Below are 72,089 nucleotides of genomic sequence, written 5' to 3' on the forward strand. Positions count from 1 at the left end.
TCAAGTTTCTGCACCAGATAATAGGATATCAGATCGCGAATCCCTCCAACTGCACTGAATATGTTATGCTTTTTGCCAACTCATGTTTGTTTCTCGCTGAGTATCCGTGGTAAAATTAATTTTAACCTATTTGCTAAGATCTTTGCCATTAATTTACATTCATAAATTAGTAATGTTATTGGTCTGTAGTCGTCTACTTGTTTTACGTGTGATTTTTTCGGTATCAATATGATGATGCCTTATTTTGTGAAACTTTTCCATTTTTAAAGACATCTTGTATGATTTTGATTAGTTCATATTTTATAATCTCAAAAAAACTGCAAATAAAACTTGTAACCAATACCATCTTTTCCTGGTGCTCCTTAAAGGTTGCATGTTTGTAACGCTTCATATACTTCTTCTATTGTTACGTCAGTAACTAAAAGTTGTCTATCCTCTTCTTGCAACCATTATTTAGGGATTTCAGTATTGTCTCTCTTGCTCCTGATTCCCCCTCAACCGGTCTGATAAAGCTCCCCATAATAGTCATAAAATGTTTGCATGATTCCTGGCTGACTCACATGCGATTCTACACCTCAATCCACAAGATTGTTGATCATGAGTGTTTTCTATTGTTTTTTGCATCTGTACATAGTGATACATCGAAGTTCTTTCATCTTGAATTAAATTCTTGGAATTTGTTCTTATTGTTATGCCTTCCATTTGTTGCCTCTGGAGTGTTAAGATTTTGGCTTTATACTGCTGTATGGCTTGCTAATTTTTGGTGACATCTCTCCCTTGACATTCCTTGTGTAAACACTGGTAATAAAAGTTGATCAATCCTTTTCTGTCTTTTGCATTTTCTTTTCCATACCAGCAGAAAAAAGTTTTTAATTTTGGTTTTACATATCGAACCCACCAGTCATTATGATTACTGTAATGCTTTAGTTGTTTACACCATTCGACCCATTTTTTTGCAAATATTTCATTGACATGTGGAAGCTCTAATAACTGTATATTTAGCTTAAAATATGAAGGACCCCTGACTAGTTTTGTTTCTTCCAGGTTTATTGCCATTTTAATGCCATATGATCAGTAAAATAGCGCTGGCCATGCTTCGATGGATGTTATATTCTTTATTTGATCTATCAATTCTCGATCCAGATTTATTATTAAAATATTATTAAAATATGTAAATATTTCAAATGCAATTCTTCAATTAATGTGCTGGACTCTTTTGATATGCTCCTAATCAATCGCTGGGAGTCAATACCTGATTAAAATCTCCCCCAATTATTATTTTAGATTCATTTAACGGTAGCAAATATAATATGTCCTGATTATAAAATTGTTCACGTAACTGTCTCTTTTGATTGCCTGATGGGGCATCAATATTTACAAATGTATAGTTGATACATTGAAAGCTAATGCCCCTCCCATGTACTAACGTTTTTACATTATTAATGGTTAGGCCGTTTCTAACAAGTGTTGCTGTCCCACGGCCATTGATACCAGTATTAACTATGGCTTTGTAACCATATATCAATGGAAAGTCACACATACAGATTTCCTGCGAAAACAATACGTCTATGGAGTGTATCCGTACAAATTCTTCTAACATTTTACAGGCGAAAAGATTCCATTATTATTAATAGTACATATTCTAGTGGTATATACCATTAATAAATGAATAATGTAGCATACAGTTAAGAGTACTTTCCGATCGTCCCTCATAACTTTGAAAAAGATTATACATGTAACAAATGTAATATCAAATTAAATTTCCCTTTTAAGGGTTTACTTCTTACGTTCATTACTCTATCATACCTCCTAACTCTCTAACTGATCTCCTCTTCGCTACTGTGTTCTCGCTACCTTTCGAAGTATTCTTCGTTCGTTTTCTTGCACCCATCTGCTGAGACTTTTTCCACTTTGACACTGAAGTGGCACTTTCGTCACTTTCTTCTTTTGTATTCGATTCACTTTCCAGCTCTTTTCGAAGGTCCCTTGTCCTCCTCTTTTGGGACGTTGTCCTTTGACTCTGGGATGGGAGGAAGATCAACTGAGTTCCCTTCGTCCTGCATCTGGACATCCTGCATTTCTTCAATTCCTTTTTCCTCTTGATTGTCTAGGTGGGAAGTTCCTTGTTGTTTTGTGTCCATTGATAAGATTTTCTGCCTGTATCTTCCTTTGTGGTCGCCTTATTTACCGGTGGTAACATTTCCACCGGGCGGGTGTCACTTGGCACATTCTTTATCCCCTTATCTTTCTTTTATTCCTTTTTCACCTTTTGTAGACCTTCCGACTTGTTTTGATTATTATCTGGTTGGAACTGATTGTTCACGTTCGAGGAACTCCACTTTTCCACTATTATATCACTATAATTTCTCTCTCGTCTTTTATTCACACGAAACGTTGTTATCTGACGACTATCACATTGCCAGCTATCGTGTTCTTCTTTTCCACACGCCCTGCACGTTCTCGGCTGTCCGTCGTATATCACATGGCACTGATGAGATTTTACTGTAATGAACGATGGAATCGTTTTTTAGTTCTACTTTCACTCTTCTCACCCCTTTATAAACTAGATATTTAAAGTTATCAGACCACGTTTCATTGTCTATACAATCCACCTTCATAAATTCCTTCATTTTTTCTTTTACACAGTCATCATCTATTTCTAGTGGTAAGTTAAACACACTTACCGCTTTTCCTTCCCTCCCCGCATCACTCAAAAGTACTTTTACACATTCACCATTATCATAGCAAAAGTTTGTTTCCGGACCATATTTCTCTAATATTCGAGTCATTATTGATTCTCTGATACATTTTACGAAAACACATCAAAAATACGTAGGTATTTGTATTCCCAAGATCTCATCTACGTGGAGTTGAAATTGCCCATGTATAAAGTCATGCATTTCTCGCACCGACGGACTTGGTGCTCCGAACGGAAAACGTATCTGGAAGGTATTTTGTCTAATGATATTAATCTTTTTACTAATCTAAAGTACTTTTCCAATTCTACTTACTCGTTAGCCAGCTGCACGAAACACCACAAGCAACACACACACGGCACTCCAGCTCGTTGTTTCCTGAAGGCAACTTTTCACTAACCTTCACGGAGCAACCAGTTTCCGCGTCCGCTCTCTCTAAAGGCTTCCACGGAACTCCCCAACTGAGCCACCGGCGGCCACCTCACTCCTAAGTACGTAGTTATATGGCTTAAGGATAATGGGGGACCAGTATAACTTTCCATTGCGTTGTAAAACGTTCCCTTGTAAGTTGCTTCATTTGTAGAGGTAAATTACGTGGGGAGGTCATACAAGAGCATTTTTGGTTTGGAGCCGGAGAGCTTTAGCTATATTGCATAAATTTGACCTTAAATTCTTGTGCGAGAAATTGTTTTGGTGGTGTCTGTTAATATCTCGTGTCATTCTAAAGAATGAGGGGATCTGAACCAGTGTTTGTGCAATTAATTGCTGGGTGATGTAAATTACTCATCATTCATCCTCTGATGAGAGCACTTGTCATTGGCATGACGAGTTAACTCTTGGCAATGCGAAAGGTACAAAATCACACTAAGGAATTAAACTGCAGAAAAGACAATGGTCACTCGTTGGGTTTTGTGAACCGTTGAACCTGAATCATGGCTGGGTGTTAGGATAATTACCTGTCTATCTGAAGTATTAGGCTGAATAGAATATGCGAAGTCCTCTGTTAGCTTCTCCAATTTGTCGACCAGAACGTCGTTCCACTTCTGACCTACGGCTCTGTTAACCACCTCTTCTCTCAACTCCAATCCCAAAAGTCAGTCCCCTCTCAGCTTGTCTCACCTCTATATCACTAGACCATGGAGCTCTTCCTCTATGCCGAATCGTGTTATTAATTGCCACTATGCAAACCGCTGACTCAATAAACAGAAGGAACTACCTGTTTTCCTGAATGCTCAGGAGGTTTGCATAGCGCAACACTGTGCATTGATTTCATGCCTCAGAGGCTGAGACAACTGAGAAAAACAAGTGAATGCCCTGGTCAACGTGAAGCATTCAGAGAGACTTAATAAAATAAACATATAATCTTAGGGATTGATACGATCTATATGATATATTATTACAATATATAGGATGAGTTATACGAACATCAACCCTTTTGTGACAGTCGATCAGACAGAAATTCTTGATGTAACTGGATACCAAGGAGTACCTGCCATGATTTCGACACGTAATGTAGGTCTTAGTGAGTTTGATTTATTTTTTTAATTAATCTGTCTTTTTGGGCGATTAAATATTTCTTAACACTACAATTCATGAATTATTTTAATGAAATGAAAAATATATATTCTGTTCTCTGGAAAATATATACACATGAAAAAATGTTTAAAAAAATAAGTGAAAAATATTAATTTTATGAACAATTTTCATAAATGTGACAAATGGCAACATCATGCATTGAGTTGTGATTATGTTTTATTCTTAGAATATGCAAATTTCAACATACAACATATACAAATGAAGTTTTATTCGAAAAATAGTGAAAAATATTAATTTTATGCACAATTTTCATGTTACAAATGGCAACATCATGCATTGAGTTACTTTATAATTATTATGAGATACAAATTGAAACAATATACAGGGTTGTCCAAGAAAAACTGGCCCGAATTATATCACTTGGTCCGAAACAGATCTTTCTCCTAAACGCTAAGTTAATGTGCTCTGGAAACAAAAACATGAGCAGAAACGGGGGAGGTGTGAAGTGACCAGATGGGGACATTAGTGGAATGGGCGATTGTAGATGTTGATATGCTTTATTTTACTTCGCTTCTTGTGCCACTTTCGGCTAATTTGCGAAGATGGCGATGAGTGATGATATAATAAAATTCATGAATGGATATTCACAAACATCCATGTCCACGCCAGGATTCGAACCCAGGACCCCTGGTGTCGTACCGTGATGTACTAAACACTCCGCCACGGGGGCGGCTTATTTTGTGTCCAGCCATATACATTTCGGATTAAAGGTTGTGTCCCCGTAACTGTCGTCGAAATCAAGATAAAATTCGCTAACACTGGGATTTCTTGAATAATGCCTTGTGTCAATGGCCTCACACTCCCGCCGTCATCCACGAAGCGTATACAAGGGGTTGCTGAGAAGTATTTAGCTTGCCCAGGAAAAATTAAGCTAGGAGGCTCAAATTTGCAGGGTGTACTCGTCAATTTTTCTATATGTAATGCTGCAAAGATAGACTTTCTATGATTTTAACTTCTTTTTTTCTTTCGTGTCCAATGTGAAAATGGTAGAATATCCAGAAGCTCTCCGAAGACGTCATTCTGTTGCATGTCAATGCCTCGCCACGCACTGCAGGTGAAACAATGGCGACACATTTCTCCTTAGGCTTTCAAGTGTTGCCCCATCTACCCTATTCGCTGACCTGGCTCTATATAACTATTATCTGTTCCATCATCTGAAATAACACCTATTTGGACAACGATTTGCAACATGATGACGCCTTTGGAGAGCTTTTCTGGATTTGCTGCCATTTTCACTTTGGACCTGAAAAACAAAGGGAAGTTAAAATCTTGAAAGCCGATTTTTGCACCATTACATATACAAGAATTGACCAGTACACCCTGCAAATTTCAGCCTCCTAGCTCATTTGTTTCAGGGTAAGGCTCAATACTTATCAGCCTCCCCTCGTATTGTCAACACTTTACTCTATTGTCCTGGACCACACCTCACACACAGCTAGATAAAACTCCAATGTTCATTGTTCACTCTCACAACTACAAATCACGCGATGATACCACATTTGAGGCTCACACGAAGCAGTACAAATGTGCTATAAAGCTTTACTTACTGTGGTTACAGCTGCTACTTCTTGCTTCTTGCATCATGTTGCCAATTGACAACAATTATATTGGTACTGTAAAAGGCCCTGACTGCATAATGTTGCCATTTGGAAACAATGTTATCGTAACAATAGCAACCAAATGAATTGTTGCTACATATCCAATCATATAAAGTAAACTTGAAACCTTCAAATTGTTTTGTGTATTAGTTGCGATAGAAAACAAAAGTCATTTTATGGTACATAAAAATTACTAAATAGTACATTAAATGACCACGACCTTGAGTAACGCGGTCATAGTAATTATGCATTAATGAGCCTTTAAGTTCAATTCATGACATCTAGTGCTTCAAACAGCAAACACATATTTCAGAGAATAAAATGAAGCCACAGAACTGCCATCTAGCAATTATTTGACATAACTACGATGCAGTAAATTTTATGTAACCAAATGGCAACGCCATGCACTGTAGGGTTAAGTTACAGAAGTGAATATAATTTTTATCAGGTCAGTAGGAATCTTCTCGTAACCGTCTAAAGGTATGTAGTGGGCGTCATTCCTCACAGATGTTTCGATATTCACAAAATGTGTATATTTAAAAAAAATCGAGTCCTGAAGACCCTTTTGGTTAATTACTAAAACGCTCTGGCTTGTGTTGATTTTACATTTCGGGTGGGTTTTAGTGGCTTTGACCTCAAATAATTTTAGCTGTGGCCAACGTTGGCGGTTGCATAGTGTACACTAGAAATATATAAATGGATTGAAAAGAATTTTCGTATACTAAGAGTACAACATAAAAGGTGCGCTATAAAGTACGATCTCCGGAGGAATGTGTTTTTCTATTTATTCTTTTGGTTCACTGCAGTATTAATTGTTATCAAGGGTCATTGAGTTTGGATGCGTAACCATGTAAAAAATATCCATCTTCAGGGGTACATATGATAGTGAGATTTGCTGAAAGTGTATTCTTCTGGGTGTTTCTAATTCCTGAACTAAAATGCCACACTGACCACAAATGAAAAGTACAGTTGAAAACAAGATAAGTCGAATTTTATCGATTTGCTGTTGTCAATGGCATTAAAATCTTTCGCCAGTGTAGTTTTAACGAAACATGCGGCAAGTTATGATAAATTTGAAAGTTTAAAAATGGTATTCATGGATAAAGTAGTGAGTCTTGATTGCTCCGATAAAGCAGGAAAATGTGACATATTCCCCACCATAGCTCTTCAAATGATTAGGAGTGTGCCCGACATACGATGGCTCGAAGAGTGTGGAAACCGACGTTTCACACAATTATACCCTACGTGAAGTTGAACTTTTAGTGTATAGGACCAACGGTCCCTACTTACTATAATTTAGATTGACGCATTTACTTCAACATGAAAACTGAGAGTACATAGTTACGAGAAGAAAATTATGTTTGATATCATAAACATATGCAATTGTACGTTGAATCACATCATCAGCTAGTTGTTCTGTTGACAGTACACTAAGTGCCACAATGCAATATGTATTATACATATCCCATTATTTAGACGGCCTCTGTGGCAGAGTGGTTAGCACATCGTGCTACGACGCCATGGGTTCCGGGTTTGAATCCGGTTTACGTATGGGTGTTTGTGAATTTCCATTCACCAATTTCATGTATCATCACTCATCCCCATCTTCGCGATTAACAAAAAGTAGCGGGAAGGCGAAGTAAAATAAAGCAAAACCATCTATCAATCAACATATCTCATTACTCATTCATAGGTTTTTATTATATTTTAAGACTTTGAATTAAGATTGTAAATATTAATCAGAGATAGTCGTATTCCACAAAGAATATGATAATCATTTTTCTGATTATACACTATGTCAAGAACGTCCATAAAGTACCCCGAAATTCATTTTCTTGTCAGTACACATCATGTTCAGTCTTTATTTTAAAAAATAAACGTATTATTGGTAAGCAGGACAACTGCAGAAAAATAATGTTTGTTTGGTGATAAATGACATGATTGTAGAAGTATATATCAAACGTAGTGACATATTAAATTCTTGTGCTTCAGGTATGAATATGGAAGAGAATTGCAGCGAAGGAGCTACCCTAGCAAGGCTTGGATGGCCAGACTACTGTGTTTTCGTGTTCATGCTTGTATTCTCTTCGGCAGTCGGACTCTTCTGGGGGGTTTACAAGAAGAAGGACAACAGCACATCTGAGTATTTTCTGAGTAGCAGACAAATGTCCTCTTTCCCAGCAGCAATGTCCCTGGTCAATAGGTAACCTACAAATACAAATTATAAATACATAATTTTCTTTGGATGATGTATGTGGCATTGGACAATACACATATTTTTATGTTCTTATTTTGAATTTAATTTTTGGATTTGTTGGTTGTGTGTTTTAAGTCCACTTGATGCAGAGTAAGACTAATCGGGACTGGGCCTACAGTTTAAAGTGAGATTCGAACCACTATGTGACTCCACCGTGAATCTAATCCGGGGCCCCTTGATTACAAGACGACGACGCTACCACTGCACCACGGGGAAGGCCTTAAAGATTTGAATGTATCGTGTATTGTGATCAACTGAAAGCAAAATAATAGTCAGTAAACTTCACTGAAATCAGACATTGAATCAGTAAACAAATTAATCACTTCGTCATCAAAATACTATTATGGAATAGCGAATCATGAAGAATAACGCTCTGTATTATTGCAGTTCTTATTACGTATCATATTTTCATTCTGAAAGGAAAACCTTTTGTACGTACCAGTCGTGTTTATCCTTCTACCTGGGCCAACTCTCTATTTCTCAAAAATTTGCACAGAGATAAATACAAGTTTTTATTGACTAAATGAAATAATACCCCGTAGAGTCACATAGTGGTTAGGATCCCACTTTAAACTGAAGGTCCAGCCCCGATTTCCTTTCTGTGTATAAAGTGGACTTCACAGAAAAGCTAAAACAAAAATAAAGTAATTGATTTTGTGTCCCAATTAAATTGGCTATTCCCTTGTATTCACATATCCTTGACGACACTAAATTATGAGAACTGGAGCAAACTTTGTTGAAGTCGACAGGATTTTAAAGCTGATCAAATTTCATTCACTATGGCCGACATTTGGATAACAGAAGATAGCTATGTCCTCGTCTACAATATACGTTTGTATGTGTGACTAAACTGGAAAATGTGCATGTGTGTATGTGTGTTTATACACACACATTTTCCAGTCTTATGCTAACTGCCATGAAGGAATCTTCCAAAGAAACTTGGTTATTGAAAAGAAGATTGAACGCTAGTCAAGACAGAGTAAACATTTTGAATTATTAGTAAATGCTTCGAAGTAGTCATTATGGTAAATCCGAATTGAATTCAGGTCATATTCATCCTAAGAGAGTAAATTGTGAGCAGGCTCCCTAACAAGAGTAGGATTAACAGCAGTTAATATATCCTGATGTAACACAACTGTTGTCAAGGTATGGGTAACCATTGCAGAAATTTCAAATGCAGAGATAGAATACTTTTTAGAATCTGTTCTTAATTTTTAAAATGTTAAAAAATTATTTGACTTTTCAAAACCAAATACAGAAACCGATGAAGATTTGACCAATTTTTCCAGGAAAAAAACATAAGCAAGTTTCGGAAGATATCCATGCTGAAAATTTCTACAACAGTGTCGAGGCGAACATTAAATAGGATTCAGAAGCTAAACGGTTTTTTTGTGTTTTTTCAAAATCGATTTTGGTGATAATGTTATATTGTGAGGCTGCTAATACTTCTCCGTAATAGTGGTTTCATAAATATTTCGAGTTCCATATTGCAAGAGTATATATGCTAACCAATATTGTGTATATCGAACGTATTCTTATATTTTTTCCAGTGTTTTATCTGCAGTTACTCTTTTGGCTCTCCCGTCAGAAATGTACATCTACGGCACTCAGTACGCAGTAGTAATATTCTTAGAGATACCTGTGACAATTGTTGCATCTTGCTTGTACGTTCCTGTGTTGAGACAACTTGAGCTAACTTCATCATACAAGGTAAGTTTCATAATTATTTATTTTCACTGCTTAAATAGTAGTATATACATAGCTATATAATTAAGATAGAGTACTTTGTAACATCGTGTATTGAAATGTTCTTCCTGAGCCACAATGATGTAATTTTAATGTTGCTTTTCTCTTCAGTGGCCGAGATAATTCAGATAAAATTATGCACCAGTTATTACTGATTCTAAAGTATGCTACGTAATGTAATTTGTTACGCTATTAGTTTTCGCATTGACTTAATTTCAATTATCACACTTTCTTTCAATTTGATATGAAAAACAATCAATGGGTACCTTGTGTGTATGTGGGGAGGGCAACACTGAGGAGTGGTAAGAGTAACCGGAGCATGGCGTTGAACATATTATCCACAATACATCACATCGAGGATGTGTGGGGTCTACTTTCCCATCTCATTTGTGCTTTCATGGCCTACAGAAATCATGCCAACAGGAAAGAGATAAGATCCCACCTTGGAATGCAAAAAGGTTTCCCAATGGAAAGTAAGCTGGCTTTCGCATCGATCACTACCGGTGGTGAAAGGCAGGACTGTCGCAGGTGAGTGAACACTTTAAATACTCCAGATATAAGAAAATCAATCTTTGTATATTTGCCTTAAATATTTTATGAACAAGGACACGCAAAATATTTTCTTCTTAATTTTTAAAAACAAGTAATACGTATTAGGTAATGTTTAACTTTCGGAAGTTAAATAATTTAATGTTAGTTCATTGTGGTACCAAATAGGAAACACTTGGCAACAACAACTTTTTGTATGGTTTCTACAAAAAAAATGTGAGTGAAATAATAATGAAAGCTGGTATGTACTGTGGAATTCATGAGTATTTCCGGGCAAATTGTACATGACGATTTTCATTAATTTCTCTCTTACATCCGATGTGTTTTTAAGCGATGAATTTTTATATATGCTGGTGCAGAAGTTGTCAACATCTTGTTTTGAGTTTTCTTTTAATTCTTGAAGCTTGGGTCAAATAAAGTGCACGAACATTGTGATCAACAATTTGTACGGTAATACTCATGGATCCCACTGTATATATTTGGTTTGGCTGGCTTTGATTGCGTAGCAATGCTTTCGTTTCTCTCTACACATTCAACGCTGATATTGTCTGCAAATTGTATGTTGATTGATTGATTGATTTCTTGTTTTAAGTCCAGTTTATGCACAGTAAGGATAATTGGGACTTGACCTACAGCTTAAAGTGGGATCCGAACCACCATGTGCCTCCACCGTTGTTGAGTGGAGTTGAACACGGGACCCCTTGATTACAAGGCAACGACGCTACCACTGCGCCATCGGGGAGGCCCCACAAATTGTATGTTAAATTAACAAAAAACGTAATATTGAAGAACATGTCTGCCTATAATATTTTGTGGTACTATTACGGAAACTGGAAAACATACTGTGTATCAGCAAAATAGTAGCTTATCAACCTCATGGCCAAGCGTTACCTAAGTCGTACTCGTATATGTTTCGCATTTGAATGATAACCCAATTACTTCTTAAATACATTATGGTTTATGAACAGGCAGACAAGATTGCCACGGGTGTGCAGAGAAACTCACGAAAACGACAGTAGGAAATGTTATACGACTGATGTATAATACTTGTCTTTGCCATTGTTATCACCTGATATAGTTATATATTCCCTTAGAAATATGGTTATAAAGACAAATACAAACTTCAAAGATTAAAAAATATTTTCCTTGATTGAATCAGTAATATAGCATAAAAATATTATAATTTAGGTTTCCATGTGAAAGTTCATATAATTTATTATTACATATCTCAAAGTTGGGTTTTTAAAAAATAAAATGTAAAACAAAATTAGATAAAACTGTGTTTGGTGAAAAATCTGGATACTTGAAATTAATGACATTTTAGCACACTTTACAGCATGAAAATGTCATTTAAAAATTTTAATATTGAGTTTTGAAGTAGTCAAATGGAACCTTTAGTTTCCCAAGCATCTCGATCGAGATACCCAAATGTAACCCTCGAGGTCCCAAGCGTCTCGATCGAGACGCTGTGTCAAGGTCGTAGTTTTTACGTTATAACTTTTCTATTTTTGGCTAGAATTTCGATTATTTTTTTATATTGTTCCTAACACATGTATTTCACAGAAATGTTTCTTGCACCTTTTTTTTCATCATGAAAATGAAGGTGAAAAGGCGGAATAAGGGACTTCTCTTTTGCGTCTCCTTTCGAGGGAAAATTTTTGCCGACAAAGGAAGACGGGCTTTGTTGTTCTAAAGCAATGCTTTTCACTCCCGCCTGTTAACTGTATTCGAAGGAAATTTGTTTATCAGTATCCGATGTCAAAATGAAAGTTTTCGGTAAGAGCGCAAGCAGGGTGTGGGGGGAGGGGGAGGGGGAAGACTGGTTGTTGAATCTGCATTGTGAGAATGGAATTTCGAAGCGCGCTGAAGGAAACCTTTGTCTTTTTTTAGCACAAGTGTGTACAACAGGGGTTACCCTGCATTGTCTAAAAATAGAATTTCAAGCAGCTGCAAGAATCGGCGCTCATTTTTCACTGCGTTCTAGCTTTTTGTCCGTGAATGTTGTGTGTAGGTGTCGTTTTGTGCCCAAGTGCGAGGACATTTTTTGGGAGAAGTGACAATCTTTAAAATAATTTTTGGGGTTTTTCTCCCTTCCCCCTCCATATATACGCCAAATTTGCATAAATTTTGCATTTTGTGCATATTGACATTTTTTGTCGGGGGGCGGGGTGAAACACCATTTTTTTTAAGAAAAGTATTTTTGAATGGGGATTTCCCCCTTTCTCACTCCATATGTACGCTGAATGTGTATAAATTATATGTCGTCTGAATCTGTGGTTCATTCTGCGTACAACGATATATCTTTCATATCTCTAGGGCATTTAGTTTCTGAGTTATAGTCATTTAAATATAACTCTTCAGTTCGCTCATTTCCAAAGCTTGAGACAGTGGCGTACAAGCCTTTCGTTTCAGGGGTACAGCTCGCGTAATATTGATCATATGACAAAAATGAAAATATTTTTCTGTTTCTTACATGCCAGCGATAATTTCTATGTGCATTTTGAACTTTTCATTTCCTTTTTTTTTGGGAGCGGGCGGGACAAATGCCCCTTATTTTCTTGAAAAAAATATATTTTCAGGGGATTTTCCCCCTTTCCTACTCTATGTGTACGCCGAATGTGCATCAATTATATATCGTCTGAATATGTGATTTATTCTGCGTACAACGGTATATCGTTCATATCTCCAGGGCAAATAGTCTTTGAGCTAAAGAAATTTCAAAGTACCACTGCATTTTAAAGCTTGAATCTGTGGTGTGCCGACCATTCCTTTTTGGGGTTATAACTCACGTTACTTTGGTCATATGAAACATTTATGTGTTCCTTACATATCAACGATCATTTCCATGTCCATGTCGACACTATCATGTAATTTTTCTTTGGGTGGGGGGGAGGGGGAACTCCATCTTTCCTCCGAAATTTTGGAATTATGAGAGTTAGCCCCCTCCCCACCGCCACATATACGCCGAATTTGCTTAAATTTTATATAGCCTGAATCTCTGATTCATTCCGCATACAACGGCATATCACTCATCGCCCTAGGGCAATTAGCCTCCGATCTACACTCATTTAATTGAAACTCTGCATTTTGCGCAAAAATCGGCTCGGGACCAAGGGCCTTGGGACTCAAAATTTTACTATTATGATTTCAACATGCAGTCGTCTACCTAATAATTGATTCCAAGCTTGTGCCCCAGATTACATCTTTAATTAATTTAATTGCATCAGAATTTTCAAACAAAATTTTTATTATTTTAATTACATGTTTCCAGATTCATGGAAATCCTCAATACATGCGACCCTGCTTAATTATTTCCAACTATGAATGTTAACGACACTAAATTAATATTAATTTGGTAAATATACCGATATACTCGTATGTTGTATTTCTTTAGCCAGTGCTACACACTGACTTCTTTCTGGCCTAGTATGTATAATTCTTTCTTCACATGCTGACCATCTTCTCCTCTACAAATATCTTCCAAGTTTAATGTTAATCTCCATCTTGACCCCGCTTAGATTATACCGTATCAATCCCTAAGATTATATGTTTATTTTATAAAAGCCTCTCTGAATGATTCACGTTGACCAGGGCATTCACTTGTTTTTCTCAGTTGTCTCAGATTCTGAGGCATGTAAACAATGCACATTGTTCTGCTATGCAAACCTCCTGAGCTATTCAGGAAACAGGTAGTTTCTTCTGCCTATGGAGTCAGCGGTTTGCATAGTGGCAATTAAAAACACGATTCGGCATGAAGGAAGAGCTCCATGGCCTAGGGATATAGGGGTGGGGCAAGCTGAGAGGTGACTGACTTTGGATTCGGATTGAAAAGGGAGAAGATGTTAGGAGAGCAGTGGAGCAGAAGTGAGACGACGCTCTGGTCAACCGATAGAGAAGCCAACAGAGGACTTCGTATATTTAATTTATCGTAATTATCTTCATTCATCCGATAGTCAGGTAACTATCCTCACACCCAGCCATGATTCATTTTCAAAGGTTCAGGAAACCCAACGAGTGACCATTGTCTTTTCTAGTTGATTAATTCCTAAATCTTATTTGTACCTTTCGTATTGCCAAGCGTTAACTCGTCATGCCAATGACGAGTGCTCTCATCAAAGGATGAATTATGAATAGCTTACATCACCCAGCAATTAATTGCAAAGTGACTGGTTCTGATCCCATCATTCTTTAGAATACGTGGTGGTGATGCGGACCATTTCATTTTTCTTTTCGGAAATGAAAAGAGTTGCAGTTAATTGTTACCTTTGAAATTTCCCTCTATCCAAGTTTTGATTCGTGATGGAGATGCTTAGGGCTTTCATCCATTTTTTCGGAATTGAGATGGAAAATTGTTAACCAGTTTTAAATTTAACCCCATCCCAAAATTTTGCTAACTTGTTTAGTTTTTTTTAGTATGTCCTTGCCATATTTTATTTTGAAAATACATAGGGCTTAAAGGTTTTTTTTAACCGGATGGGATTTTTTTATTATATATGCCATGATAGATGTCGAGCTTTCACCTTGCTGATGAACTCGATGAAACATTGGACTTGTTATTAGACATAGCGCGAGGGACTACAAGTTTTAACATAGATATCAGCGGTCCAACAGCAAGTTCAACCTACAAATTTAAACGTAGTCCAATATTAACTAGACGCCTTCAGCGACAATTATTAGAAAAACAGTAATATGAAAAGCAATTAGAGCAACAGGGTCAGGATTTTAGAGATTTAGGCCCAACACAATTTGCAACTATGGCTCAGTCTCAGTTTGTTCCCGCAACAATTTTAGAGGGTATCCCATTTCAAGGGATAGCCGGGGAACATGTATCAACATTTTTGGATAAAGTAGATAGCCTTGCCATTTTAAATGGTTGGAACAGCGCCAGAAAGTAGGACATTTTCCCAGCCCTTTTGGCCGGGTCAGCGTTACGATGGTTTCAGGCTTGGAAAGACGTCCAAGAAAACAAAGACAGGTCTTACGAGAATAGAAGACAAAAAATTAAAGACGAATTTACAGGGTCCTTGGATCAACTCCAGATCGAGGAACAAATTCGATACAGGTTACATAAGGAAACTGATCCAGTTACAAATTATGTTCGGGACAGGTAGTTACTTTTACATAAAGCAGATCCCAAAATGGGCGTTCAACAACAGATCAAACAAATTATTTTAGGATTGCAGGTGGATTACATGAAAGATATCCATCATAAAGAATACGAGTCAGTGCATGGGTTGCTTAAAGATTTAAAATCCTTTGAAAAGCTTCAGTTCTTGATGAGACAGCGCAAGTTGAAAGAGCTGAGGTGCGAAGATCAAAGGGCCAGTTTATTCCTTCCTTTGAACAGCGCACCAACACTCTCTCAACAGCAGCAGATTATATTGCAAAATAACAATCTGGCTACTGCTGAGTCTGCACAATCGCGACCTACTTCAGAGATCGACGCAAGATGCCTTGCAGAAGGAGGTCGAACAATTAAAATTAGCAAACAATCCTCAAAGTAACAAGGCTCAAGTCCATTCTCAGGAAACTGGTTTGGAAGCTAAATTAGCTAGTCTTACTTTTAGACTGGATAGCATGGACAATCAAAAACAGCACCCTGGCACCGACTCATCTGGACAGATACAATTTAGAGAACCATATTATAGAGACAATTATCAGTCAGGAAATAATTATAGAGGTTCCTTTCGGGGTAATAATAATAGACGACCACAGTATAATAGGGAGTATAGAAATGCACGCCCTAATAATAATAACAATTCAGATCGCAATATGCGATATGGCAATGCCCAACAATGGCGAGGACGTGGAAACTTCCGCGGACAGAACTCGCGGGGTTCCTCGTCTTAAGCAGGGCGAGGCCAGGAAGATAGGGAAGAGCAACGGGGTAGACCACGCTGCTCTATTTCTAACTATCCCAATCACTCGGCAGCCACTTGTTTTCAGAACAAGGAGGCTTCAAACGAGCGGTGACTGCCCATAGAAGAGACGTATGCGCAGATTTTGAAGGAGAGCAAATTTCAGTCTCTACTTTCCCCTATGAGGAACTAATTTAAATTAACGCAGTGTTAGGGGGGACAACGTCAGACGTTTCTTGTGGAATCCGGGAGCCAAGTATGGTATTCATTCAACTGCCAAACGTTTTAAAATTCATACAGCCATAAGGGGAGTAGCAAAGCAACAAATTGAAATTAAAGAGATTCTCCTGTTTACATTTGCAATAAACGGCCGCAATTTTACCCACCCTTTTCGGATGATTTCAAATTTTGAACATGGGACAATTTTCGGTAATGATCTTTTAAGAGCTCATAGAGCAAATTTTGATTTTGAACAAAATCGACTCACATTGAGGAGATTTTGGACTCCTCCACGGAACCAGTTAAGGACGGAACACAGAAAAACCTTTGACGTATATATAAAAGTTGCTATTCTGATCAGGGATTTTTATGTGCCACAATTTGTAACTTTCAGACAAATTAGAATTAAACCTAGATCTCATTTGTGTATTCCTGTCTAATTGACAATTTCTAGTAATCAGAATTTAACTTATTTGGAACCACATTTAAAGTTTCAAATGGACACAGGCTTAATGGTACCCCAAGCCATTGTAAATCCGGAGTAATTTTTAATTTGGATTGCCAACCCAAATTCTTACAAAATTAAAATTAGGAAAGGGGCACGCTTAGGTACCGCAGAGGCATGGCAAAATCCAGTCCCTGCTTCGCGTCATACTGCAGGTGACGAAGGACTTAACGTTGTGATGACCAAGGAAACTTGCACCATGACAAGAACAGTGCACGAAATTACTTAATTTGATATTAATCCAGCATTAGAACCCGATCAGAAGTTGCAACTTACACAATTATTAGAGAGGTATGTAGATGTCTTTTCATGGTCTGAGCAGGACATTGGTTGTGCCACAAATTATACGCACCGTATAAAGTTTAAAGACGATTCTGAATTGCACGTCCCAGCTTGCCCTATACTTGTACACCTGCGTTCGGAAATTAATCAGCAAATTTACAACTTGCTAGAAGCAGGGGTCATGAATCATACAACATCTCCCTACAATTCCCCAGTTTTTCTTGTTAAGAAGAAATCAGGAGCTTATCGCATGGTGCAGGATTTTCGATTACTTAATGCCAGGTCTGTTTTCGATGCAGTTTCAATAGGAAACATTTCAGAAATAATACATAATATGGTAAGAGCTACTACTGTAGGGCAGACCTAAAACAAGGATTCTTTCAGATTCTTTTAGCAGAAGAATCAAAAAAATACACTGCCTTTACTATACCAGCCAATTGACAATTTGCTATGAATTTTACACCTATGGGACATGTGACATCTCTCGCGGCGATGACCCGGTGTGTCCATCTCGCTACAGCGGGTATGAATGATAATAATTTTGCCTTTAATATTGATGACATGTTTGTATTTGCTAACACATATAAGGATATCTTGGTGAATTTAGAAAAAAATGTTCCAATGTTTACGATCTGTGCCTAAATGTTCATTTGGATACTACGAGACAATTGCTTTAGGACATAATGTGGGCAGATAAGGGTATCACATCAGCGACTGGATACCATCATCCATTAAGAATTATAAAATTCCTACCACCACATAAAAGGTTAAAATGTTTTTAGGTCTTTGCAGCTACGTGAGGAAGTACGTCAAAATTTTTTCTGACATTGCATCACCATTACAAGGTTTAATCCGTAAAGGTAAGATATTTACATGGGGTCCTGAACAACAATCAGCATTTGAAAAATTAAAAGAAGCACTAATTAAAAAACCTGTTTTTTTAACTTACGATCCAGCGAAGAACACCAAGGGGTTTACCGATGCTTCATCTTATGCTGTCAGTGGCGTATTGATGCAGCCCAATGCAGAAGGAGAGTACTTGCCGTGTGCATACTGTAGTAGAACTTTGACGGACACTGAAAAAAGATTGAATGTAATTGAACAAGAACTAACAGCAATTTTATATGCTCTCAAATCATTTAGATTTTTTGTGGGACGCCATTTCGATTTGCACACGGACAATAAGGTAATTACGTATATTAGGACATCCCGTAATTTAAGCTCAAAGCTTCTTCAATGGAGTAACCTTTTGGGGGATTTTTCATTCACTCCTATACATGTCAAAACTACGGAGAACATCGCCGATCCTCTCAGCAGAGAATGTGGTGAAAATATAGAAGATGGCAACATTGAAGAGGACATTCCCGAACCCAGGATACTTACATTGTTTGATGCAAACACAGATGTCGCGGAACATCAAAGACAGGATTCCTTTTTTGGCCCAATTATTAAAATTTTGGAGGACCCAGACAGGGACGATGGAACACAACCTTTATCCATCCAGAGGCAGGTTTATCATCAAATATTAAAGGATGGTTTGCTATATAGACAGGAGAAATTAGGAGCTACTACCAGGAAATTGTTATGCATTCCGATGACGTTACGTGATTCTGTGATTGAGACACTCCACGCTTCACCCATCGGAGGCTCTCATCTTGGATTTACCAAATGTTTGTAATATTGCATTACCACGAATATATTTGCCGAATATGAAACAATTTATAAAAAGGAAAATTAGGGAATTCATTTCATGCCAGCAGAATAAACGCCGTCCAGGTCCACCAGTAGGAGAACGTTGTACTTTTCCCGCACAGAAGCCATTCCAGCGGATTTGCCTATACTTTTCAGGTCCATATCCTCCTTCGTCCAATCTTTGTCACAGATACATAATTGCCGCAACAGATTTTGGGACGCGGTACTTAATAGCCAAACCAGTTGCGGATTGTACAGCCAGTACTGCAGCTGAATTTGTGTATGAGGAAATAGTATTACGCTATGGAACGCCACAAGAAATTTATACCGATCGTAGTTCAGCATTCAAATCTAAGTTTTTTCAGGAACTTGGCAATAAATTGGGAATAACCATCAAGTTTTCGCCAGTAGGTTTACATAATTCCATAGGGCTTTCGGAACGCAATCACGGCGTATTACAGAGTATAATGAAGTGTTACGTTAATTCAAAACACACTGATTGTGTCCAATATTTACAACCAAGTGTGTTCAGTTATAACACTACAAGGAATCTGAAGTTGGGATATAGCTCATTCTTTTAGTACATGGATTTCAACCTACTTTGCCCTGGGAGCTTGCATTACACACAGCAAGCTGTGAAAATGTGGAGAATGATGTACGGTTTCCAGTATTGGAAAAAGCAAGAACCAATGCTACGGATAACTTGGCAAAGCGAAATGTTGAAGTGAAGAAATATTATGATCGGAAGAGGAAACAGATCAAATTTGAACCAGGTGATGAAGTATTAATTTTTGACAGCACACAGAAAATTGGAACCGCACGGTGCTTTTCGGGTATTTATAAAGGCCCGGCCACAGTTATCCGAGAAAAGAATAGTAACACATACCTGGTGGAATTCCAAAACAAGCGAGGAAAAACCAATAGTGGACTCTATTGCCGTCCAGAGACTCAAAAAATATTATGCGCCACATGACGTTGAAGGCGAGGAGAACTTGACACGTCAAAATAAAGATGAATGTCATCAGGTGGACAACGCAAAGTCACGCATGAATAATGGTAACTAAAAATGAAAATTCATGTAAGTAACAGGTTTAACATTTTAAATTTCACTCGCGTGACATAATAATAATTTATAATTAAAATGGCACCAATAATATTAAAGGTTAAATAGAAGCAGACTTATTGATTAATAATGTGCTTTAGGCACAAAAAGTTTTTTTTGCAGTTTTAAAAAATACTAGCTCAGCTTGTACATCACTAAAAATTTATAGTTACACTTGAGAAGAAGGTATATAATTATATTAGCATAGTTTTATTTTAAGCGCCAGTTAATGAGAATATTTATTTTATATGAATATGTAGACGTCGACGGCAAGATTTTATTGCCCCCCAATAACAAGTATTTTCCTTGGCATATTGAATGTAGACCAAAATTATGGAAATCCATTCTGTCATCTCAGAACCATTATGAGTAGTGTATACTTATCGTTTCAACGCAATCCTTGGTACAAGTGCATTTGTAGCCTCTTTTTTTATCAATTGAATATCAGTTTTTGACATATTTTGACAATTTTTTGTCTGTGTTTTAGCCTTTAGCGATGTTTTAGTAAAATTTCCCTTTTTTCCCCTTTTTTTTCCCTCTCATCCTTGGTACGAATGCCACGATCTTACGTGATATAACTTAACCTATCCTTTTTTATTACGTGCTAAACTACACGAGAGCCTCTACAAGTAGTGCAGGGGCACGGGTTCACGGACACCAAGTGGCGTTCAAAAAAACCTCAAAAACTCACTTTCTCTCCACGTTCCGCGCCTCATTTATTGCGCTGACGATGTTTCGCAGCGTAGAAAACAGCACCAAAACCTCAAAAACTCACTTTGACCAATTGGAGTTCTCCAAAAACCTCAAAAAAAAAAACAAAAAAAACTCACTTTCTCTCATTTATTGCGCTGACGATGTGTTTCACAGCGTGTTTATATATCGCGACCTTTGTAAACCTCTCTCTCTCTCGGGAACGATGTGTAGTGGACTGTAGAGAGAGTTCTGCGCCCCTTAAGTGAGTTTCAGTGTTACCAACTCCCCCCCTCAAAGAAAAAGTGTGACAGAAAAAAAAGCTCTGGCATCACTTTTTAAAGCTATTTTTTTACCTCCTGCTCTATTATGCTACCTCGTCCTTTGACCTACACACTTTTTGAAATGACTTACGACATTTTCCTATAAGTCTGTCTCCTCTTACTGTAAGGTCCCTCAGTGTAATCTACCACGACGACCTTGTGTGCTCTCAGCGTAATCTGCTACGATGTTTTTTTTTTTAAAAAAAAACAACTCATGTGTGATCTTCTGCGGTGTGTGTGTGTGTGTGTGTGTGTGTGATAATCAAAATTATTTTTGTTAAGGCCCCATCAAAATATAGAAAAAAAAATATCCCGCCAGAGAGATGGGGGGTGCGTGGTGCCCAACAAACCAGTTCTAAAATGGTCATGGCTATCAAAGCCATGCGCCTTTTGTATAGTTTCATGAGTAGTTATTATTTTTTTTTAATTCGCGCACCGAACTAACTTACATTATATTTTATATAACCTTGTTGATTTTTTTTAGTATGTGGCAATTATTATTTTTTTACGAATTATTTTTTTAAACTGTTCCGTGACCCTCTCGTTCTTCACGTCGTGGACGAAAGACTTCTCTGCAATCAGGATGACGCTGCACAGAGTATCGGCAGGCAGCGCGTCGTGGAACTCGCAGACGATCTTGATGTTGGTGCGATCGTTGACCACCACCTGCTTCCTTTTTGTGGTATTGATGACGAACATCGGCCTACGGATTTTGAATTCGCTGGGCGTGTAGTACATGTCCACGTTTCCTTCGGTCACGCGCTTGTAAGCCGTGTAAGCTTCGTAAAGTTTGAGGTAATCGTCTTTGGTCATGTCGAGGTTGTAATTCTCGCGCGGGAACAATTCGTTCCTACCGTTCTTCAGATAAACGTTCTTGATCTTGCAGTCGTCGAACTTGCTGGAATATTTTTCCTGATTCTTATCGCGCCCGGTCTGAAAGAGCACTACTACGAAATCTGGCATGTCGAACTGTATGTTGTTGAACTGCGTCGTCACGTCGAATTCCATGTGACTTCCCGATGCCAACTTCTGCACGCACTGGTAACCGTGAAAGTGAATCGGCACCTGCGGACTTTTCAAGATCTCCGCTTTGTACTTGAGGGCGTAGTTGGTTTCGTATTCCACGATCGGCATTCTCAATTCCATGCTCCGGATGACGCATTTCGCCGCTTCGGGTAATGTGTTGGCTATCGGCGTGCCGTCGGCGTTCAAGTTGGTGTATCGCATCAGTGCGTCGTTGTCGTTGGCCGCTCTTCGAAACGTGATCCTCAGTCCTCCCTTCCACATGATCTCCTTGTAGTCCGAGAAGAATCCCGGCAGCAGACGCATGGGAAAGAGCACCGTGTGACTTCTCGTCGATATTTTGGTCCCCGCTTCGAATCCTCCCGCTTGGTAGTACGCCGCATCCGTTTTGGATAATTTCAATGTTCCCACTGCCGTCGACGCGATGCCTGGATAATCGATTCTGTCGATGACGGTGTTGTGTTTCCTCACCTCCACCTGCGAGAACAGGTGAGGCACGAAGTTGTCCACGAGTATCAAATTTGCATTGGGCGGAAACGCTTCTCCGCTTTCCTTCTTCACCACGTCGAATTGAAGGTAGAGGTCCGCTCTGTGAGGATGAACGAACCCATCCCCTACGTCCACGTCGTATTCGATCTCCCTGTTCGCTTCGTTCAAATTGGCGAACGTGCGACGGTTGGGAGGGAAAGATTGCAATTCGTAACTTTCGATTTGCTCCATTTTCACTATGCGTGTTATTTATTATACGTTGATCTCCACGATGGCAGTGGTCGTTGCACCTGCGAAATCCACCACCTCTCCTTTCTCGTTCGTCACCACCAACTCTATGTCGTCTATGCGGTTGCGAGATACTGGAAAATAGATCGGCGAAGAGGGCGTGTAGATGATCGGTTCCATGAATTCGGAACTGGGTTTGAAAGTGGCGATGATTCCCGTCTGCTTGTGACTTCCTAACAATCCGTCGGAAGATTTCGTGCTCATTCCTTCCGCCACGTTGCAGTGTACGTTCAGAGTCTCTATGGCCAAGAATTTAGGAATGTTGGTTGCTACGTGCTTGATGCCAGCTTCGAGTTTTGTGTCGTTCTCTAAACCTAAAAGTTCTCCCATGGTGCCCAGGTCCAAGGTCTCCGTTGCCGACACGATTTCCACTTTGTGCGTGACCGAATTTTGAGAAAGGTACGTGCCTTTGGGTAACTGAGCTTGCAAAGTGGAAAGATTGTATTGGCCTGGCGTGACGACGATGTGTTCGCTTCCGACGCTAATTTTGTTGTTGTGCTGCGTAACGTTAGGTATGAGGTACATGCTGTAGAATGCACGCAGAGCCACGGATTTAGGATAGACGATGTCGTCGTGCAACGTGAGTTTCAAGATCGAAGATTCGCTCGTGAGATGGAACACGCCCATCGTGTTTAAGATTCCACAATGCTTTCTGGAAATCTTCGATCGTAGGGTTATTTATTTTAGAGAGAAACGCGAGCATGGAGAGACAGAGATGACCACAGTTCACGTCTCCGAAATTTTGAATGCGTTCGTCGTTGTAGTATATAGAGGTTTTGTTTGTTTTCAGATAATGAACTAAATTTGTAGGTGGAACACCTCCGAAAGAATCGAAAACGAATGCTTTGTTATTGTCGTTTTTGTGGTAACATATCCAATGCGTGTCTGGATTTTCTTGACTGTCCAAGTTGACTACTCCACATTCTTTTTTTGAACGGTTGAAGGTAACGAGTCGGACATGAAAACTCCTCTGAAGTTTTTGATTTGTAATGGTTCGATCAGAGATTCAATGTCTCGGTTGGTGAGTGCTGCTGTTTCTTTTATTTAAACTTTTTCATGACGCCCACGCCCTTCCCCCCTTTCTTCTCCATGTCCAGGTTGTGACGTTTCTGTTCTTCCAATTCCGCCTTGTTGTTCTTCGAGCCGATGACGGTTTTCGCGATGGCGGCACTTCCGCCAGCCAAACTTCCAACGGCCCCCAATGCTGCCATGATGGCCGGGATGCTGAATATGAAACCTCCGATCTTTTGCTGTTTCCGCGAACGCTGCAATCTTTTCAATTGTGGAGTGCTGAGCAGCAATTTCATTCCGTGTCCTTTCGTCAAGCAAGAACGTTTCTTCTCGCGTTGTTTCTTGGTGAGTAACCCATCGAGGGCACCTAGATTTTTTAGATTCGAATATGGTATCTGGTACACGACACCCTTGGGTTTCATGTTGATGCTCTATATATATATTTTTTTCACGGTATGTTATTTATATATATAAATGTTCTGAGATTCTTCTCGTGTAATTTTTTTTTCACGGTATGTTATTTATATATAAATGTTCTGAGATTTTTTTTGTTTCGTGTAATTTTTTTTTCAAGGTATGTTATTTTATATATACTCCGCGCAGTCGTTACACAAATTCTATTACGCGCTTTGTTTTCTTGCCAAGAAGTTCCTTTGTCCCCTTGTACACGATTCGAGTTTTGTTCTCGATTAAAATAGCTAGCTTCTCGTCGGATAACATGTTAGCGTATCGATCTGGTAAAAATAAACTGTATTGTTCGTTGAGCAACAGACGCACCTTGGGACCGTACTGGGTAGAAACGATTGAACCGGAAATTATCGTGTAAGGTTTGTCGACTTCCAATTCCTGAATTTTTACATATTCGACTGACAAATTTAGCATTTGTTTTAATGCTTGGAGATCACTCATTTTTTTTTTCACTCATATCGAAGGAGAAAAATTTTCAGTGTGTGTGTTAGAGAAATTTAATTTTTTTTTCACAATGTGTGTTATTTATATATACCGAAGATTATTTTTTTTTCACGATGTGTGTTATTTATATATCAAGTTTTGACACGTATATATATTATTATTTTTTTTTAACAGAGGAAGAAAGTTCGTGCTTCGGAAAACGCGATGATGTGCGTAATAATATCTTCCGTCTCTTGTTTAGATCTACGCCAATCATCCGTGTATCGTCTTCTTCCCTGCCTCGCCTCGTGCAGTTCGTCCATTCTCTTGTTTAATTTTTCCCCTGCAGCCGAAAGAAGACTGTCGAGATCACCGCACCTCATGCCACTGATCTCCCGAAGACGGTCCTTGACAGCCATTTCACAAGGGATGCGAAATGTCGGCGTTGATCTCGCTATGATTAAAAGTTTATTAACATCTCCGTTTACTGCCTGTTTAAATATAATACACAGCAGTTCGTGCGGCAAATTAGTTATAAGAGACATGATGTTTTTTTTTACTGTATGTTATTTATTTACACACCCCACCCAAATTTTTGTTTCGTGTTCATGGCGATGGTGGTGCCCAGTGCTGCAACTCGTTCACCCAACGAAGCGTCTCTGCTGACGAATCTTTCGAAAGCTGCGTGCTCTAACTTTCTGTCTGCTTCGTGACGTGCATCCAGATCCGTCTGCGTGGTGTTGTAAGCGATGTCGTGATCTTTGCATGCGGCGTCCAACGGATTCACACCCTTGTCTCCTCTCTCCAATCTTTTCTCGAGTTTGGTACCCGGTCCGCAGTACTGGTAGCCAGGTAAATGCATCTCGAAAGGTAACTTGTTGATGATGTCGTTCACGAGTCCCTTTCCTTCGGCCACGTTCCAGAATCTCGGAGGCAGCGTGTTGATGATTTTGATCAGGTAGCCGATGCCCTTGTCGTCGTTCACGATGAAGTTGGAAAGTTTCGTGCTGATCATGTCCACGATGCCAACCTTCTCGTTGTAGAAATTACGATTGCCTGCATTCTCCTCTCCTGCAATAACCAGCAACCTGTCTATGAGCTTGCGCACGTCGTCCACCCACACAAACTCTTTGGCCAGGGTGTTGTAGCGTTTGACGCCGCTGCCTGTTTTGACCTGGTTCCATATCGGCTTGATGAGATTCCTGTACTTCTCGCCGCTGCTCGATTTCACCCTATTCTGCGTAGCGTCGTTGTTTTGGTACAAGGCATCCGTCATGATCAAAATTTCCTTGTAACTTTGGTAATCTTCGTCGGTGTAATCTTTCGGCTGCATTTTGGCAACGAGTTCCCACAGTCCCACCGTACCCGGATACCTGGTCCAACTATCCTTCTCGCCTAAATTAACTTTAATGTCGTTGCCTTCGAAGGTCACCTTCGATTTTCCAATCTTCCAAACCACACCGCCGCCTTCGTTGCTCTCCATGCTCGGATACAATCCGAACACTTCGTCCTTGTCGAATTTCCCCGTGCTCAGGTAGTCTCGTGCCAAAGGTCCCAACTCGATCTTATCCAAAGACGACGACGACGTGCTACCTATGGCTCGACGTCGTGCCGTTACATCCTTCAGTTCGAACGGCGTCGAAGGAATGCTCGAAATGGGCGTGGGTACGGCGTAACTTTTAGCTGCCAGTGGTACGAGTTCGTTGATCAAATTTTTATTTTGTTCCGTGACACTTTTAATTTCTTTACCTAGACCGCTGATGGCGTCGATCACAGGTTTATCTTGACGTTTCTTCCCTTCGTAGGATCCGCGATTCTCGGATTTCCAACCTTTGAAGCGTTTCACGAGGTATTCCCGCAACTTGAGATTTTCGTCTTCTTGAAATTGACGTTTTGACATTTTGCTATATACGTTGAAACGTTTTTGAAACGTCGAATTCTCAGCCTATACGTTCCGTTCTCCTAGTTTTCTGCCGTCACCCGCTTGAGACTATCCACTTTTTCTAACACTCACTTTTTGTTGTAATGGTTATTTATATATGCTTGTCAGACGTTTGAAAAAAAGAACGTTTTTCAAATTTTATTTTTTTAGATTCTCACGACCTTTTGATTTTTTCTTGGGATTTTCTTCTTGTTGCAAATCTGAAATTTTCCTCTTGTTAGCCTTTGAGACGTCTAGATAAACGTATATTTTATTCCTATATTTTCCATGGTTTGCCTTTCGAGTCATGTCGATGGTCACGAATCCGAAATCGTCGCTGTTCCAACAGTGGGAGCAGAATTTAGAAAATAGATTGTAATTCATGTCAGCCCCTACGTAATCATCGTGTGCGTGTTTTAAATTGGTGTGGTCTTGTCGAAACAAACATATGAAATTAGCGTTGTCGCGTAGCAGTTGTTTCGGAACCTTGGAAAAAGTTTGTGCCAGGTAGAAACAATCCAATCCTTTGTGACGACCTCGAGTGAAAAAATTACGAATCTCGTTTTTATTTTCCAAGATTTTGTCGTCGAACACCACAACGGAATTCTCGAGACAATCGTCCAGTGGAATGATTTCAGATGCGAAAGTTGCAATGCCCAGTCCCTCGTACAGTTTCATAAGTTGCTGGTATTTCGGTTGTTCGAGACTTTTCGAAAATACGTAGAGGTGTCTGTTTTCCCAGTCTAACCAATTGGGTGAGAGGATAAAATTATCAATGAGCAGCGTCGTCTTTCCGCACCCCGAAGGTCCTACGATCAGACACCGTATGCTGTCGGGGAGCAATTCGCCGTTCCTTTTCTTCGTTTGATTTTCCGAATCAGGTAGACGTTTCACGACATTCCACGCACTCATAGAATCACTTCGTTCGAATCGATCCAACTCGTGTCCGGAAGTCCCAGCCATTTCACCAAAAGTTTGTCGCCTCTCTTACGCAAAACTTTTTCGATAAGGTACGTGTCGGGGTATTTAGTTTTAGAGAGTTCCTCCTCGTAGAAGCGCCCCAATAAAATTTCACCGCCACTGTCCTTTATTATATACGTGTGACGGTTCCCGGGTAGAACTCGAACCACGGTAAAAAGTTCCGTGCTCCAGTTTCGTGTGAAACCCCTGTCGAACATTCGCTTCAATTTACTGACCCTCACCTGCTCTCCAATTTTGTATTTAGGTTTTTTTGTCGTGGGCGTGTACTTTGGACAGTAAACGCTAGAAATTAATCGCTGCTCGTCAGACTTGGTAACGTCAGCTGGCTTCATGCCTATCGTTCTGTGCACCGTGTGATTATAGTCGTTAACGAGTTGCGGAAGAATGGTGACCCACTTGTAGTTTCCCTGAAGCGTGAAGCGTGACCACATGCGCGATTTCAGAGTGCGATTGAATCTTTCCACGATGCTGGCCTTGACGTCACTGCAGGTCGAGTAATGTCGAACGTCGTGTTTCCGAATAAACTTTTGGAATACGGCGTTGTAAAATTCTTTCCCCTTGTCCGTGTGCAGAAACCGAGGTCGTCTGCCGCCGCTTTCGCGAAAAATTGTCTTGAATGCTTCCGTGACGCACGTTCCCGTTTTGGATTTCAAAGGTAGAGCCCATGCGAATTTCGAAAATGTGTCTATGACGGTGAGGAGGTACTTGTTGCCCTTGTTCAATTTATGTACGTTTTTTAACTTACCGCTACTCATCTCGACGAGGTCGCTTTCCCAGAGGTCGTCGATGCCCTTGGTTACCACCGCCAAACGTTCGTAGTTGCGGCGTGCAGGTTTATGCAATTCTTGGACGATGGCTTGCCTAGACATTTTTTTTAGAGATTACGTTTGAAGAGAAGCACGAGAGTGATGGGATTCAAAGAGGGTGGCACCTCGCCTGTGTTTTGAACGATCAGCTTATCGCCGGCACTCACGTCGAAAACGGTAAGATCTTCGTCTTCGTGTATTTCATATATGTTGCGCGTTTCGTTCCAACGTGCCAGAGGAATTTTTCCTGCTTTCTGGACACCACGATTCGATATCAAGGTCATGGTGGGAACGCTAGCTTTTCTGCCGTGAGACCAGTACGAAAATTCGTTTATCTGAATCGTGCCATCGAGGAGAAACTTGTAGTACGGATGATAAGGATGCAACATGTACAGTTTGTTACCTTCGACGAACGTGGAGATTCTCTGTTGATTGGGTACGCTGTTGATTTCGATGGCTTGCAGAGAATGCAGTTTAGCGAATTTAGTATCGACGCTAACGAGGTTGCTGTGAAGCTGTCCCAGTGTATTTTGTACGGGCAACAAATGCTCGACTATGGTATCCGTTACTGTAGAAAATGACGGTTTGATTTTCACTTCCACGTTCAACTGCTTGTAGTTTTCGTTGAGTTCTTGCAACTTGGCACCGAAAGACGCCAGCGTCGATTCCTGCGTGGATTCCAGCACTCCAACTTGATCTCTGATGTTGACGACAATGTTCTGAAGGTTCTCGACTTGATTCAATATCGAGCTCTTCTCGGTAAGATCGTTCACGATGCTTCGCATCTCGGTAAACTGCGTGTGAAGGTCGGCGACGCTCTGCGAAGTGGGCAGCGTCGACACCAGCGAAGCAAGTTCGTCTCGAATCTGTTCCACGTTCGCCGTTTCCGTTTCCAGTCGTTTCAGCATTCGTGATATGTTCCTTTTCAAAGCGTGTAATTCTTTGGAGGTGGGGAGATTGGCCACCCTACTCTCGAGATCGCTCAACGAACTTTTGACGTCGCTCGATTCGGATAATGCCGTCACCGCCGTTTTCAATTTTTCCAAATCTTCGCTCGAAGGCACGCTCGTCCGTAGCGATTCCAAGTCACCCTGTATATTGTCCAGCACGTGATGAAAATGAGCAAGATTCGTTCGACGTTCAAATTTTCTAAATATTGGATCTTCTGCCGAACCGTGCTTAACGTGTCTTGAATGCTCGTCAACGCGATCGCTTCAGCGTGAATATTTTTAATCTCTTCGTTGATCAACTCCAGAGACGCCTGAAGCGTAGCGATGGTGGTTTGAATGTGTTCGAAATCTCGATAAGCCTCCAATTGAATTTTTATGTTCGCGACGCTTTTACCGATGACCTGCAGTTCGTCTGACGATGGTAGGTTCGTCAGGGTATCTTCCAAAGTCTGTAACTTGGATTTAATTTCTTCCAACGTGCCGGTGAATTCTTCTTGTAATTTGGAAACGACGACGTGCAAGCGTTCTACATCAATATCGTTCACGACGGTTTGAAGTTCAGAGAAATTCTTTTCGATTGCGGAAGTTCGTTCTTCGATTTCGAGTTTCAATTTTTCCAAATCTTCATTTTTCGATTGAAATTGCTGTAATTTGGCCAAATCATTTTGAAGCGAATCCACGCTCAACTGTATATTTTGAACGTTGTCGTAAGAAGGTACGTCGACATAATTTTTTATGAGCGTTTTTAGTTCGGAATCTATTTTCAGAATGGGGTCGAGACATTGCGTTTGGAGCGTAGCGATCTCGGACTCTAAACTTTTGTTTAAGGTCTCCTGCAAAGCGATCAAATCGCTCCTCAACTTTTTAATGCGGACGTCCAACATGAGAATCTCTTCTGCGTGGTCTACACGCTTGGTGTTGCCGAAAATGTCGTTAGGCATTTTTGGTTAACGGTTATTTATAATAGGATAGACGATTCGTAATTCTACGAAGAGAGGAACGAGTTTGTCGTAATCTCCAAGGAGTTTCACGTAAAGAAAATCTCCTGCAGACACATCGTACGACATGTTAGAAAGTACCTTGTCGTGCTTCATTCTAAAAATGTTCTTGCCGGTAGAAATTTTGATTTTTCGCCCTTCGTTCTCCGGATTCACGGTGATTTGAAGTTTCCCACCGATCGGAATTTCGTAGAAATGTAAATTGTTGTTGAAGACGTAAAAAATCTTGCCCACATCGTCATCCAATTTTGTCCAAATACTGTTGAGATGAACGATCAGTAGACCATTGAGTTTAGTTAACATGGAAGGTAGAAATTCATGATCTGTCGTCGCGCGTTGTACAGTCTCCATGTTTGTTTGCTTTCGGAAACCAAAAAGATTCATTGTCCTTGCTAGTTACTTATTGTGTATGTGAGACAGTTTTAGTTTATTTTTTTTTTCATTTGCATTGCCTACAATTTTTACTAATTTCTAAACGATAATGTCCCCAAGGCAACGTGTGGATTCCACAAGACAAAATACATCTTTTATCGTCATGCGGATCTAATGCTACTTTCCTAACTTTGTTTGTTGTAATCACGTGGTCTACACTTTGGATTCTTTGTTCTATACTTAGTATCGTCGATTGTGAGTAAAGGCAATCGATGTAATCGTGGAAGGTGAGTTTGTTCTCCACCGTATTCTTGCACACACCTTTTGCTTTCTTCGTGACGCTACTCTCTGTTCTCATGGCATACATCTTCGAACGCAAACCCGCGAACTCGACAATAATATCGCCGTTACATTCATCTTTCAGTTTACCTAGGACTTTTTTGTTGAGGGAAGGAATCCCAAATCTGTTGGGTTGAGGATACGCAGAAGTGTCGAAATACTCGAGCATGGAAGGATTTTTTATGTCTTCGTATAGGTTAGGTGTTTGTATGCTGTAAATGAAGCTGTCGGTGTCCGTGTACAAAAGTGATATCTTATCATCGAAGAAGGGTTTCATCACGTCGTAATGAAATTCGAACATGTAAAGTTTCGACAAGTCGAGAACCGTTGCGCCAAACGTAAATTGGTTTTCTGAATTTCATCAATTTTATATCTAAATTGAAAAGTGCCAAATTCTCGTTGTAAATTTTTCTCGACTTGAATCTAGGATCGGCCACCCACCTCATGCATTTATTTATATCCGAAACCAATTTCACGTCTACGTGATTCCGCACGTTTTCCATCGTCTTGCCGTACACCGCGTTATTCATCAATTTTAAAAAATCTTTGTCTAAATCGGAAGTGGCAACCGTCCTATGTTGCGTGTTTGTTTCAATGTACGGTTTGACCTTTACCGCTACCTTTACACCCTTCCCGATCAAGAATCGGAGATTCGAGTAATGAACAACGTATCTCTTTTTGTCCTCTAGAGTCAATAAAAGCTTGCATTGATTAGAATGAGGCGAAGATTTGAACTCGGATGCCGGTGGTAAATCGCTGAACAGATCGTGTAAGTGGTCGGGGAATTCGATATCCACCTCTGCGAAGAAGCCATACTCGCTATCGTCGAAATTTTCTGTCTGTTCATGCCCATTCGAATCCTCCGTAAGGAAGTTTCTGTACCATGGCATGTCCGTAGAGGTTATTAACGTCGGCGTAGAAGATGTAATTCGATGCTCGATTTGAATCATAATCTTCTTTCATGTGCGCGTTGTTGGCTTTTGCATATCTCTGCACACATTGTACCATCCCGCCCCAAATCCCCCTCTCGATGAAAAGTAACATGTCCACGTCCGATATCAGTTCCAGCTTGACCTTTGTCTGGAATAACATTGCCGACCACGCTAATCCCGGTAGGCTGTAGAAATACGCTGGATCTAATTTATAAATATTCGTTGCCGTTTTCCTGAACGCTTGAAAAACATCCGCGAGTATCGTTACGTCTAATTTTAAGTAGGCATCGTGGTAGTCTCCGAGTGTCCTACATTCTAATTTCTCCCACATGAGTTGCGCGTGTTGGTATTCTTCGTCCGTAATTCCTTTCTCTCTGAGTCTGCTGTAAAATTCTCTTGGAGGTGGGAGAGCGTCGTCGTTAAATTTAGAATCATCACTAACGTATTCGTAAGGATAAATCCCTTTACGTCCAACGAGTTCTATGTCTACGTTGGGAAAACTAGCTTTTGTAATTTTGAATTGTTCGTCTAAAAGTTTGCCGGCAAGAGCGTCCAGGCTGGCAGAGAGAAATCTGTACGAATCCAGAAACCTCATCTCGATGGTATTTTTAGTCTCGGGAATCATAACTTTCTTACTTATAGAGATGTATCTTTCTTCGTTTTGAGCAAGAATATCTATTTTTTGAGCGTCGTATCCGAGTTTCCTGATTAAGGGATGAAAGTCGTAATTAGAGCCATTGTGAAAGAATATGGGGACAAATTTTGGTTTTTGGATTTTGAGGTTGCATGCATTACAGATTCCGCTTACGAAGCGACCGTCCGTATGCGAATGGTGAAACACTTTACGATTGTCGTCCGTGAAGTGGTTATCGCACACGGGACACTTGACAGTGTCGTAGTAATTTTGAAGTTCGATATCAGATAACGGAAGCATCGGTTTCGATGTTTGCAGCATGCATCCAATTTTCCCAACCTCCTGGACCATCTTTTCGAAGAAGCGTTCGATTGCATCGGGTCCTCGGTAAACGTACGGTTCATCTATTTTATCCCGTCGCACGACAACGTAACCGAAACTGTTTGGTTCGTGAAGCTGGTAAGGTGTGGTGGAAGAAACTTCGGGATCCGGATCGCAGTACGAGAGTGGTTTGAGGAACGCCTCGAAATCAGCAACGATGATGGCCGGATGTTCCAACAATGCCTTGTGCATTTTGAATTCTTCCACTTCGTTCTTTTCGGGCATCAACATTCGAACCGGTCTGTTGTTGCCGCAATATATTTTATGTTCGGCAAGTTTATCGGTAGCAATCTGACGTCCGGTGTATTTTCGATAATCGACTTGTTTTATATCTTTGAACATGGTCAACCATCTCGGGCAAACTTCGATGCAATGTTCATACTTGGTAGTTTGACTTCTGACCAAACGTGATAGAGAACGAATTAGTGTGTAGTGATGAACACTGTCGTTTGAAATTAGAAGGAGATTAATCACACGAGCATCGTCATCGTCGAGATCGCTTATCCTGACGGGATGCACGACATGTTTATCCAACGTATAGGAATACACGTTGATGATTAAGCGTTTTCCTTCTGCATCTCGTGCTCGTGTTTCGAATTTTGATATATCAGAAATAGTCACCGGGTATTCTATGCCAGCCATTGCATTTTCCAGTTCAGGTTCATGCTGCTTGTAATGATAAACCTGTTCTGGATGATTTGACCAATGAATCGGGTGAAGTTCCGCCAACACACACCAAAGGAAACACTTGTTATCGCTGTTCTGTATATTCAACACAGCCCTCTTGTGTTGAATGTTCGGTGGAAGAGGAACGTAGCTGGAAGCGCGAAGAGGCGAGAATCGATTCACGTAAACGGTTAACGTGTGAGGACTTCCACACAGAGACCATCCCGACCCTTTAGCCTCGAAATCGTCATGTTTCTTAACCAGCTCGTTGGAAACTTTATAATAGAAGTTGTCCAAATTTTCGACGTCAGCAAAATAAAGTGTCTGGTTTTTTGTACGATGATAAAAAATACTCGTTGTACCATCGACTTTTTCGTATTCGGAAAACAGAACAACATATACTTTTATAGAGTTGTTTTCAAGTTTATCTTTCAAAATATTTAGTACGGATGTTTTCGTTTCGTCCAAGAAACTTAGAATGTTACGACCTGGTTCTGACTTAATTGAAAAATCCTGGAGTTGGTCGTTGAATGCAGATCTAATTGGTTTGGGTTCATTCGATAATTTACTTAGCTTGGAAGTGGAAGCTTCCGTTTCTGAATTATCGATTTTCCTTTTCGATGCTTGTCCGGTCGATGGTTTGCAAATTTTGAGGTGTCTACTTAAATTTGGAATGCTGATCATCTTTCCGCATCGAGCAAAAGACTTAGAAGGTAACGAACGATTAATTCTCGAACCTGTTTCGCTACATCTTGCCCTGTGCTTGCTAATATTAGTTTTAGATATTAATTTTTCGCAAGTAACACATTCGATCAAACTCGTGGATTCCATTATGCTTTCTCAGATCACACAAACCAAAAAAAAATAATAATTTCCAGGTACATTATTTTATATGGAATTTCTCGGAGTGATTACAAAACTCAAAAATTCAATCTATACTGTAAATACAATTTTCAAGTATGTTATTTTATATAGAATTTCTTGGGGTGATTACAAAACTCAAAAAAAAAAAAAAATCAATCTATACTGCGAATAGAATTTCAGGTATGTTATTTTATATAGAATTGGGGGAACAGATCGTCACGAGCATCGTGTGGCCCACGGCGAAGGCTTACCTGGAGTTCGTGGAAAGGCACGCGACTCAATTCGATCTGGGTAGGAAGCTCGATCTGTCAGCTCCGCTGGCTAGTTTCAAGAGCGACTGCATCAACGCTCTGGCTTGGCGTCACGTTTTTTCGAGAAGGTTTTCGGAAAAGATCCGGCCAGGTACTTGCGAACGATTTTTCCCAATACCGTCTGCGACGGCCACGTTCTCAACGAATTCACGTGGACGATCCAGCATCGTTTCCACACGCATTATTATCTCTGCTGGGGTTTGATCTATCGATTCTGCTGCATCATCCCGACGTTCTTCATCATACACTGCAACATCAATTACCTGGTGTTGCATTACACTGTTCTGGAAAACAAGTTGAACGTCCTGAAAGATTTGTACCAGGACGTGACCGCAACTGACGCGTTCAAAACTCAATTTCTGCGCCTCCTGAGGACGGAAAAGATAATATCGACCCAGTACAAAAGCTTCGAACGGACGATCCTGCCCGATAATTTTCGTTTCCACCAGATCGTAGAGGGCAGCGGCAGCGAGCAGCAGCACCACCACCACGTGTGGTCTTGGGCCACGTACATCGATTCTCTCAACCTGGACGCGAGCAAAGAACGCTATTTCCCCAAAAAGGATTCTGCGTTCGTTCGGGAGCGTATCGAACGCGTGAACTGGGTAAAGATCCCCTCACCGTGGGTCGACGTCGTGCGAACGCTTTTTTCTTATTTTCACATGAAAGATCGTAATTTCGGAAGCAGGCAATTATTCGGAACCGAGGCAAATAGCAACACCGTGAAAGCGGTCATTTCTCCAAAATTGGGATTTAACTTGATCCTCGAACAGATCGACCAGCAGGAGAACGAAGCGTGCTGCTTGCTCCATTTCATCCCGGGCATTCGCATCGAATTCTCCTGCTGCGACGTACCAGCCACGTGCTGCGAATTTTGCCACACGATGTGTTTCCTGCAGACGCTGACCAACACAACCCCGACGCTCATTTCTTCGGATTTGAAAGTTATACTCGTAGGCACCGAACCTTCCTCGTTGCAACCCATCCCGAACAATTACAGAGTATGCCAAAAATGCCGCGCCTGGTTTAGATCGTCGTCCGACGTCGATGCTGCAAATTTACAATTAATTCATCACCCTAGTGGATTAGTTTTGGATTTGCGTCAGCCCGACAGAATCGTTTTGAATCCGTTCTTGATCGAAGCCTTATTAGTGTCCCGACCAACGACGAATTAAGATGACGAGCATCGCCAGCACGACGGACGCATCTTCGACCACGAGTCCCTCGCACTCTTCGAGTACGAACGGTGGTGGTACTAAAAATAAATTTCCACACTGGTCCGAGCACACACTTCCGCGGATACGAAAGCATTTCGGCAAGCGCGTGTACGATTTGGATTTTACCTCGACGGTGTTGCAGAACGACGACGATCCAATCGATAAGGCGCCTCCGATCAAATTGACGCTGCACACTGCGATCGGCGTCCAATGTAAGTTAGTTCGGTGCGCGAATTAAAAAAATAATAACTCATGAAACTCTATACAAAAGGCGCATGGCTTTGATAGCCATGACCATTTTAGAACTGGTTTGTTGGGCACCACGCACCCCACCATCTCTCTGGCGGGATATTTTTTTTTCTATATTTTGATGGGGCCTTAACAAAAATAATTTTGATTATCACACACACACACACACACACACACACACACACACACCGCAGAAGATCACACATGAGTTTTTTTTTTAAAATAAAAAACATCGTAGCAGATTACGCTGAGAGCACACAAGGTCGTAGTAGATTACACTGAGGGACCTTACAGTAAGAGGAGACAGACTTATAGGAAAATGTCGTAAGTCATTTCAAAAAGTGTGTAGGTCAAAGGACGAGGTAGCATAATAGAGCAGGAGGTAAAAAAAAATAGCTTAAAAAAGTGATGCCAGAGCTTTTTTTTCTGTCACTTTTTCTTTGAGGGGGGGGGAGTTGGTAACACTGAAACTCACTTAAGGGGCGCAGAACTCTCTCTAAAGTCCACTACACATCGTTCCCGAGAGAGAGAGAGGTTTACAAAGGTCGCGATATATAAACACGCTGTGAAACACATCGTCAGCGCAATAAATGAGAGAAAGTGAGTTTTTTTTGTTTTTTTTTTTTGAGGTTTTTGGAGAACTCCAATTGGTCAAAGTGAGTTTTTGAGGTTTTGGTGCTGTTTTCTACGCTGCGAAACATCGTCAGCGCAATAAATGAGGCGCGGAACGTGGAGAGAAAGTGAGTTTTTGAGGTTTTTTTGAACGCCACTTGGTGTCCGTGAACCCGTGCACCTGCACTACTTGTAGAGGCTCTCGTGTAGTTTAGCACGTAATAAAAAAGGATAGGTTAAGTTATGTCACGTAAGATCGTGGCATTCGTACCAAGGATGAGAGGGAAAAAAAAGGGAAAAAAAGGGAAATTTTACTAAAACATCGCTAAACGCTAAAACACAGACAAAAAATTGTCAATATATGTCAAAAACTGATATTCAATTCATAAAAAAGAGGCTACAAATGCACTCGTACCAAGGATTGCGTTGAAACGATAAGTATACACTACTATTATGGTTAAACCACAACGGTTTTAGTTTCAAGCTTTACCACAATAATATGTTAAGCATATTTTAAAATGAGTTGAGAAAATTACAGATTCTTGAAGTTTTAGTGATGTTAGTATTTTAATGCATTTTAAGATCGCATAAACAATAATTATTATTTTATTTCAGGTAGTCAGGAGTAAATCAGTCTCAATTTTTCCATTACCTTGTACCTCGGTACGGTTTGATTGATTTTAAGTTTTTAAAAATATGGATAACACCTGAAATTAAATAAGATAAGTTTGCAGTAAAATTTTAAAATACGATGAGTTAAACAGTGCTAAAATAATTTAGAGAATAAATGAATTATATCAGATTAATAAATTAAACAGATAAATTAAACAGCCTAGATTTAGAAATAAATAAATTGAGTTAAAATAACTACTAATTTGAACTAGGCAGGCTTAAAGTACGTGTTAGGTTTGAACAACTCTATGTTTTGTTGCCTAAGTAACATGAAAATCATTGCGATTTTAGTTATTTTAAACGGATTTCTTCCATACGTAAAAGCTTCAAATTTTATTTATGTGTTGAAAAAGTCCTTTGACTATCTTTATATTATTATTACAAGTTTATTATTAGCAACATTTATTATTAGTATTTTTATAATTTTCGTAAATTTGTTACTGTAAATGTCAACGCAATAAATATATTACTTATGACCGTGAGTGTACGAACGAATTAGCGTGATTCACCGTCCATGACGTTTCATCGATTGTTGAATTGGTACAGTTAAAAAAAATCACCCGCCAATACCCCCACCCCTTCCTCAGTCCGTTATTATTCAGCAAAGTGTACAAGAAGAAGTTCAAGATTCATCCCGAAAGAGTTGAGCTACCAGAGACGAGGTTTTAGATTTGCCTAAAATATTGTATGTCAAAGTTAGAGTTCAGAAGTTTGCCGTAAGCAAGGGTTCAGGTTTTGTTCAAAACAGCCGCAAAATTGAAAGTGAATTTATTAGTTCGCCCTGTGTCCAGCCAATTGCAAAAGTTAAAGATTTATTTTTAAGTCAGCCAACAGCAAAAGTTGAGAAAGTTCCAAGTTTTAATCAAAAAGCAGAAAGTAAGCCAAATTCTCAGGTTTCCGAGCCTCTTATATCTTTTACTGATCATATTTTTTACGTCTATACGCTTGCCTAGAATTTCTATTATATTTATTACGTATTCTTTTTTAAGTTATAATCCATTATTGAGGTCTGATTGTATTTTATGCAAGGTTTAATAGTCTTTTGTTTTGCTAGCACCTTCCCAAGTCTTTGTTATTATGAGATCACGGAAGTGTTCGAGTTTTGCAGCCTCGCTGACAGACGGCGACAATTGCCCCCCCCCCCCGTCCCGCCTACGACATCATTTCAAAAGTACTTGACTTTCTTTAGACTCATGCAGCTCTTACTAAAACTTGTTCGTAATAATTAATAGATTTGTCAACATTAAAGCGTCACGCAGCGAGTCAGCGAATCATAGCGCTCCATTTTCTTCCTCCGCCCTTTGTAATTTTACCGTCCATACAGGAGATTCTTTTTGCCCGTTGCTCGAAGCAACGATTCCCATTCCTCCGCTATTCCGATGGAACCGAACTGTACCCGATCTCGCCCGAACACAGCAACGAGCTGGCCAGCAAGCCTTCTCGATGTCGCTGTAGAGAAATCAGCTCAGTTAATTCCAGCGACCACGAAAATGCAACTTTGCAAGAACTTTGATTATCTGGTGTCAACACATTCCTTTTTTCAGCGTTGAAGCCTTTAGACTCTGCATATTTTTCCGAACGAGTGGCGTTCGCTCATTAAATTTTCATGGGGCCAGTTTACTTACGGATATAGCCATCAGAATTTGATTTTCACGATAGAATTTCATATCAACAATGTTAGGGATATTTTGTTTTACATAGATAAATTTTGCCATAAACGTCGCATTTATGCACTTAAGATTAATCACGACCAATAATTTTAACAAAGGAACAACAAGACGTGTTTTTTTAGTTGTTCTCGCAAAATTTTCCTGTTTACCATGAATATATTTATTTTAAGTAAATTTTTTGGGAAACATACTTGCTTTCGGATTTAATCAGGATAAAGCCAAACGAAATTTCGATAGAAATCAGGGAAATTTTTACAAAAGGGGAATTTTAGCATTTTATGCACATAGAATAATCAAAATTTTCAGCAACATGCCCGGGTTAAGCCTCGGTGATTAGCACATGCATGTCCAGCAAAAGTCGCCACGGCACCGCTAGCCTTTCCAAATTTTAACACTGTGGTTTACCACAAATGTTATAATTTGAGAATGTATTATTATTAATATTTATTATTAGGAAATTTAGTTCACTTACCCAATTTGCACCTCATTTGACAATGCAGCAATGAAAATCATTACTTCTTACTGATTAACTTCATGTTAATTTTAGTACAGTAGGTAATAACTAGTAATTTGTATTTATATTTTAATATATTGCATAACTTTTCTCGACCTATTTTGCTTGGACAAACCTAAGGGATTGACACACCTTTCTTATATGAGTCAAGTATATTTTTTCCGCGGCGGGTCTGTCTATACGACCAAGTGACTTGAAGTATACGGCGGACTCGAGAAGTTTTAAGTGGTTAAATTTCTTTTGTTTAATGAAAATTTGGAATTGAGAAAGTTTTTTATTATCCTTATTGCGTTTAAAATTTGAATTTCGCTCTTTTAATTCCGTGATGCTATATTTGTTACCACCTGGAGTTTCAACGAAAGTCAGAAGTAGCATTTACTGATTTTTTTGTTTTACATTGCATAATAATGAACTACGGCTAAAGTTGCACCGGCCTATCATTTATTAGGAGGCCATTAGAGGCTTGTCAGAGCAACCTCTTAGGACACTAATAGCTTGCTTTGCGCAACTCGAATTTTATATGTATTTTTTTAAGGGTTCACAACATAATAATTTTTTTAATTTAAACGGAATACAGAATATGCTTGCAAGACTTATTTTTGTTTAATAATTTTTCATTTTGTAATATTGAAGTGAGGTCTATTACTGAAAACAAATTATTTCACTTTATTAGAACACGTAATGGTATTTTAATATCAGGTTCAGGTCAATTTATTGTCATTCTGAATTTGAATAATAATTTGAACACGTACTGATCAATTCAGTTTAACGAGGGGCAATCTATATTTTTAATTATCAGGATTTTTCTCAGATTATTGTGGATAAACAAATTTTACATACCAGAATTTTTAGCTTTTGAACAGGTAAAATTGAAAGAAGTTGAATTACCTCTTGATATTCCCAAGAATTTATCTGATTTCACTATTCCCCAATGGATTCTGCTTGAACTTGACTTAAACCAAATTAATCAATCTATTAGTAAGGGCATTTCATTTCATGAATTAGTTTAAACCCTTTACCCATGTCTATATTAGTGTTTATTATTTGGAATTTATTGCTAACTGCAGCACTCGTTTATTATTTTTATAAGCACCGTCAACTTGCAAGACAAGTAGATTTAAAGCAACATAGCAATAATTTATAATTCAAGGCAACACGTCAATCATGGACATTAATATTTTAATTACGGTTGTATATTTTATTTAAATTTTCCTTATTTATTTTCAAAGAATTATGACAGATATTTAATTCATTTATTTTAATCATATTTTAATCTTGATGAGGCAATTTAATTTAATTTAATTTTAAGAAAAGGCAATGGAATGAGTTTGGTTTTGTGTGCATACCGTGAATCAAATACACCTATTCTCAGCAGTTTCCTTTCATTTTTATAATTTGCCTCTTATTTAACCTAACCTGTCTATACGAAACGACGTGGACGAGCAATGCCTACACCAATCATGGGCATTTTTATGAAGGACCTCCTCAGAAGCAGTCTACTACCATGCGTAAAGACTCGTCACCAACAACTTGAAGGAGGCATGCAGACTTTTTTTGGAATACAATGAGAAGACTTCACCTTTCCCAGTAAGGCAGAATTCAACCATCAATTTCCCAGTTCAGTGGACTACAGATTATACAGTTATCCACCACACTTTGTGAAAGAACCAGGTTGAATTTCCCTTCACATCGCTTGCATTTGGGGCAAAACATTTTTTCCCCATTTCCCAAGTTCTACGGGTAATATGTTACACCTTTTACATTGCCCCAAACTAAGTTAAGAAGACAAGTAATACAAAAGATGAAGAGAAGCAGAGAGACCAGATATTCTACAAGCAGCAGTTTTGGTTACAACAATAATTACATAGTTGTTGTTTAAATTGTGCTTCAGTGTTTCCCCACACATGCAATTGCAAGCTTATACCATGTGTATTTATGTTGATGTTTCCCATGCATCATGGGAAATGATATTTTTCCATAGCCCTTCCTCATATGTTCAGTTCCGTACCATGCATGCTGGCCAATTTGAATATGCATTATATCTTACATTATAATACACAGAGGCGACAAGCACCAGTTTTGTCAATTAACCAGCGCTAGCAACAACTAGTGTACATTTTTTATATATAAGAAAATATTTTCACAACAGACAGCCAAACGAACATGCAAGTAACGGCAAAGCAATCCTACAGCACTTTGTAAAATTTCAGGAAGTATGCTTTATTATGCCAATTTTTTATGCATATGTTCATTACAAGCAGTTATTTTTGTTTCATCAAGATGGAACATAATAAGTGACACATTTTTACACATGAATATTATGTGTGAATTTTCATTTTTCCTGTCTACAAATCAGAGCAGACAGTTTTGACACTTGCAAGATTTTTTTTCTTTGTGCAGTTATATATCAGTATTTACAAGGCTATACTACAGTGTACATAATAACATAGTCAAGGAAATCGAACGTTATTTTGATTTTCTGTTTTTTCTTGCTTGCAACAGTTTTATTATTCAGTGTAAATAATCAGGTGCATCGAATACTTCCTACTCATATTTAGGAATAAGCGAAATAGCCAGTGACAGTTTATATATTTGAAAAGGGTTATTTGGCTTGCAACGAAGGGAAGATTTGATATAAACAGTGCATAACAAGATTTTTTCCTTTCGTTTTGTAATAAGTGAAGTGACTATAAATTAAGCAAAACGCATTACATTTTGGTGTACCCAAGCTTTTCTACATGCAGAAACAGTGATATGTGTAATTGTGATAAGTTTACTGCGAACACTTGTATACGAAGATTCAATGCAACATACTACGTCTATTTTTTATATATGTTCTACATGCGTATTCACGATTTCACTTACATATGTGAGAATCCACGCTTTCGTGTACTTACTTATAAACTTTAGTTGTTCACGACACTTATTAGAAGGGTCTACATCGGGCTCAATCCCATAGAAACATTGTGAACTATGGATTTCCTTGCGAAAACACGTCGACCATTTGCATGTACGGTTTTGTTTACATTTGCTGGAAGTCAAGCCTTGGCACAGCGCTGGTGATCAACAAAAGACTAACGACGACGCGCTCGCGACCCGTAGAAATGAGCAATCCTACATCAAAAGGCTTACGTCCGCAAAATTGTGTTACGACGAAAGTTATATCATACATATAATGGCATGAACTTTTGTAAATACCAGTCATGTAATGATACATAATTTTTTTTATATCATATCGACATGCGTACTCATTATTATGGATTGTAAGGTTTTGGGTAACGGAATATTTTTTTTGGGGTTAGGAAAACGAGAGAAAGCTATGTTATTTAATTAATTTCATTTTGTTTTATTTTTTTTATTTTTTTGGTTTGTTTATTTTTTAAGAAAATATATGGAATTGGCGAAACTGGGTCATGTCAAGCTTTGTGAATTGAATTTTCTAAATTTTCAACATGGAAAATTTCCACCGCGGCGGTAGAAAGTATCAATCCCTAAGATTATATGTTTATTTTATAAAAGCCTCTCTGAATGATTCACGTTGACCAGGGCATTCACTTGTTTTTCTCAGTTGTCTCAGATTCTGAGGCATGTAAACAATGCACATTGTTCTGCTATGCAAACCTCTTGAGCTATTCAGGAAACAGGTAGTTTCTTCTGCCTATGGAGTCAGCGGTTTGCATAGTGGCAATTAAAAACACGATTCGGCATAGAGGAAGAGCTCCATGGCCTAGGGATATAGAGGTGGGACAAGCTGAGAGGTGACTGACTTTGGATTGGGATTGAAAAGGGAGAAGATGTTAGGAGAGCAGTGGAGCAGAAGTGGGACGACGCTCTGGTCAACCGATAGAGAAGCCAACAGAGGACTTCGTATATTTAATTTATCGTAATTATCTTCATTCATCAGATAGACAGGTAACTATCCTAACACCCAGCCATGATTCATTTTCAAAGGTTCAGAAAACCCAACGAGTGACCATTGTCTTTTCTAGTTGATTAATTCCTAAATCTTATTTGTACCTATCGTATTGCCAAGCGTGAACTCGTCATGCCAATGACGAGTGCTCTCATCAGAGGATGAATGATAAATAGCTTACATCACCCAGCAATTAATTACAAAGTGACTGGTCCTGATCCCATCATTCTTTAGAATGATACGATACAACTCTCTCACAGAGAAAAATAACTTCTTCGATCAAACAGTATTGTCGCCCAGCAGCGTATGGCCCAAGTTGTAGAACCACCATGAAAATATTTCCTAACTCTAGCGCTGTAAGACTTCAGAGAGATCTACTTCACAACATACTACATCCAAGTACACAAATACCTACAGTAGCAAAATTCCCCCTACCCAGATATGCGTGTGTATTCATATATGATCATTGTATTTGTCATCACTAGGGCTCGGAAGTTGAGGAAATATCCTTTTTTTTCCTAGTGTCCGAAGACGAGACCCAACACAATATATGTTCATTTTGGGTCATTGTAGGCCAGAATAAGGTGGGTTCTATTTGTCCTTTTGCCTTTTTCGGCGATTTTTTGCTTATTGGCCCTTTTTTAGCCTTTTTTAGCTCTTAACGGCTATTTTTTGCAACTTCACCTTCTTTCGACTACGTTTTTACTGCTCTTTCTCAATTCGAATCATCATCAGTTCATCGCCATCACCTCTTAAACATCCTTTCTCTAGTAAAGAAATAAAATAAATAAATATATTTGAATGATCTCTGAGACGAGAGAAAAACATGTTTGGACTACTGAAGCAGGTACGGTACAAATTCCTTTAATAGTAACTTGTCTGGAAGGTTGCGCTGCAAGTGGCAACTTTCTCTTATTTTGAAGCTTTCATCCTGGTGTATACGACCATATACATTAAATATGTAATTAAAACTGAAGTTATTAATTAATTTAGATCACATTTATACGTCCTTTTTTGATATTTTTAGGTCTTTTTGTAGGCCTTTTTTTTGTAATTTATAGGTCTTCAACTTCCGAGCCCTAGTCATCACAAACAATCATGAGCCCCCTCTCCTCATGCTTACATAGAATTTTTTTCCAAAAAATTATCAATAGCCAAATATCTTAATACATGAGAATTATCATAGAACTCTCTTCCTATTTGGAGGTCAGGAATTATTAAATGTACTTTAATTTATAAGGTATTCTTGTGAACAATGCATTTTTGCAGAACTTGATATGTAATATTTTTTAGGAACTTTGTGGTGTAAACATACTTCGAATCTCTATTTCATGAGAAAACTGAGACACCTAAATTATGGGAATTCTTATCAATGTAATTTGCCCACTTAGAAAATGGACATCCTTCATTTAAGAAAAATCTAGTGATCAGTAATTACTTAAACGATTAATGCATGTTACTAAAAAAGAAAGATGTGTGTTTTGGTTGAGAATGTAGTGGGAAATGTCCACAAAATGAATACATTCGGTACAGACACCAACGCCAATGATTTCTTAACGACTTTGTTGCACGTATCGGGATTACAGACACTTTTGTAATGTTTTGACGTAGTAATGAACATGTTATGACCCAGGTCGACTTCGCAGGATTTGTGAACTGATTTGTTTTATTTAAATTCTCTGTAATTTCTTAGATTCTTCTTGTATTCATAGACTTACGGAGAAAAATCATTTTACGGGTGTATTTCGACGTGCAGGTACAATTTCTCTTTACACTAATCAAACGTTATGATCAAAATCTGTTTTCATTTGAGTACTTAAGTTTGGGAGTAAAATGTACTTGCAATAGTATGTAAAATAACAACGTGAACACATAATAACAAACTTGTGAATAAATATCTGTCTCATTAATCTACAATGTTCTTCACTTCTCATAACAATCCTTTGAACTTAAATGGGAATCGGAAGTAATAATAATACAAAGAAAAACAATAATATTTTCATGAGTTTAATTATGTTCATAGTTTCCTTGCATCCTGCTTTGTGGTATACAGATAACTAATAATAATATTAGGTGGCTTACTTGAAGTGATGTGCGTCTATACGTAAACAACGATAGTCTACATTCTACACGTAGACTATTTTATACCAGTAGATTACGTAATATATGTAAGAGTCATTCCATGCGAAATAAAAACAGCCTTTGACCTGACCAACTCCGATTTTCATGAAATTTGGGGAATTTAAACTATGCATGGAACTTAGTAAGTATAAAAATTTTTAGTTTCATGCGTCTTGTAATTGTTAAATTATTCAAGGTCAAAGTTAGCATAAATTGCCCTTTTTAAGAACGCTTAGCTATACTAAATCTGCTGTAACTCCGCCCCTATTTTGCCTAGGAAGCTCAAATAAAGCGTATTATACAGGGAATTGAACAAGCTTTCCAGTTATATATAACAAGCCCACCTTTGGATAAAAATGTAATTTTGTCACGTGACCTTGACCTTTCACCTTGAATATCTCAAAACACGTTATCACCAAAAATCGTTAAAAAAATATGTTTGGTCCCCCATGCCATACTATAAAACATATCAAAAAATCATTCTGGGACTGCAATGGGATCAGAAGATACAAAATAATATGTGTAACTATTTGACTGATAAAAGCCCCATTACATGAACTATGAAGAGTTAGTACTCCCCAACAAAATATGAAGGAGTTATCCTGGGTATAATTGGTCATGAAAGAAATAGGTTAGGCACAGGGAGATCCCTAGCCGTGAGTGTCAAGCGCAGGTCCGGCATATTGTTGACCGCCATATTGAATTCAACGCAAAAATTTCAAAGGAAAGGGGGTTATGTGATATATCAAATGAGGCTAGAATTTCACGAGAACTGAAGTGACGAAGGATTTTCCAACGTATCTTACGCCAGCAAAAAGTTATACACATATCTTTCACTTACGATATATGCACATTATAATGTTGTCAATGTTCCTGTGAGCACACTCGTTGACGTCTCTCACACTCGCATAGAACATTTGGTAATGTAGCATGTGCAACAACATCGCAAGCAGCAACTATGCCTTCTCTCAGATGGTCATTATTACGGACTCTCAGTGCATGCACCATTCTCTTCAAATGTTTCTGAAGGTAAAAGTCCTCCTAAGATGTTAGATCTGGGGAATGTGCAGGCCTTTTAATAGATCCCCGATCTACCTAGAAAATTACCATGAAGAAATTGCGAAAATGCCTATATAGTGTGGTCACAGTCTGTCCTGTTTCAAAACTCTCGAAAAGTGCCATATCCCGTAAGCAAGAGTGAAAAAACCTGTTCACTTAACAAATCCAAGAAGCCCTCACCATTTAATTTTCCGTTGTTGAATATGGACCAACCATTTCCGTTCGCCATACATTATACCACATAATTAGCTTACCAGAAACAAACATTCGACTGAGCAAATCACAGGTATTGCATATTATTTTTATTAACTTCACCGTGAACATAAAAATTTGCCTCGTCACTGAAGAATTGTTCATTCCAAAGGAAGTGTCACGTAATTGTTTGAGATACTTTTCCAAATATTCTTCACTATTCAACTATTTGGTGAATGTAGCTGATTAAAATCATATGCAATGGTGCGTACACTTCTTTCTCTCCCAAGATATCAGCGTGATCTCGATGAGTTCCTAACACGTTAGGAGCATTCCAATGCTTTGTTTTTAACACCTCGAAAAGGAGAAAATGGTTACAAGCATGCAGTAATAAATTTTTGCTGATTAAATATATGTTGGATAAACCTTCGTCACTTCATTTCTCGTGAAATTCTAGCCTCATTTGATATATCACATAACCCCCTTTCCTTTGAAATTTTTGCGTTGAATTCAATATGGCAGTCAACAATATGCCGGATCTGCGCTTGACACACACGGCTAGGGATCTCCCTGTGCCTAACCTATTTCTTTTATGACCAATTATACCCAGGATAACTCCTTCGCATTTTGTAGGGGGTGTTAAGGAACATTTGACTCTTCATAGTTCATGTAATGGGGCTTTTATCAGTCACATAGTTACACATATTATTTTGTATCTTCTGATCCCATTGCAGTCCCAGAATGATTTTGTGGTATGTTTTAGAGTATGGTATGAGGGACCAAATATATTTTTTTCACGATTTTTGGTGATGACATGTTTTGAGATATTCAAGGTGAAAGGTCAAGGTCACGTGACAAAATTATATTTTTATCCAAAGGTAGGCTTGTTATATATCACTGGAAAGTAAATTCAATTCCTTGTACAATAAGCTTTATTTGAGCTTCCTAGGTGAAATAGGGGCGGAGTTACAGCAGATTTAGTATAGCTAAGCGGGCTCAAAAAATGCAATTTCTGCAACCTTGACCTTGAATAATTTAACAATTACAAGACGCACGAGACTAAAAATTTTCATAGTTACTAAGTTCTATGCATAGTTTTAACTCCCCAAATATCATGAAAATCGGAGATGGTCAGGTTAAAAAATGCACATATCTGTGTTGATTTGGCAAAGAATGACTCGTAAAGAACATGGCGAAAGGTAATAACGTAGCATAAGGCGCCGTGGAATTAAAAGAAAATTATACTGCGTATCAGTTGCTGATGTGTAAGGATAAACTTTCATACTCTTTCTTCCAAATGCGAACAATTTCTCACCTAGGAAGAAACCTAATATAGGGAATATTATAGTGTTTTATGAGGAAAAGACCACTCTTGGCTCACGACTACCATCTGTTGTCTTTTTTTACATACTATTTATCTTCTTCCATAATTGATGATGGAAGAGAAGAGAAATGTTGTTGTAAATAGGATTCTTTTCAGTTCGTTAGGAACCAATATAGTTAAAAATGTCACTTTCCTTTCATGAAAGCCTTGAAAATTAATGTTAATGCAATTTATATTGTCTACGTAGTCTATGTAACCTACAGCCCAATGTAATCTACGCGTAGATTACGTGTAGACAACGCATGTAGACGTAAACTTATAGTCTACGGCACATCACTGCTTACTTGTATTATTTAAATATAAAATATTTATTATTTGTTTAAGGAGGAAAATAATTATGGGTATTTTTTATTGTTTCAGTATTTCAAACTTAGATTCAGCAACTACGTTTGTCAGTTAGCTTCAGGGATGTTCATAATACAAAGAGTAAGTCCATCGAAGTTTACTATTAATATAGAAACAATCGTTCAAATAATTCGTATAGAAATAACTTGATATAAACTTAAACATATTTTATCATACGGGTTTTTTATGTAAACTTAAAATAAGATGAACATGATTGCAGGAATGCAACATGCAACGAAATATTACATAATAAACTTTGAAACATTAATTAGTTTCTTAATGTTATTTAATTACTACTTTCACGTTTGCATTTACCGTACTACGTCTTCACTTAGTTATACTTTATTTCCAGATATTTGCACTAAAACAACATTTTCAATTTTGTCAAAAGTTTTACATATATGTAATGAATAAGGTGTGATGCTTTTTTATGTTAACCTTTATAAATTTTTGCATAATTTAAATCAGACACCAGAATTTTTTAAAAAATCTGCAGCAGCCTACAAAATTTTATGTTCTTGATATTCAATTTCTGTGTATTAGTGTAGAGTTTGCAAGATATTCATAACTAGCTATCAATGATTCAGTTTGGTTTCAATTGTTACTTAGCCATCGAAGTATTAAAACTTAACAGATTAATGTGTTCACAGAGACATCTGCAGAGATTAGTAGAAGTAGTAAATCAAAGTACTTACGATGTATCAATCCATTACTAGTTTTTAACTTTACAAAGAACTTACTCCTGGAGAGTACTTTGTTTTCGAGATATTGCCGTGTCTTATTAGACACAAACAAGTTTTCACTGAATACCAGTTAGCAGTGGCGTCGATTGGGTTCTAAAATTGGAGGAGAGGCAAGTTGCCAAAATTTGGTGAAGGACAGTTTATTTCTCGTTAGTATATAAGGTTTAGCAAAATGGGGGAACACTAAGAGCCGCCACTGCCAGTCAAGTTACGTTCGCGTTCACTGCTAACATTGTTCTACAGGAAATGTTAATTGGAGACAAGTTGCATGGTTAATTACACGTTGAGTTGGACAGATCCCCTCCCAGTATTTTTTTTTCAGAATATAACGCTTCGAATACTAAACTATTATTTAACTACTAGATATCGTAGCAACATGTTTCAGCGCGTTAGCTATGTATAAGCAGTTAATAAGGTAAATAAACCAATGACAAAGCTTCCTTTTATCCCTTTTAGATTCTATACTCACCAATAACGGTCTATATGGCTGGGTTATCTTTGAACCAAGGTAAGTAATGTTAACTTTGTTGTGATATTACTTATATGTATCAACGGTAAAACCATCATATTGTTTAACATTGATCTCATAATCAATGGGGCTTAACAACACCTAGTACCTTTTCCAAGGTTTCTTTCGTCAATGTTAAGATCTGTCATGTAGAAGCAACCTAATGGATTTACTTCAAATGAATACCAGATCTGTATTCCAAAATATCCTTACTAAAATACAACAAAACCTTAAAATCCAGAAATACGTCATGTCTTGTGTTCAAAACATTTGGGATTCCTATTTTCTGCAAACGTCCACTATGATTCAATACTATGTTTACAAATAAACTCAAGCGTTACAAGTAACATACTATTTTTGCTAATTTCGTTAATGTAATTAAAGCATAAATTTGAATTTGTCGATTTTAAATGACCGAATAATAGGAAAGATTGGATATCTCCAATCTGAAATAAGCTATTTTGCGTCAATGAAATACCAGTCCAGCCATTCCATATATCTTCATAGAAATTCAGATAATTTGCCTATGATATTTATGATTTGTCTTCTTCCAGCATTTCAACAATTTGCTCCATTGCATTTACTAATTTATAAGGATTAATATTAAAAAGCGTTCTGCTTCTTAATTTTTGTGTATGCAATCTAAACCAATATTGTATACTTTTGAAAATGTGTCATTCGCCCCTTAAATGTACATAGTTTATTTGATTTATTTACATAAAATATTACGATGAAAATTAATTTATATTAATGTAAATAATATATTTCAGTTAAATAATATTACAACAGAAAATCAAAATAAAGATAAAAGTTATCTCGAAAATTAAGAGTGTAAAATGCTGAACTAGCATCCTTCAAAAAGTTATATTTCGTAGTCGTCGCCGAAAAGGGGAAGAAAAGCAATAAAAATGTATAGAAAATACAAATATTCTTATTGCATGCACGACGTGCTAAATAATCATTTCTATGTCAAAGACCTGGGTAATAATAATAATAATAATCCATAGCTCCACAGCCCGATGAGGGCCTTGGCTTACCTACCGACTGCTGGTCTCCCTCCCACACTGTTCCTCCGTCACCTGTTGTAGCGTGGAGATCTTAGACCAGTATTGGAGTGTCGGGGGATCAGCCCGACGAACCCCCCGCCGTTGCAGGTCTTCTGAATCGGGTTACGCTCACTCACTCGGAGCTTCCCAATTTCCTCACGATGGTGGGTTGCCACCGGCCCTATACGTAGGCCGAATAAATTCCGACCAGAGCCGGATTCGAACCTACGCCGTCCCGCAGCGAACGATCTCAAGACGAGTGAACGCCTTGACCCGCTCGACAACGGAGGAGGACAAAGACCTGGGTACCTAGTGAAAAAGACCCCTGACCATGCCATTGTCGTGATGTTTCCTAGCAGTCATTGCTTCAACATGAGTACTGTTTAATCTCTGGGTTAATGTGTGTCTTTCTTATAATTAGGTTAACGGGAAGAAGATTACTACATGTTGTTCAAGGAAGTTTTCTTGAAGGAATATTTATGACATCGAAGAGGTATTTGGAAGTGGGGGCAATACGACCAACTTCAGGAAAAATTGCTAATAATTAAGAAATTTATTGAAAGAGAAATAAGTTTCATATTGCAAAATGAACACCAGTCTTTGCACTGTCTCTGGTAGTGCACATGAGTCAAGATCTCTTTCTGTAGTGGAACAAAACATGCAAAAACAAAAGTCTGCAAAACCCATATAACCCACTGATGGGTGTAATAAGAGCACACTGGTAGGGAATATGGGCAGTTATGTTTAATGGTTACATTAAATGACATATGCACCTAAAAATGACAGGTTAGCACTGAATGAATGCATATCATAAACAATTGCATGCCCCATCCACAATTCTTTCACTTAGAAATTTAGTATAGAGAAATCTTATTACCGTTATTAAATAATATTATTTTCTTTAAAAAAAAAGTATTTGCAAGACGACGAAAGACAATATATACTGTGTATATTTATTATTGCTTTCAAAATTTAAAAAAAAATCATTCTACGTGGTCTTAGATGTACAAATAATGAGCTATTAATAAGAGTAACTTATTTACATTCTGTGTTTCTGTGGCTCCTATTCTAATACAATGGGGGATGATGCACTTTTCATTCATTGGTAACTGTTTAGAACGAATGGAATATTGATTGATTTGGTGTTTTGAGTCCACTTTATGCACAGTAAGGCTAATCGGGAGTGTACCTAAGGTTTAAAATGGAATCCAAACCACTATGTGAACCAATGGAACAACTAGCTTCACTGATCAGTTCTAGAAGGAACTTTAAAAATCAGGAACACTGTGTAACGTGCTTGAACTTTCTGAATATAATTCACAGAAAGGTGCGGTAATAGTTAGAATATCCTGGAACGTCGCAATCACGTTGCAAAGTTCTTGGCATTATTTACAACAACACTTTGTACAAATTAGAACGACCTGTCCTCTTTCCATTTCCCACTTTCTCTATCATTCTTTAATCTTCCTCGTCGTAAACGCTCATAGAGGAAATTTCATTCTCGTCGTATATTTAAAAAGAAGTTATAAGATTTTAGCAAAGAAAAGTCAATTATATTCAATTCAATAATTAAGACCAGACCATTCATGTTTGCCGCCAACATTTCATTAGTCGTGACATTGGTTACATGTATCTCTTTTCAGGAGCCGGCCCCATGTTTGAGTGGTTAGCACATCGCGCTGCGACACCAGGGTTCCCAGGTTCGAATCCAAGCCCGGGCATGCATGTTTGTGAGTGTCCGTTCACCAATTTCATCATGCCATCACTGATCTCCATCTTCGCAAATTGGCCAAAAGTGGCACAAAAAGCGAAGTAAAATAAATCTAATCAATCAATCGACCGTTTTCAGGTATTCGATTTCAAGCTCTTCCATCATACAGTTTTATTTTGCCTCTCTGAACACAGAATAATGAAATCATAATACCATACACTTTACTACAATGTTATCTTTTCCAGTTGCTGGATGGGACATAACCCTTTCCGTTGGTAGCATAATAGCTGTCTGCGTGGTTTACACAGCACTTGTAAGTATTATCTTCTTTCTATGTTGCATACAAAAAGAGAAATGATTTGCAAGAATTTCACAGCATATGCAGTTCTAACTCCCCTTTGAATATCTTGGAAGTTTTCTGGTTAATAATAGTTACGCTAACCTATTTGATGGCTGTGCGAATAATATCTGTAACATATAAATACACATTAGTTTGTTTTCAAGCAATTGGACGTATTTCTGATGTGTTGATTTACCACCATTTGGCTTGAAAACAAAAGATCTATACCAACACAAGGATACATAAGGTATTTTTAGTATTCGAATCAACAAATATTTCCTTCTGTGCTTAAACAATTCAGAACTCACTAATGCAATTTAATTATGTAGGTTGCATTCAGTATCCTAATTACTTTCATAAATTTTTAAACCTTGTTTCAAAAGTCGCGCAACCCAAATTTTGAAAATATATATCACAAAAATTTTAAGAGATATTTACAGCAAGTTTGCTGAATTCTAAAGCCTCATCCATGGAGATAATTTTTAATGCTTAAAATTACCAATTTACTCCATACAGATAATTAAGTATATTAATTACTGGCGAAGGCAGCGTTAAAATGTTTCCAGAAATGCACTTTTGAGTGAGAAAACTATGTAAGAAATTATCGGAGAGCCATAATTAGACGTCTAATGACCGCTGACATATCAATATCTCATTTGCAACCAATATGGATCATGTGCAGCATTTGATGGATTTATGACTTGCAATTTTACGGGTCGAGTGAAAAGTGCCAGTTTTGGGATATATCTCCGTAGCTGGCAACACTAGCAGATCGAATCCGTATCTCTCGCATGGTAGTCAGACGTCCTAATGACAGAGCTACCTCGGCTACATTATATGTCGTCATGTACATTTCCTAACTTGGAGGGAGAAAGCTATGTATGATATTTTATGAGTTATTTTGTAATCGTGACTTAAATAATGTAGCTATATTTTCAATTATTATTTATTTTAAAACGTTATTCACAAAGTAGAAGATATATTACTCAGGACATTTTTTAAAAATTGTGTCTTTAGTAAATTCATGTCCATTGCAAAATCCATTAAAAAATATACATAAATTTGCTCAGTCATTATTTCACAACAATATCGTATTATTATTATTACATACTAAGTTGGTCAGATCATCTAGTAGACAATGCCTAACAAAGTTCAGATGCATATTCTTTGAAATTGAGTCGACTAGAATTTAGAAGCAATGTAACACATACGGAAGAAAATGTAAATTACTACCGCGAATATATTAAAATAAATGTGAAAAGAAAGGGATTGATGAAAATGGTAACAACAAGGTGTACTTGGAATTAATAGGCAAATAGCCAATAATTACACTGCAAGTAGCAATTTGTAGCTTTCCAGGCGACTTGAATCGAACAAATGTAATCGGGTTATCAGCCATGTTACATCGGCGAATTTAACCTAGTTGCTAACTCGAGAACACTTGTGAGAATTACACTGTAGTCAATTAAAATTTTATTTGTATAGCCTATTCGTAGGATTTTAAAAATATAATATTACAAAGTAATAGTGTTGTTTCGGAAGGGGAGAAGTCCCGGGTTCGATACCCGGTGGAGGCACATAGTTGTATGGATCCCACTTTAAACTGTAGGTTCAGTCCCAATTAGCCTTACTCTGCATAAAGTGGACTTAAAACACCAACTCAATCAATCAATCAATCAATGTTTCTGAAGGAGCTATACTTGTTCGTGGTGGTTGTCCAAGTGACGACATTCACTTGTTCATACTGGCCATGCAAGTATCTTAGGAAACATGGAAGATCTTTTAAACCACCAGGCTCCACAGTGTTTTGGTGTCAAATTAAATTCTCGGAAATGCGTTGGGTGAGGGGACACAATTTTAATAATATCAAATAGGTTAAAACCATACATGTCATTGTTGGTAGGTTTTACACAGTATGGAATGCCAAGTGCTGGCACCATACACCAAGCATTAATGATAAATAGAGATATATAATGGCAACATATGAAGAGAAGAATGACACTGACGCAGCTATTTTCACGCTTGACTTTGCATCTGCATATGATTATGTTAGCCATAAATACTTAAAATTAGATTTACAAAAACTTGGATTTGGTGACAAATTTATTAGTTGAGTACAACTATTAACTAGAAATATATATTAAGGTACTTGTTAATGGGTTCCTAACATCGAAAATACAGGTGAAAAGGGGAGTCTTACAAGGATCCCCGTTAAGTTCATATCTGTTCATGTTATCGTTATCACCTTTTCTGAACATAATTCAAACAATATTGTCATCTCTGAGATATTGTGAAAATAATTTACATGTATGTGGGTATATGGACGATGTAACAGCCTTCATTAACTCTAAGACTGATTATGATGAAGTTATAGACTGTGTAAATGAATACATGCAAATATCAGGTGCAAAAATTAATTATAAAAAATCGTATTTGTTGCCACTGGGAAAGCAAACAAAATTAACATATGGACGTGAAATTGTAACTAAAGATAAAGTAAGTATATTGGGGATAGTTTTTCAGAATAAATTACAATCGACAATAAATATAAATGTTGAAACAATAATAAATAACATACAAGGTTTGATTAAAACCTAAGTGTTAAGAAATTTATCGCTTATATCAAGAGTGCATTATTTAAACAGATGCATATTCGCAAAAGTTTGGTTTGGTGCAGCACTCTTCCCTTTATCAAGAATTTCTGCAACACGTTTACGATCGCTAGCGCTACGTATTTCCTGTGGCAAGGTCAGGTTTTCAGAGTGGCTTATAACACTGCAGTGCAACAGCGAACGGCAGGTGGATTGCGACTAATGTACGTGGAATGGAAAGCAGCGGCATTGTTCAACACACGTAATCTACAGATGCTTATACAACAACCAGATAGATACACAGCGATAGTGCTACGATCGATCCTCAATAAAATTCCCTTGACCTTGCCTATGCACACAGCAGCTATCCAGAAAAATTTTGCTTATCTTTCACGTTCTAATGCAGAATGTGTGTACATACTGGGAGCAGGAAGTACGATAGGGAAGCTACAAGTCAATGACTTGTATCGCCAGGAACTTGATCTAACGAAAGTAGAGCAACAAACTCCCAATAAAGAATGGAACCTAAGTAGTGCAAAATAGGATATTACTAAGCCACAAAAGTATGACGCCCCTCAGATTGGTTTTGGCTACACTCAAAACTATGTCAAGATGCTTATATAAGCTTATTGCCTACAGTGTGCCACTCTGTCGAATCCAAGAATTTAGTAAAATAGCCCTCGGGGATTTCCCGTGAAAAGTATGACCCCCTCAGATTGATTTGGCTACACGTACAAAAGCTTTATCTGTCAGATTCTTGTCCATAGGATCGTAAAAAAATATGGCCCTCTTGGCATTGTTTTGGCTACACTTAAAACTAAGCCAAGATGCTCATATGAGCTTATTGCCTTTAGTGTAATACTCTGTAAAGTATAATCTTGTTAGCAACATCTACAACCACACCCACCCACACATACACCTACACCCAAACACACACCAACACACACCTAATGAACGCCATTAATGGGTAATATACCTGTTGCGTTCAATTTCTGAAATAAATAAATAAATAAATAAATAAATAAACACCCACACCCACACATATTTACTTCGGGTCTACTTGACAGACAACTGTGGGTTTTTTCCAGTTTTTTTAAGTATATAGTTTTATTAAGTATATAGTTTTTGATTTGAGCACCAAAAAATTATATATAAATACCAAAACCAAAAATAGAAACAGACTAAGTATACACACTAAGTATACAAAGCACACTCCTGAACCCAACTGATATTTTGTATTAAGTATATAGTTTTTGATTTGAGCCCCAAGAAATTATATATAAATACCAAAACCAAAAATGCCAAATCAGAAATATTGTAATCAATGCGATAAGAATATATCTAGCCCTAATTGGGCTAAGTACAAACTTAATTGTGATCTTAAGAAACGCAAAATGCCCACTGACATATGCCCAAAATGCCATAGAAAATTTAGCATGGAATACTTCAATAGGCATATAGGCACTTGTTCCGCACAACTTTCTACATCGTCCCTACAGCCATCTACATCTTCATCTGGTCTAAAGAGAAAGCTTGTTACATCTGATAATACTAGACCAGCAAAGAAGCAATGCAAAGCACCCATTGATAGTATTTAATGGTCAACTAAGGAATTACCGTTTCGTATCAGAGCCAAAATGTGATATTAAGAATTTTTTAATAGTGTAAATTCTGATGTGCAGGCTATTCTAAACGCACGAAACGGCTCTTATAAGCTATCCCTCAAATTATATACTCAATATAAGAAACCAAACAGTACAAAATTTACACAGCCCCACATAACAAAAACTGTACCTGTATATTCAAATACAAACTTAGACGAAATACTAAGCAGGTTGATAGACCAATTGCTTATCAAACATTCTGAGTTTGCTGCTAAATAATCAGGATGGAGTCTTTGTGGATCTCCACACAGGCTCTATGTTAATATTTCTGAATTCAGACCTCTACAAGGTTCTACATATCTGCCTTTACCTGACAATATCAAAAACAAAAAATCCGTTGGTAACGTAGAAAATACCAACCAGAAATGCTTTTTGTGGTGTATTTCACTGCTTTGTTTCCAGTTTTAAATCATCCACAACAAATAAGTCTTTATAAACAGCACGAACATGATTTTGATGATGCTATGGATGGCTTAGAATATCCAATGTTTGTCCAGAATATCGATAAATTTGAAAAAAAAAAGGCCAGAGATAGCAATGGCCGACCATTATCTATTAATGTGTTTTCTGCTGCTCGTGGCGATTGCTTGATAGAACCTCTTAGAATCAACAAACTTGATGATGACTCTGCTGTCCCGATCGATCTGCAAAGAGATAGAGACGGTACATACCATTACACTCTGATACGCAATCTTCAGGCTTTAGTCAGAAAACAACTAGGCAAATCCAATACAATATACAAGTTGTGTCGAAGATGTTTGACTGTGGTTGATGGTCGAAAAATAGTAAATGGTGTTTATGACGAGAATACCAAAATTGCTAAAAACAAGTTGGTTGAACATGTAAAGTACTGTGGCAACCATAAACCTGTTCATATGGCTATGCCTAAAACAAACAAAAATGCCAAATTCAAAAAAATCGAAGCCTTGCAGCACCAAGTATATATAGTCGGTGATTTTGAATCAAATCTCAAACCGTTGCATTCTGCAACCCAGATCCCGAAGACTCTTCAAGTACACCGTAACTGCTACATGAACCTTCTTGTTTTTGTTATGTGGTTGTACAGCATGGTGTTATTAGTAAACCACACTTAATGGCAGGCCTATACACTTAAGATTTCTAGATTCATACATATTTCTGTCGGCTAGCTTGGCTACTCTGGCTGGCCAATTATCTGATGCCCAATTCAAATCGATTGATCAATTTTCTAGACGTAGAGATGTATATAAGCTACCATAAAACGACCAATCGTTGAGGATCTAAAATTAAGATACTATCTTGTAAAATCAGGGAACCGAGGTTTTTATGAACAACACAAGTTATCGCAAACCATGTTCTGTGATTGGCATTGATTGCCACTTATTAAGTCACAATGACCCCATGGTAGAGTATGTATACCACATGATAAAACGAATCTCTTATCGTCATGTGAGTCCAGATACACTTTTCTTACAAGATTTGTAGTCAACAAGTGATCCACACTCTGGATTCTACATTCTGATGTTCTGATTGTACTACATGATTTGAGACAATCTTCTTAATCTTGATCTCTTTTACTACATTTACTCTTCCAATGCCCTTGGCTTTTTTGGTTACAGCACCACTAAATGTTTCAAAGCTGTACATCTTGGCTCTTAACCCAGCAAATCCTACAATAACATCCCAAAGTGCATCGTCTTTTAACTTACCAGGCACCTTTTTGTTGTGGGGTTGAATATTCAGATGGCCAGGCAATTTGCTAGTATCGAAAAAGTCAAGCAATACAGGGTCTGCTATATCTTGATAGACATCTTCTGTCTGAATATCAAGGATAAAGCTATCCGTGTCCATATACATCAGTCTTATACGATCACCATAAAAAGGCTTCAGCACATGGTAATAAAGCTCCAGCATGTGCAATTTAGCCAACTAACTAACTCTCTAGCCTTCTTAAACCCGAAGGTTCATGGCTGCAGCAACACAGGCCTTACATCTTTCCCTATCTTGAGTAAGATCTATATACTATTTTTCATCCCTATCGATTTCCTTTAGGTCCATCTCAACGTTGTCCCTCCATCTTCGTCTTGGCCTTCCTACAGGTCTCTTACCATCAGGTTTCCCAACAAGAATCCTGTAAACTCCTCTATCCTCTCCCATTCGTGCCACATGGCCTGCCCACCTAAGTCTTCTTGATTTAATTATTTTAAAAATATCTGGACATGAATACAAATTCTGTAGTTCAAAATTATGTAACTTTCTCCACTCACCTGTCTCCTCATCCCTTTTAGGTCCAAAGATTTTCCTAAGGATTTTATGTTCAAATACTCTCAATTTATGTTCCTCTTTCAATGTAAGGGACCAAGTTTCACATCCATATAATACTACAGGCAAAATTACTGTTTTGTATATTTTAACTTTTAGTTTCTTAGATACTAAACAAGAAGACAAAAGTTTATAAAGAGAGAAGTAACATGCATTTCCTGAATTAAGCCTACTTTTTTATTTCCTCTTTAATATAATTTTCATTTGTTAATGTTACTCCTAAGTATTTGAATTTGGAAACTGGTTCAAACGAGTTGTTATCAATAATTAGATTTTGATTATTACCTAACACTTGGTTTCGGCCTGTAAGCATATATTTAGTTTTCTCTTTGTTAACTTCCAAACCTATCTCTTTAGCAGTTTTGAAAAATATTTTAGCATTATTCTTAATTGTATTCACATCATCCTCCAGTAAGTCTACTTCATCTGCATATGCTAACAACTGAGTCACATCATTTAATTTTAGTCCTTCTTTAGTTTCTTTTACCTTCTTAACAGCATATTCTAAGGCAAAATTAAAGAGGAATGGAGATAATGCATCTCCTTGTTTTAACCCATCATGAATTGTAAATTTGTCAGACATATTAATACCCAAACGAATTTTACTTTCTGTTTCACTGGTGCATATTTTTATCATACTAGCAAGATTCTTAGGTATTCCAAACTCTACTAATATATTATATAATTTATCTCTTTTGACCGAATCATATACTTTTTTGAAATCAATGAATATCTGATGGACATTTTGATTATATTCCCACTTTTTTTCAAGTGTCTCTCTGATGTGAAAAATTTGATCTTTAGGTGACCTGTTACGTTTAAATCCACATTGATAATCACCTATAATTTCATTAGCATATGGGGTTAGTCTTGTTAAAAGAATGTTAGATAATATTTTGTATGTTGTTGAGAGTAGAGAAATTCCACGGTAATTATTGCAGTTTATTTTATCACCTTTTTTAAACACAGGAACAATTATGGATTTTTTCCACTGTTGAGGGATTTCTTCTTTATTCCATATTAAACAAATTAATTTATGAATTTGACATATTAATGAATTTCCACCATATTTAATTAACTCAGGTGTCATTAAATCAATGCCAGGTGATTTTTTATTCTTTAGCCTTTTAATAGCATCTTTAACATCCGTCAAGTTAGGTTCTGGAACTAAAAGTTCTGCTGTGTGGACTTCATTTACTTCTGATTTATCTCCTACATGGACATTTAGAAGGTCATTAAAGTAGTTCTTCCATCTATTTAGAATATCACTTGGGTCAGCTAGAAAATCACCGTCTTTATCTTTTATCAAGTTTACTTTAGGTTGCCACCCCTTTCTAAACTCATTTATACCTTTATATAAATCTCTGATATTTTTTTTTTTGCTGTTTGTTTCAATTTCGTTAATTTTGCTTTTCAAGTAATCTCTCATTACTTCTAAACGTGCTGTTAACTTGTCGCTTTATTGTATTATAATTGTTTAGTTTGTATCATCAGAGTTATTTAACCACCTAAGTCTAGTATGATTTTTTATTTCTATTAGATTATGACATTCATTATTAAACCAAGGCTTACTATTTCTCGGTTTATGGTATCCTATACTTTCTTTAGATGCTGATTCTATTGTATTACGTATGTGCTCCCAATTCTTATTTACGTCTGTTTCATTTATATTTTCATCATAATTTAAATCCTGCAAAACATCAAATCTATTTGACAGTTTAATTTGGTAATCTTTCTTAATTCTTTCATCAGTAAACTTTCCTGCATCAAATTTTATAACTTTTAGATTTTGTTGCTTATGATTTATCACTGAGAGTCTTTCTCTTAATTTAGCAATTACTAAATAATGGTCACTGGCACAGTCAGCACCTCTATGTGTACGAACGTCAATTACACTAGTATGCCTTCTCTTATCAATGAGAATATGATCTATCTGATTATGAGTTTTACCATCTGGAGAAGACCAGGTATATTTATGACTATCTTTATGTTTAAAAGTGGTACTTTTCACAATTAAATTCTTTGAGGTTGCAAAAGTAATCAATCTTATACCATTATCATTACTTAATTCATGAAGACTTTCTTTACCAATCGTGGGTTTAAATGTCTCTTCTCTTCCAATCTGTGCATTACAGTCACCTGACAGAATTTTCATATCATACTGAGAAAATTTATCAAAGACCTGTTCTAACACTGTATAAAATTCATCTTTAGTATTATCATATTTATCTTCCGTTGGTGCATGTATGTTTATTAAAATAATTTTACACCACCTACCCTGTAAAACTACATATGATATCCTATCATTAATAAATTCTACTGTTTTAAGAGCCGAGATAATTCTATTATTTATGAAAAAGCCAGTTCCAAAATTATGATTTTCAGTACCACCATAGAAAAAAGTATAATTTTTAGTTTTACAATTCCCTTCTCCTGGTCACCTAACTTCCTGGACAGCTACTACATCTAATTTATACTTAACTATCTCATTAACTGTACACTGAAATGCCCCAGGCCGGTAAAGGCTCAGAACATTCCAGGTGCCTAATTTAATATCCTTATTCCTAATGTAGATCTTATCCTTAGTCCAGGGACCTCCCAAAGTAGTCCCCACCCATAGATCCGAACGGGGACTATTTTACCTCCGGAATATTTTACCTTGGGAACATCCATGGCCTTATATTGCTGTTTCTTGACATGGCTTTTTACAGTGCAGAGTTGTCACCTCTATGCCTAACCCCCAATATGAATGGAGGAACACAAGACAAACACATTAGACAGTAATTGAGCATTCTAATATTACAGTCCCTACATAAATAGGCTTATCAAACTTGATCTTTGTTTTTTTTTCATGTTAAAAAGCGCCAGATTATCGTCATAAATTATTCTGTAATTGAAATTGGGCTTTGCTACAAATTTGACATCAGTATGTTTTCTGACATTTTCTATTGTCTTACCATACACCGAATTGACCATCAATTTGAACAAGATCTTATCAAATTGGGTTACCGCCCGTGTTCGAAGCTCGGTGTTTGTAGCAATGTATTGCTAAAACCACCTTGAGTGCTTGAACCTCAAGACTTTGACAACCTTGGTCACTTGAACACCATGACGCATCAGGAACTGGAGGTTCTTGTAGTATATGTCATAACTCGGTTTTGGCTCTAGAGTCATCATCAGATTCTTCTGTTTAGAGCCAGGCTGACACTGGAACTCAGCAATTGGCGGCAGATCAGAAAACTGGCTGTGCAAATTATCAGGAATTGCCAGATGGACCTCTAAGAACAGGCCATAGTCACTGTCATCAAAGTCTTGAAGATCCTCAATGTTGAAATCTTCGACCCACTCAAGCCCTGCATATGGCAGTTTTTTCATCATGGCATAACCAGACAGGCTGTTGGCATCCACATAAAGTATATAGTTTGATGGTCGCGCAGAATCATAATCGGGAACACACTTCTTGTTGGCTCTGGCTTATCTTTGAGAACATTGTACCATACGCCCTCGTATACAATGTTCGATAAAAAGGTACAGGTCCTGGTCCTGGATCAGATCCAATTATATTTTAGTCTTCAGAAACTTGGCAGACCATGCTAGGCCTGGAGCACTGTAAAAATGGACCGGGTCCAGCTCATAATTTTGCATCGATGATGTTCTAAATGCTTCAAGTACATCGGCTAAGAGCGTCACATCAAGTATCAAGTATCTCTTATGATAATCACCAAGTGTTTGGCATTTTAAGTTGGTCCACATCAACTGGGCATGGAAATAATCATCATTACTAATTCCTGATGATCTGAGTTTGCTGTAGAACTCTTGTTGCGGTGGCAAAGCACACTCGTCAAATTCGGAAAAATCGGTAACATAGTCGTATGGGTATACAGCCTTACGCCTAATCAATTTCAGATCCAAATTTGTAAACATGCTACATGTGATTTTGAATTGGGCATCAGATAATTGGCCAGCCAGAGTAGCCAAGCTAGCCGACAGAAATCTGTATGAATCTAGAAATCTTAAGTGTATAGGCCTGCCATTAACATTGATTATCTAGCTAATAGCATTATATTTTCTGCTAAAATATCTAAATCCTGCTTGTCAAACCCCTCGTATCTGATCAGATGATGAAAATCATAATTGGATGCCTCGTGACAAAATATCGGGACAAATTTTGGTCTCCGGATCTTAATATTACAGCTACCACACAGAGCCTTTTCATATTTGCAGTTTGTATGACAATGGTGATGCACCTTGTTATTTGTGTCCGAAAATTCAGAATTGCATACCGAGCACCTTTGTGCACTGTTGAAATCTTCGTTCTGATCCTCTGTTAAATGCAGCATAGGTATTGATTTTAATAATATATCATAGGCTATGCGACGACACTCATTTTCTGTTTTACGTGAAAAAATTTTGATAGCATCTCGCCCCATGTATAAGTGTGCTTTACTAATAACACCATGCTGTACAACCACATAACAAAAACAAGAAGGTTCATGTAGCTGATACGGTATACTTGAAGAGTCTTCGGGATCTGGGCTGCAGAATGCAACGGTTTGAGATTTGATTCAAAATCACCGACTATATATACTTGGTGCTGCAAGGCTTCGATTTTTTTGAATTTGGCATTTTTGTTTGTTTTAGGCATAGCCATATGAACAGGTTTATGGTTGCCACAGTACTTTACATGTTCAACCAACTTGTTTTTAGCAATTTTGGTATTCTCGTCATAAACACCATTTACTATTTTTCGACCATCAACCACAGTCAAACATCTTCGACACAACTTGTATATTGTATTGGATTTGCCTAGTTGTTTTCTGACTAAAGCCTGAAGATTGCGTATCAGAGTGTAATGGTATGTACCGTCTCTATCTCTTTGCAGATCGATCGGGACAGCAGAGTCATCATCAAGTTTGTTGATTCTAAGAGGTTCTATCAAGCAATCGCCACGAGCAGCAGAAAACACATTAATAGATAATGGTCGGCCATTGCTATCTCTGGCCTTTTTTTTTTCAAATTTATCGATATTCTGGACAAACATTGGATATTCTAAGCCATCCATAGCATCATCAAAATCATGTTCGTGCTGTTTATAATGACTTATTTGCTGTGGATGATTTAAAATTGGAAACAAAGCAGTGAAATACACCACAAAAAGCATTTCTGGTTGGTATTTTCTACGTTACCAACGGATTTTTTGTTTTTGATATTGTCAGGTAAAGGCAGATATGTAGAACCTTGTAGAGGTCTGAATTCAGAAATATTAACATAGAGCCTGTGTGGAGATCCACAAAGACTCCATCCTGATTCTTTAGCAGCAAACTCAGAATGTTTGATAAGCAATTGGTCAATCAACCTGCTTAGTATTTCGTCTAAGTTTGTATTTGAATATACAGGTACAGTTTTTGTTATGTGGGGCTGTGTAAATTTTGTACTGTTTGGTTTCTTATATTGAGTATACAATTTGAGGGATAGCTTACAAGAGCCGTTTCGTGCGTTTAGAATAGCCTGCACATCAGAATTTACACTATTCAAAATATTCTTAATATCACATTTTGGCTCTGATACGAAACGGTAATCCCTTAGTTGACCATTAAAACTACTATCAATGGGTGCTTTGCATTGCTGCTTTGCTGGTCTAGTATTATCAGATGTAACAAGCTTTCTCTTTAGACCAGATGAAGATGTAGATGGCTGTAGGTACGATGTAGAAAGTTGAGCGGAACAAGTGCCTATATGCCAATTGAAGTATGCCATGCTAAATTTTCTATGGCATTTTGGGCATATTTCAGTGGGCATTTTGCGTTTCTTAAGATCACAATTAAGTTTGTACTTAGCCCAATTAGGGCTAGATATATTCTTATCGCATTGATTACAATATTTCTGATTTGGCATTTTTGGTTTTGGTATTTATATATAATTTCTTGGGGCTCAAATCAAAAACTATATACTTAATACAAAATATCAGTTGGGTTCAGGAGTGTGCTTTGTATACTAAGTGTGTATACTTAGTCTGTTACTATTTTTGGTTTTGGTATTTATATATAATTTTTTGGGGCTGAAATCAAAAACTATATACTTAATAAAAAGTATCAGTTGGGTTCAGCAGTGTGCTTTGTATACTTAGTGTGTATACTTAGTGTGTATACTAATTTTTTTCTTTTTTTGGTATTTATATATAATTTTTTGGGGCTCAAATCAAAAACTATATACTTAAAATAAACTGGAAAAAAAACACAGTTGTCTGTCTAATAGACCGGAAGTAAATATGTGTGGGTGTGGGTTTAGGTGTGGGTGGGTGTGGGTGTAGATGTAGCTAATAAGATTATACTTTACAGAGTATTACACTAAAGGCAATAAGCTCATACGAGCATCTTGGCTTAGATTTAAGTGTAGCCATATCTTTTACGATCATATGGACAACAATCTAGAAGATGCAGCTTTTGTACGTGTAGCCAAATCAATCTGAGGGGTCATACTTTTCACGGGAAATCCCCGAGTGCTATTTTACTAATTCTTGGATTCAAAAGAGTAGCACACTCTAGGCAATAAACTTATATAAGCATTTTGGCATAGTTTTAAGTGTTGCCAAAACCAATCTGAGGGGGGTCATACTTTTGTGGCCCAGTAATATCCTATTTTATGGACGAATGTTATGGGCGAAACATTTAACTAACAAGGTTCAATCCTTATTTAAATATTAATACATGATAAATATGATACCTAAAGTAAAATACATCGACTTCAATTCAGTGATACGTCATTATGTAATATGTGCAATGAGGAATATACAATAGAACACAGAATATCTAAATGTCGTCACGCAAGTATCATGAGGCAGCAATTACGAAACATGTTAAGTTGAATATGGCGTACATCAACAGCTAATTATACGACACAGACTGTAATAGTACCAGATGGAATGCAGTACAATGGCTTATTAGCAATTCTATTTACTATACATTAAACTGCACACATATTAAGAACGCATGTAATTTTAAAGATTTCTTACAACAAGAATTAATGCAAAGCACTATTGTTTATAACAGAAGGAATTATGCAAATTTCCTAAGGGTTGTATATGAATAAAAAGAAGGTATCTTACCTATATGTAACCATGTTCATATAAAATGTAATTTGTAATAATAGTAATAATAATAATAATAAAGTGGTTAGCAAAAATCGCGGTGCGACGCTAAGGGTCCGGGGTTAGAATCTCCCTCGGGCTTGGTTGTTTGTGAATGTCCATTCATCAATTTCATCATTTCATCACACATCCCCATCTTCGCAAATTAGCCAAGAGGCACAAAACTCGAAGTAAAATAAACTAAATCAATCAATTATGTACAGATAGGTTAATCTATAATTTAAAGTGGGATCCAAGCCAAGTGCAATGCTGAGGCGCAACCACGAATTTTTGTCTTGGGGTAAACGTACCAATAATAATAATAATTTTAATAATAATAATGCTAATAATAATAATGTTATTATTATATGCACAATATATGTTTCACACATATACAATATGGAGCGAAGTGGACACTAAATTGTTCACGTATTCAAAGTTTCCTTAATACATATTATATACAATATATATTATTTAAATACATTACATAACGAATTCATCCATATTACAATAAACCAACAGCAAAAATTACATAAATTGTCTCTTACTGCACGCTCCGTTTCCTCAAACAATCATTCATACATTTAGAACAAAATCAATTAAGAGATGTGATATTTCTCTGTCCCTTAATTTACAACGCATTACAGAGAACAATGCCAAATAGTGAGCGAAGCGATCAGGAAAATTTTTGGGTATAATTCTGTTCAGGCTGAAATCAATGTTCATTTAATAGGGCGGAAATAATTTCACGGGACGCCAAAGCATGCTCTCTTTTACAACTTGTGTACCTCCCCGATGGTGAAATGATAACTTCGTCACCTTGTGATCATGGGGTCCTGAGTTCGATACCTGTTGGAGGAACATGGCACAGCGGTTCGGACCCCACTGTAAACAGTAGTTACAATCCTGATTAGCCTTTCTGTGCGTAAATCAATCAATCAATTTTTCAACTAATTTTTATTTAGATCGTTCGGTGCCGATGCCCGACTCCCACTGACCCCTAGGTACGGTTCTGAACTTGATAAGACTAAGAAGAGCAGGTAGTGCGAGCAAAGCGAGGAAGGAACTTTTACGAAAATTATTATTATTTACATTAAATTTGAAGTTGTAAGCGGTAATTGGTCCCTGCAAGTACACTTGTCCGTCAACTGTTGCCCCCCTTGCCTCCCTTCAACTAATTTCCGTCCAAGGTCGGGGGGCAATGGCCCCCCTGCCCCGCTGTGGTTGCGCCACTGGTGCAATGTTTCTCCACCGGGTATCGAACCTGAGGCCCCGGATTACAAAGCGACGACGTTACCAGTACTTCATCGGAAGGCCCTGTTCATCAAACGTGTCGCGACTATATTTTAGAAGTAAAAAACAATTTTTTTTCAGCTTTCAAATCTCATTCTCTCCCTCATCAAATTGTTGGTTACAAGGTTGTTTGTGGAACAGATTGAATTCTACACTCACCTCACTTAGTACTCCGGCAGTTTTTTTATACACCATAGAAGATACATTTTCCTACATGTGTATCAATATGCGCTGTATAAAACACACCTGATTACTACTAACTTCGTTCTCCGAACAATATCATTTTCATGTAAGTTCTATGAAATTTGTGAAAATTTGCATATTTTCTTTCAGGGAGGAATCAAAACCGTCATATGGACAGACACGGTGCAAGGTTGTCTCATATATTTCTGCCAAATAGCGCTTCTGGTAGGAGGACTGGTGGAGGTTGGTGGTTTCAACACCGTGTGGCAGCGCAACGAAAACTCTGGCAGGATAGAATTTTTCAAGTAAAGGGTTTTCACGTTTTTAAATTTATTAGGCTACATAATGCACTGAATGAGATTTTTAGATTTTTAGTTGTGTGTTCTCGTTCAGCCTATTGGCTTCTTAGCACAAGATAGTTGATGTGATTTGTGACCCGGCGATCCTTCCCTAATCTACTTGAAACAAATTTATGTTTCATACGTGGGCTGTACTTTCGAAAGTGGCAACATTGTCAGGATGAGTATATAACATGTGAGTATGCATGTACTTAAGCATTGAGTATTGTCAGTTTGGGGGCCCATGTCGATGTATGGAGTGCAAAAAGTGGTCGATGCAGTGAGTGTTGGTTTGGTACGAACTTGAAATGAACGCCATTTTGTGTACTGCCCTAAAACATGTTTAGAAAGGTAGAACAGCGATTGTGGATCAAACTCCAGGTGGCCATTTGCAACAATGCATGAAAATGCCATCAAGACGTGCATGAAGCCAGATGCAACAATGCCTATCCATATCTAATGGTTGCATAATGGGTAGGTGCATATCTTGAGGACGTTGTGATGTGTCAGTGACAAAACTCTCAGTATGACGAAATTTGCATCATGCTGGGTTCCCGAAGTAGAATTGGAGCGAGATTAAACCTAACAATAGACATTTTAATTGACATTGGCTTTTTAATTCAGTATCGAGGGGTGACGCTATTGTTAATTAATCAAGCGCCACGTGTCGGGGGTGGAGGAGGAGATGAGTCATCGATGACTCATGCACACGTGTGAGTTTGGAATTAATGGTTTTCCATTAGTGCACAAAAGATATTATTATGTATCCCGTTTTTACCCTAACCTAACCCCATTGTTGTACTTTATATATGCGTTACAGCCGGATATGAGTCATGGGTGCCTCATGCACACGTGGGAGTTTGGATTTAATGGTTTTCCATTACTGTACAAAATACACTATTATGGAGTTCGTTTTTTACCCTAACCTAACACTATTGTTGTAATTTATATATGTGTTTCAGCCGGATATGAGTCACAGATGATTTATACAGATGTTGAGCTTGGTATTAATGGTTTTCCATTGATGTACAATAGACACTTTTATAGAGTCCGTTTTTTTTACCTTAATCTAACACTATTGTTGTACTTTATATATGTGTATCAGCCGGATATGAGTCACGGATGATTTATACAGTCGGTGTACTTGAAGTTAATGCTTTTTCAGGACACGTTTTGGCTATTCTAAGCCATTTGGTGGCGTCAGGCAAGGTTTGCAGGCGTCGATGACGTCACGTGGCGACGGTGCTGGAACATATTAGGTATAATTAAGGATCTGGATTTATCCCAATTCAACCGGTCCCGATGCGATCGGAGGTAGAAGATATTACAACACAATATATGGCGTTAGCCTATGTTCGCTTTAAAGTCGAAGAAATTGAACGATGTAGCCTACATGAAAACGAAGTATACGGTCAGAATGCATGTTATTAATAATAATTGTTCTTAAAAAAAGGGGGGAAGAATACCACAAGAACCTGCTACGAGGTTGCGAACGAAAGTTGCACCAGAATAGAAGAATACTTCATTGATCGTCACCCCAAACCGCGAGCGATCATTACCGCGCGAAGGGGAGAAAATACTCCATTGTTATGTTCCCCCTACGGTAGCTTAATGGAAGTCAGGTGCCGCCAATATTTTGACACGCTTGTATTGATTTTCTTTCTTTTCCAATTTTATTTTGTGGAAGTAATTTACTCGGTTTATTATCTTCCGCCTTTGCTAACATTGCAAAGACTATTTGACCTAAAGCGTAAGGAATTTGGCTGAACTAGGAACAATCAGACTCAGTATCAACAGGTTAAAGTGGATGCGATCCACTATTTGCCCTTATTTCTAGGTTGCGAACCACGGACCCTTTGATTATTGTCTTATAAACATCAGGATTCACGAATATTGACCAGATTTGTTTCTGTTAGGGCCAATATTTCATATTTTTCGTGTATTTTTAATCAGAAAACGCTATTTGAACGATTCAAGCAAGAGTTTGCGTGGCAATTTTGACACACAAACTGTGTTTCTTCAACTTTAGCTGAAGTTTAGGTTTATTTTTTACTCTAATATCACAATTTCATCTATTCAGGCAACATTTTTTATTAAATTTTGGACTCAAAAAAAGTTTTGTTCTTTATTTAAAAAATTCTCTAATCACTAAACAAGAAGTACTTTTAAGTAAAACTTTACAAACAAACTTTATTATTATTATTATTATTATTATTGTTTTTGTTTTGATGTAGTTGTTGAATGTTGTTGTTGTTGTTAGGGGTTATTGACTTCCACTACGCTATTTTTGGTTTGCTTCGCAGGAAAGTTTGTTTATTTTAGAGTTTTCTTCGGTATTTTGTTACTGTTAGGGTAGGTAAAGTTTCCTAAATATATTAGTAGGGTTCCATATATTCTTGTTTTTGCATGATTTCCATATGAAGTGATTACCACAACTCTCCAAGTGCCTTTACTGCATGTTTCCATTTTATTGAGGCTTAGTGATTCCTAGAGCCACTTTATGCATGAGAGAAAGCTTGAAGATTTCGATCTCAGATAACCGTCAACCTTATGTCAGAGTATTTTCGAGTATATATTAGACTTATTATGGGCCACTAGAATATCACGGCTTGCTTAATTTTTAAGTATGTTGAGCAGTTATTGTATTTTTGCTTTTGCTCACTAGATAAACTGTACGAAATGTTTAATATTTGTACTTTTTTGCACTTATAAGAGGCCAAACATTTACTGTAACTAAAATTATTATGTGTCTAAGGACTGAAACCCATTTACCAAGAGTACTATAACTGAACGTTTATTAATATTGTTTCTTTCTCCCCTTAAATATAACAATTTAACAATATAATGACAAATCACAGGACAAGTCGATGTTAGCAGATGACTACGTGGCTCTTAAGTCCACCTGCCAAACTTTTCTTACCATGCAATTTAGCCTTATAGGTTTTTATTCTGGGTACGTTTCAAGAACTATTGACTTTTTGAGTGTTTGATTAATACCAGGAATTATTTCTATCTGTTATACTGTATTATTCGAGGCTTCTATTTTTTATTCTACAATCACTATATGTCCCTCAGGACTTATTTTCACTGACTGAAGCTTAAAGCTTAGGCTCTACAGCATGTTGAATGGTTAATCACTGGTCAATATGAATCTTACAGAGGAACACACGCCAGAGCCTTTTTAGCGTGCAAGAAGGACTTTCAGGGAGTACTACGAAGTTGATTTTTTTAAGTGCTTTACCAGTTACACAGCCAATGTTTGCTATTTCAAATAACTACAGTTACCAGAAAATGTTACAGCCCAACACTAACTAGACTTCAATGTAT

This window comes from Lepisma saccharinum, chromosome 16 (assembly GCF_977018435.1).
Source record: "Lepisma saccharinum chromosome 16, izLepSacc3.1, whole genome shotgun sequence".
NCBI classification, from domain to species: Eukaryota; Metazoa; Arthropoda; class Insecta; order Zygentoma; family Lepismatidae; genus Lepisma; species Lepisma saccharinum.